The 60,948-nt window shown below is 38.5% G+C and overlaps 2 protein-coding genes and 1 long non-coding RNA gene across 3 annotated transcripts; 1 reads left to right on the top strand and 2 right to left on the bottom strand.

The window, feature by feature from the left end:
- The first annotated feature begins 2,884 nt into the window (after positions 1 to 2,884).
- On the top strand, positions 2,885 to 14,196 carry LOC149079573 (uncharacterized). Its single transcript, XR_016193642.1, has 2 exons — positions 2,885 to 2,957; positions 13,823 to 14,196. It is a non-coding gene; the product is annotated as an uncharacterized LOC149079573 (long non-coding RNA).
- Positions 14,197 to 17,238: 3,042 nt separating this feature from the next.
- LOC149079572 (uncharacterized) lies at positions 17,239 to 19,164 on the bottom strand. The gene has a single exon (XM_089240428.1). The coding sequence runs from the start codon at positions 19,162 to 19,164 to the stop codon at positions 17,239 to 17,241; it is 1,926 nt and encodes a 641-aa protein (XP_089096554.1).
- A 556-nt stretch (positions 19,165 to 19,720) lies between these two features.
- LOC149079571 (uncharacterized) lies at positions 19,721 to 20,452 on the bottom strand. Its single transcript, XM_089240427.1, has one exon. It carries the CDS (start codon positions 20,450 to 20,452, stop codon positions 19,721 to 19,723), a length of 732 nt encoding a protein of 243 aa, XP_089096553.1.
- Between the last annotated feature and the right edge of the window lie 40,496 nt (positions 20,453 to 60,948).

Raw genomic sequence — 60,948 nt, 5'->3', positions numbered from 1 at the left:
TTCTTGAAATACCGTGCATTCCACTCTTTCTCTCTCTCTCTCCAGGACTTGACTCTTTCACCCGCTTGATACTCCACGTACGCTGCTCCTGTTCCACTATCCGTCTTGAACCCAAAATCACATTTCCATTTCATACCGTGCGCCGCCCAGGCTCTATCGACCATTGTCAATTTTAGCCATTGCCCCGGATGAGGGGACTGGGCGGTGTCGGGTGCTTTATTATGCATAAAATATAAAATACATGAACATTGAATATAAAAACACATTATTAAAAAAAAAATAGTATATACAGATTTAAATATTTCTATTATATAATATACAATTTATTCCGGTGAGCTCTTCTGATGTCTTTTTAGCTCTATTGAGCTTGAGCCCTTTGTTTTTCTCTGTGGCCAAGCGCCAGGTCCTGAACCACGTCCTCCCTCGTTGGCTTGTTGGTTCGGGCGAGCCCTCCGCCGTGGCCAGGCCAGATCCTGGACCACGCGTCTTCCCTCGTTGGCTTGTTGGCACGGGTGAGCCCTCCGCTGTGGCTAGGCCAGGTTCTGGACCACGTTTTCCCCATTGGGTTGTTGGCTCAGGTGAGCCTCCGCCATGGCCAGGCCAAGTCCTGGACCACGCGTCTTTCCTTGTTGGCTCGGGTGAGCCCTCCTCCGTGGCCAGGCCAAGTCCTGGATCACGCGTCTTCCCTCGTTGGCTTGTTGGCTCGACCCAAAATCACAGAAGGATGGACAAATAAAGGGCTGCTATAAATCGTAACAAATGAAAATGTATTTCAGGAGAAGAAAAATTAATCGTGTCCAGGTGGCCATATTTCGTGAAGGGGAATTGGGATCTTTAATGAGGCAAAATAGTGATAGGATATCGGCAATTCTCGCCAAAAATGTTGCCGTAGGTTGGCGAAATCACCGATTGTTGCTAATATTTACTGAAAAGTTACCAATAATTTACGGAAAATAAAGGGCTACTGGGGGGAAAACATTTAACACGAGAAATATGTGAGACGAATATATAATATATTTATCGCCATAGTTATCCAGGGCCGTCTTAAGAGCATCATGGGCCCCCGGACCAAGTGATGTTTTTGAGGTCCTACCTGGAAAATTCTCGAAAATTTCAACTAATTTTCGTTTTTGTGAGGCCCCTGGGCCGTGCCCGGGTGGGCCCATGCGTTAAGACGGCACTGTAGTTATCATAATCAGGTTAAATTATGGAAATTATCCTTATTCACGATTTCAGTCAAATTGCAAAGCCAATTACAGTCAAGATTACAAATTCAAATGAGCTTCGTTGAAATAACGGAAATTGTTTTAATTAAGTCGGAAAACGGCCAAAAAATGCAGGAATGTCACGTAAAATACGGGACATTTCCTTTACGATATGTAATTAGCTTCATTCCTGCATTTATGTGTTCCATATTTTACGGGACTCATGGTCACACCACTAATGCTGAATGTTAGTGGTCCGTCGAATTGCTCCAGGCATGTTACTGGTCCTCGAGTTCAGAGAGGTTGAGAAACTGATTTAAGTGACACAGTTCCAGATCATTCAAGTGGATCGCGGCATATTCATAGGTTACTTAAGTGACCTGCTACGGTATTATTTCAGATCACTTAGTAAAGTCTTAGGCCTCTTAAATGATCCGTAAGTGTGCCACGGATCACTTAATTATTATGGGAATGTGCCGCTGGCAGCTCAAGTGCTCTAGGACTGTCGCGAGTGACTTGAGTAATGTCGAACTGCGTCGCGGGTGACCCTAGTGATCTGTAAATGTGCCGCAGGCCAATCGCGTGATCTGGAAATGTGCCGCGGGAAAACCAAGTGCTCTGTAACTGTGCCGCGGGTCATTCAAGTGATATGTAAGTATGCTGCCGGTCACTTTAGTGATCTGTAAATGTGCTGCGGTCCACTTGAGTGATCTGTAAATGTGCTGCGGTCCACTTGAGTGATCTGATAATTGTCGTGATCCACTTAAATTATGTGGGGCTACACCGCTGGTCACTCCAGCCGCGAACAAAATCAACAAGATCATCTTCACGACCCAATTTGTAACAGAACTTCAAGTTGATTTGTGGGACTCATCTCGGAAGCCCCCACGGAATCAACTTTGGGTCGTGATCCATTCAAGAATCCCCGGCTGTAAGTGGATTCATACGACCTTTCTCGGAGCCCCCTGTGAACAGGGCCGTCTTAAGAGTATCATGGGCCCCCGGGCCAAGTGATCTTTCTGACGCCCTACCAGGCAAATTCTCAAAAATTTCAACCAGATTTCATTTTTGTGAGGCCCCTTTTCTCTTTAGGCTCCCGGGCCGTGCCCGGATGGTCCCATGCCTTAAGACGGCACTGCCTGTGAATCAAGTTCGGGTAGGGACCGATTGAAAGTAGTAGTGAATTGCGCGTTTCTGGTCCGTAGAAGCTCCTATGGGCTAATATTTACATGAATCCCTGCCCTACGCATAGGTGAAAAGATCAGCCCTTGAAGTGCTATGGTTGCCAGACGCCCCGTATATACAGGATTCAAAGACGTATTATTTTTATTCCTATAAACAGCAACAAAAAGAAGCCAACCCCTTCCACATATAATATCTAACTAAAAGTCAGGCGAAAGTGCACGACTTCAAGATTAATTTTGTTTCAGAAAAAAGAGGGTGGGAGGAAGAGCCAAAAAAAAAAAAAAATAATGAATATTTCCTAAATAGAGAGAAAGTTGAACCCGGATCTTTCTGTATTTCACTCAGATGGCCAAAAATTCATCTTGAAATACGTTCGATACACGTGGGACGCCATTTTTGTTCCATTGTCCAATGAGAAAAGTGCTTTCCCGTGACGTAAAAGAAAAATGGGTGTGGCATCGACGGAACGGATTTCCGTTATTAAACCCCCACAATCCAACTGCTGAGGGACAAAGTGTTCGTTTCTTGAGAGGGACACTTCAGTGGCTCTCTGAAAAAGACGCTCAAGTAAGTTCTCTATATTTTTTTTTCCCCTAACCATGGCCGTGTTAAAAACACCATGGGCCTCCCCGACAAAGTGATGGGGGGGCCTCTCGCTAACCATAGTCATTCCGGGTAAGAGGGCGTTTCGGGGTCCCCGTTCAACGAGTTGCCATAGAGTCAAATTGTAAAACTCTGAGCACCCGAGGCACGGGACAAATCTGTTCTCTCGCAGCTGCGGCCCTCAATGTCCATACTTACTCTCGAAATTCACTTCACAAAATCGCATTATATTGAGGACTCGCATGCCCTCGAGACCACTAGGCTGTGTCCGAGGGTTCACACGTAAAGATGTATTATTTTTACCTGTAGTATAGAAATGTGTGAGTTCAGAACATGGTTCAAGTGGCCATAGGAGCCGTATATTTCCTGGGACATTCCCGTAGTTACCCCTAAAACTTTGGCCATCTTGATTTTTTTTCTTTTTAAATCTCACATATTTTGTCATTTTTAACATTTTTTTCTGCGTAGAATTCCCTTTAATCCATGGTGATTTGGAGGGGGGAGTTTATTTCTGGAAAAAACTGGTGAGAGATTAACTAATGATGATTGGCAACTTGCACGCTTTTAACATAATTTTTCGTGAATAGCTCCCGTGGGAAAGTAGTCCTGTCCGAAATAGAAATTTTAAACGATAAGCAAAAAAACTGTTTCAAAGCTTTTTTGAATAATTTATTAAATGAAACAGGTTGACCATACGTCCAATATTTACCGGGATAGTCCGTTTTTTTTCTGGCTGTCCCGACGTTTTTGCAAAAATGTCCCTGTTTTTCACGCATTTTCAACGAAGCCAACTTTACTTTTATTCTTCAAATCAACGATTAAAGTTATCTTCCCAACCCAGAAATTACAGTACCATAATTTACTACAAATAAGAATATTTACCTATATACTGGGTGATTATAAAAAAACTATCCCGACATATGGGCCCCTAACTATCATACCATTCACAGAAACTGAATGAAATTTTGGCATAAGGTATTTTGATGTATGCGCTCAAGAATGATATGGAAAACAACAGTGTCACTCTAAAAGTTACGGTTACAGTGAGAAAATTTCGAAAATATCAAATGGCAACACCAAGTTTTTTGTATTGGAATGTGATCTCCATTGTGAAAAACCCTAAATAGCGTTCGAACGGCAACTGTAGTATGAAAATCACCGGCGGTAGATAGGCTAAAAGTGAGGACAACCAATAAGGACAGAGAAGCAGCATAAAATAAAGCATTTTATTGTGTTTTCCACATGACCTTGTGGAGGACTAATCAGGCTGGGATCTCAGCCGAAGAAACGGTGTGACGAATGAAACGAACATTAATGCTCTGGTGCACCGCAAAGTCCTTTTTACTTTTTCCTTGCGTAACTCCGGGGATTTTCGTGCTACAGGTGCCGTTCGAACGCTATTTAGTGTTTTTCAGTATGGAGATCGCATTCCAATACAAAAAACTTGGTGTTGCCATTTGATATTTTCGAAATTTTCTCACTGTAACCGTAACTGTTAGAGTGACACTGTTGTTTTCCATATCATTCTTGAGCGCATACATCAAAATACCTTATGCCAAAATTTCATTCAGTTTCTGTGAATGGTATGATAGTTAGGGGCCCATATGTCGGGATAGTTTTTTTATAATCACCCCGTATATATAAAATAACATGTTCCCTCACTGACTTAATGATTCATCATCGCCAAGCCGAAACCACTGAAGTTATGAATATGAAATTTGGTCAGTAGTTTTATTTGATGAAGTAATGACCCAATAAGACAGGGTTTTTCGGAATTCGACCCTTAAGAACGATAACTAAGGTCATAAGGGGGTTCAAAGGTTATACGAAGAAATCATGCCGAGCCGAAACCGCTGAAGCAATATCTATGAAATTTGGTCTGTAGTTTTATTTCATGACATAAAGGGAAAGGGTTTTTTTTTTTACAAAATTTGACCCATAAGGGGGTCATAAGGGAGGTTCAAAGGTACAAATGTTATGCAGAGAAATCACGCGGAGCCGAAAGCGCTAGAGCAATATTTCTGAACTTTGGTCCGTAGTTTCATGGGCGGAGATACGGGGGGGGGGCCAGCTTCAAAGTGGAGTGGGCAGATCTAATGTATATGTGTGTATATGAATTGACATCATCATCATCGTGCGCCCCCCCCCCCAGACTTCCAAGTATATCTCCGCCTATGCGTAGTTTTATTTCATGACGCAAAGACTCACTAAGAAGAGCTTTTTTTCAAAATTCGACCTCTAAAGTGGGTAACAAAGAGATTCAAAGGTTATACGGAGAAACCATGCCGAGCCAAAACCACTCTGGAACAATATTTATGAAATTCGGTCAGTTTTATTTCATGACATAAAGACTCACTAAGCAGGGTATTTTCTCAAATTCGAACACTAAGAGGGTCATAAGGGGGTTCGAAGGTTATACAGAAAAATCCTGCTGAGCCGAAACCGCTGGAGCAATTTGTATTTATGAACTTTGGTCAGTAGTTTTATTTCATGACGTAAAGGCTCACCAAGAGGGGGGGGGGGTTCTTCGAAGTTCGCCCCTGAAGTGGTCATAAGGGGCTCAAATGTTATATGGGACAATAATTTCTGAACCGAAATCACCGAAGCTTTAAATATGGAATTTGGTCAGTAGTTTTATTTTGTAATGTTAAAATTCGCTCCGATGGATTTTTCTAACTTCATACTGTAATGTAGTGGGGGGGGGGGCATAAGGAGGTGTTCGAAAGTTCCATCGCTGAGCCCAAACCGCTGTAAGCTATGAATATGAAATTCGGTCAGTATTATATTTTATAATATAGAGACTCGCCAAGACGGGATTTCTGGAAATGCAACACCCAATGGGGTCATGAGGGGATTCAAATGTTATTGGAAAGAATCATCGACAGGCAATTTTCAGTATTTCGTATTTTGCCGTATTTCGAAGCCCTATTTCTCGTATTTTTCTCGAGCAAATATGGTCAGCCTAGTGAATATTTAACATTGTAACATTTTGTCAAAATAAAGAATACGAAGCTCAAGTTTAAGGGCATGAAAAAAATGGAAAGTGAATTTTTAATAGCATTGTTGTCAGGCTGCATAGAAAAAAATTGATTTTTGGACTTCAGTAGGCCTACTTTCTCAATTTGACAATTTTTTAATGATTTCAGTCGTAATTGGCAGTTTTGATGTCTTTCATATCATTTTCCGGTCATTCCAGTTCCGGCCGAATCATTGGGCTGTTCGGGGTTACGGTGAAGAGTATGGTAATTCTGGTGTCCATGTGTCCCGTATTTTATTATATTTTTGGTTGTCCAAAAATGATCGATTCTTTGGTAAACAATGTCCAGTTTTTTTTCTGAGATGTTTAATCGGATTCTTAATTCTGTTGTGTTTGGTCCGAACATGATACTCCAAAATCACATTTTTGAGATATAAGCATTTTCATTGTCATTTAAAAATCAAAAATAAAGCACACACACATACACACAAATACAAATGAAAATATCATACATCAGAATGTTGTTTAGCCGTATGCACGTATTTGTGCATTTATCTCACTTCTAATTAATTATAATTAGCAAGACTTTAAATCAAAAAGTTATTTTTTGTAGATATCATGTTCTGAGCAAACACCACAGAATCAGGCTGACCATATTTCACCAGGAAAAATTCGGGAAATATAAAGATCTTTTTGATACGGAATGGCCCGGGTGCCCATGATGATCTTAAGACAGCCCTGCTTATACCTCTGCGTTACCCTGCTCTTCTCATGCTGTTCAATAACAAGAAAAAAACTGTGGTTGCGGTTATTCGCGGTCATCCCCGGAACGTAACCCCTGCGAATACGGGGGGAGGGGCGACTGTACATTCTTGATTCACAGCAGATATTTTGCTATAGCCCTTTAATTCCCACGAAAGGCAATTTTCAAACGATATATTTGGTGATTTCGCTCTCATGTGGCACTTTTTTTTAAGCAATGCTTGACGTATCCCATATTTGTGATCTCAATATAAAAATTATGTGTATTCCGTATCCTCCGTATTTATTTCGAAATTTCGTCAAAGTGCAAATAACCCGGGACATTTCCGCGTTTTCCCCATTTCTTTTTAGCCGCGTTCATTGTATGGAAATGCTTCGTATTTTTTCAAACGTGGAAATCTTTTTGGAAATCGTAGAGGAAGATCATTTTTATGATAAGGGGCCATTCAAGTATTACGTAAGCAGATTTTCAGCCATTTTTGACCCCCCCCCCTTGTCAACAAAACACTGACCCCCCGTCAGCAAACTTTCTTCAGCAGCTTGCTAAATTTCAAATCTTTAAAAAGGGGTGGTTGATTACGTAAGCAACCTTCAAACACCCCCCCCCCCTCCCGTCATCAAAAGTTAGCAAATCCAAAACCCCGACCCCTCGATGCTGACGTAATACTTGAATGACCCCTAATGGATATGCAATTTTTGTCGCTCGCTTTTTTTCGCCCAATTAAAAATGTTTCAGATATTTTTGTACACGAGAGAAATGCGCTGGAAATGTAGAACACCTGCTGGCACCTATCGAGTAAGAAGAAAACTATTTTCTATAAATGGTTCAAGTAAAATTGAATGTTGGTTTTAAACCGGTGTGTAGCATAAAAATGAACAGCATGTAGTACGATACAATGTGTTATTTATTTTCATTCCGTACACTGCTGTAAATTTTAAGCACCATAATACCGGTTACTGTAAGCATTAAAATTTATTTCTGCGGTAAACATAAAAACATAGCAACCGGTATTATGGCGCTTAAAATTCACACCGTTGTGCAGCATAAAAATAAATAACATATGTTATCATACCAAATGATGTTCATTTACATGCTTCGCACCCGTTTGAAACCATCAACAATTTTTTTTTAAAAGGATTATAACAAATAGTTTTGTTTTTATTCGATAGGTGGAAGCAGCGGTCCCAGTGCAACAGGTTTTTTTTTCTCGCTTTAATTCGTAATTATTAAGAAATTTCCTCTTTGTTGGAAATACTGGAAAAACGGGACATTTTTATTTAAAAGTCGGTCGAAATTACGGGAAAATACTGGAGTGTACCGAAAAATATGGGTTATATGGTCATTGCATTCATTATATATTTTGGAAAATTGCATGGAGTTAATTTGAATGAGACTCATATGTAATATGATATAATTATGACTATTAAATATGAATATTTATTCAACTTTTAGTGAAATGAATTCTGATTCGCTGCAGATTTTCTACTATAGTCCTTCCTCGTCCTAGGCAGTTTTATAAATTTTCATCGAACCCATTTATCATATTTAACATATGTTTTTCCGTTAAAATGCCTTTAGACTCACTGCAATTTGCCGCCGACCTTTTTTCGCGCCAACTGGCTTAAATAGAGAATTTCTCACCAATATAAGGCATAAATTAAATAGAAAATTTCCCGCCAATTGGCTTCAACAGAGAATTTTTCACCAATTGACAAACAGTTACCCGACTAATGGGCTTCAAAAACAATTTATCGTTATTTAGTTTCTAATGATTTCAGCAATAATTGCCAGTAACGCTAATTAATTGACGTCATTTTTTTTCTTTTTGGCGACAGTTAAATGGCGATCCGTATTTTTCTGCCTTAGTAATCAAAGTTTTACCTCCCATGGGGCCAATCATTTTCTAGTCAGGGGTCTGTCCAGCCGAAATTAGGGTTCATTTTCCAGACCCTTCACAAAATACAAATTAATGAAACCATAAATTTAGCATTTCTTTTGTGATTAATTAACAAGATTATTCTGCGTCCCACAAAATAACTTACTTTTCACAAAATTAATGACACTTTTCACAAAAATAAGGAAAATTTTCACAAAAACAGGACCCTACAAAAAATGTCTGGACAGAACCCCTTGCAAGTGAAGAAGAGTTGGCCTTTGCCTATCATTTACACTCCTGTCCATAAATTGAGGATAATGCCAGCTCCGGCAAATAAAGGTTCAGAAACAAAACAAACGTTACTTATTCATAAAGCCCATTTATTAAACAAAAGATAAAGAACAAAAACGATGGTGTATGTATGATACCATTCACAAAAACCAACGATTTTTGCTCCCTGGAGCAATTGTAAAAAATATCTCCTTTACAAAAACTTACTATTACATGGTTGGTATGATGGTTAATACATTGTATGTCTCCCATGCGATGAAATACAGTCCGTACAACGCCTAGGCATGCTGAGTATCAAATTATCGATCTGATCTTGGAGAAGATCACTCCACTCAGCAAGCAATGCTCTCCGAAGTTCCGGTACACATGTAGGAGGTGGTTGACGGGCTGCAACTCGTCGGCCAAGCATGTCCCACACATGCTCTATCGGATTCAAGTCAGGTGAGAATGCTGGCCATTCCATACGGGTTATATCCTCAGATTCAAGGGATTCGTTTACGATGTTTGCTCGGTGAGGACGGGCGTTGTCATCCATAAACACAAATTCTGCACCCATGGCACCCCTAAACAAACGTTCCTTATATACCCCCTTACCATTCCTTATATACCCCCCCCCCTCTTACACTCTCGTCATTGTGACGTACTATCGGCATCATCTGGTGGCTTCCTGAAATTTGCATATCATTCTTGCAGATGTGAGTGATAATTCTACAGGTGAAATTTTTACTTTAGATTTCGATTTCCGTGTGATTCTGAATTATCCTTAATTTATGGACATGAGTGTAGATGAAATCAAAACATTATTACCCTTATTGGGACTAGCTAGAATGATGATAGCATCATTATGTCATCATTATTATGTATATATAATTAAAATTTTGGTTTGAAAAATCTAGAAATCAACAAGAAAAGTCATAAAAGTTGTAAAAATTATAGGTTTTCAGCAAATTAATGTTTTCAGGACTATCTTTTAGTGAGAAATGCGCAAAAATCTTCACCTTTTTAGATCAAGCAGCCCCACGTTACGGTATTTAATGTGTCCATACGTCCCGTATTTTAGATTTTTTTTGGTTGCCCCGGCTCTTTAGCAAAAAAAGGGACAGGTTTTCTCCGAGAAGTGAGTTTGGATTCATCATTATGCGGATCATATTTCACAAAGACAAATTCGAGAAATAAAGATGCTTTTTTTTTATACAGAATAATACGCGACATCGACAGTTCTCACCTCAAAAAGTTGCCAAACACGGACAAAAAAATGTCAAATAAGATTACCCGAAAAGACTTGCGCATGTCCGTAGGATAAATTATGTAGCCTTGAATATTGATAAATGAATTTACCATTTCGATATTTTTGTATAGAATAGAAATGCGCATTAAAATATAGCTTGAATGCAGAATGCCTGCTGACATCTGTCGGATGAAAACAAAATGATTTGCTATAATTCCTCAAGTAAAATTGATTGCTGGTTTCAAACCGGTATGCACAGCATGACATTAACAGTATGTGGTATAATATAAAAAAAAAAAATATGAGGTCCGCATATCGTTAGTTTTCATGCTTCGCACCGGTTTAAAACCAACTCAAATTATAACGGATGGGTTTTGTTTTTATCCGGTAGGTGGCAGCAGTTGTCCCAGCGCAACGGTTTTTATTTTTTTTGCGGACCAAGTGATTTTTCTGAGGCCCACCAGGCAAATTTACATGCTTATTCTCGAAAATTGTAACTACATCTAATTTTTGTGAGGTCCCTCTTTTTTTCTCTCGAGGCCCCCGGGGGCCCTCTGCCCGGGTTAGCCCATGCGTTGAGACGGCACTGTCCTTAGCAGGTAACTTGCCTTGACAGATAGGTTGAAAGAAATAGAAAAGAAAATTCCCATATACAAGAGTGAAACCTCGCTACAATGATTTACTCGATATAACGATAAATCCTTCTGCAAAGATTTTTTTTTTCTTCGTGTATTGAGTATCGTTATATTGAGGTTGCAAACTTTAAGACATATTTGTGTGCACGGAAAGACAATATAGTGAGAACATCATAGATTATTTTCGTCCCTAGAAATACAGTGGAATCCCGTTATAACGAACCTACAAGAGTCCGGAGAAATCACTTCTTAAAAACAAAATTTCGTTATAAAGAAGAATTCCAGATTTTTACATTCTTCCTATGTAAACTTATCTGAGGAATTAGAAAGTTTTCGTTAAAACGAGATTTTTTGCTATAACGATATTCGTTAAAACGGGAATCGACTGTAATGAATGTAAATAATCTGTTATAATCGGTGTTATAATCAGGAAAGTCTGCGGTTGGAACTAATAGCTCAAGTAATGGTCAAAAACTCAACTTAATACGCATTATTTTTACCTTGTCGGGAGCCGCATGCGGCCTACTGGTCATCTGCTAGCCATCCACGCCCTAGTTTAGTGATGCGTGAGCTACGGCCCGCTTAGAGATTCTATCCGGCCCACCGCAGAATTTGCAGAGCTTTACTTCTAAGCATAAAAATTACAATTATGAATCATACAATTATGCCCGAATATGTTCTGCCCTCCGAAATTATTTCTTTTTCAATTTGCTGCCCGCTCCTAAAAAAAGTTTGCCCATCACTGCCCTAGATCAAGGGTGCTTAACCTTTTTGAGAGTGCGTGCCACTTCATTCGTTTGAAAATGTGTCGCGGGCTAATTAAGTGGTCTGGAACATCGCGGGTCACGCAAGTGATATGGAAATGTCCGCGGGGCACTTGAGTGATCTGCAACTATGTCGTGGGTCGCTAAGTGATTTGTAAATGGGCGTCACTCAAGTTAACTGTAAAAATTTTGCAGGTCTTCTAAGTGATGTTGAACTTGACCGCGGGTCACTAAAGTGATTTGGAACTGCATCACGGGATCACTAAATGGATCTGGACCTGTGCAAGATAGGTCAAAGCCCACGTAGGCCACTTGAGTTATCTGGGAACCTTGAGTTATTGCGAGCCATCAAAGTGATGTGGAATTGCGCCACGGGTTACTATAGTGATTTGGAAATATTTTTGGGTTACTAAAGTGATATAGAAATCTGCCGTGGGGGTTACTTAAGTGATCGGGAAATTCCCCACGGACCGCTTGCTTGGAACTGGAACGTCGGTCCCTCAAATGATCTGGAAACGTGACGCGGGCCACTTAGGTTAAGTGGAACTGCACCGCGGGTTACTTAAGTTATTTCGTAATGTGCCGCTTAGTTCATATTTGCAAAATTAGGTTTGAGGTCACGGACCACATGAGATGACTCCGTGAGGATGGGGGGGGTGGTTACATTTGGCCCGTGGGCCATGGGTTCAGCATGTATGGGGGGGAATGGTATGAAAAGAAATGTTGGCCACCCATGCCCTGGAGGGGATGGTTAAGGGGGGTTCTTAACCAAATGAGTCGCGGTAGCAGGGGCTTTCGAGATGGGTCGTACAAAGACAAGCCAGCAAGGTATTTTGACCTACTAATATAAGTACTAATAAACCACACATGTACCTCATCCACATTCCCCTATGGAACCTATGGGATTCTTGAGCTGTAGGTCACGACCTGAACTTGATTCGCAGGGGGTCCTCCGAGATTGAGTCGTACAAATATATTTACACAGCCAGGGATTTTCTCCAGCTTTCCTTTCTTCCCTTCAAACCAAGCACAACTCCGGTCTTATCGCGATGGGCAATTCACTACCGTGTGAGCTGTGCGCCAAGCGTGAGCGGGTGCACCTAACAGTCTGAGGGCGCATATAGTGTTTCATCTGATTTCTCTCAGTGGTGCCATCTTTATTTCAAAATTCAAGTGCAGTGGTTGAATATTTGTACCGTTGCTCGGTGCTCTCTGTGGCCAGACTTTTCAACGGGGAGATTGGGATTACTGAGCTACGGCTCACCACCAAAAATTTTTTTTCGCACGGCCTCCTGTGGTGGGTCCTGCAAATTCACGTAGGGGCCGTTCAAGTATTACGCAAGCAAATTTTGACCCCCTCTTCCTTCCCACACTTGTCAGCAAAATTTCGTCATCAGCTCTGCGCCTCTGAATCCTAACTCATGTTGGTGGGATCAAAGACGTACCCAAGGGGGGGGGGGCATAGGGGTACTCGTGCCCCCCCCCCCCCGGCGATCAAAAATTTATTTTTTTAATTGAAATTTAGGAATAAAATACCTTAATGTGTTATTATAATCAATTTCTGTTAATTTCAATGTTATTTGAAGGCTATAAAAATTTATCTTTAATAAATTCCTTGCGACCCACCCTCTAAGCCATATAATGATAAATCGCATAAACGACCTTGGCCCGCGGACCAAATATGGCCCTGGGGGTTATCTGATGCTGCCTGCCCTCCTCAAACCTAATTTTGTAAAAATTAATTAAGCGGCGCATTTACAGATCGCTTAAGTGTCCCGTGGTACAATTCCAGAGCACTTAAGCGGCCAGTGGAACATTTTAAGATTACTTAAATGACCCAGGACTCAGTTCCAGAACACTTAAGCGATCCGTGACACATTTGGAGATCCCTTGAGTGACATGTGACGTGGTTTTAGAGCACTTAAGTGGCTTCCAGTGCGGTTCTACATCACTCAAGTTACCCGCGGTACATTCTCAGATTATCTAAGTGATCCGTAGCATATATTTACGGATCACTTTAGTGATGCGCGGCACAGTTCCAGAGCTCTTAAGCGGTCCGGACATATTTCCAGATCACTTGGATCCCCGAAACATTTAGAGATCACTAAAGTGGTTCTGTAGGGCACTAATTTCGAAAAACAAGCAGTCCAATGGGTCGGGAAGCTGATCTTTTTGTTATTTTTGGGGTCGCGGAGGGAAAAAAACCCCTGCCCCTAGATGATCAAGCGGGTCCCTGGGTAAGTGATAATAATAATAATAAATAGTAAATTGTTATTTTAATATTTCTCCCAACAGCTTCTCTCTCAAGATGCTACACCGGACGGCGGCGCTGATAACCCTGATATTCCTGGTGATGAGAGTCGAAGGACGTGTTTTCCCACCGGGGGCCCCCAGGAACGACCTGGAATTCTTCCACAGACAGAATACGGCCCAGCGGCTCGATTCCAGTTCCAGCTCACAAGAAGAAGACGAAGAAGGAATGATGCTTTATAGGGATCCCGGCATCGAGGATTTCGAAATCCCACGAATCGACAAGAGGCAAGATGACGAATATGGCCACATGAGATTTGGCAGGGCTTTTGGCGCCTGATTATGTATGGCCTCCCCGAGCCCTAAAATAGATTTTACGCACTCATTTGTAACTATCTCTATTCAACGTCGCATGTAAAATCGTGAATATGTGAATTAAAAACTACTATTTTTCTGTCTTCGAAACACTTTTTTTTCAATATATATTCTCAGGCACGTAACCGGGCCATTTCCGCAGGGTCGAATGGGGGGGTTCCCCCCACAAATATTTACACTTATTTCGCATGATAATAATCCTTTCAAAAGGGGCCCCCAAAGAGGTTTTCCCCGAGATCCCCCGAAAAGGCACACTACAGACTTGTGCATGCTCACGTTGAGTTCTTGATGACGATTCTTATTATTTTCGTGTCTTTCACATTATAAATTCGTTATAGAAAGGTCCGTGAAAAATCTGACCGGAGGCGTTTAAAAATACCAACCCAGGGGGCCCAACTGCAAGATATGGGGAAAGCATGTTTGGAATACATGCCATTTTCTTCAATATTTTGGATATTGTCATGGTCCCTTCCACAAGGGTAGGGCTGACAGGGCTCGGAACGATTCTGATGATTTTTTGTTTTTTCACGCTATAAATTCACTATAAAAGGGTTAATGAAAGTCTGATCCGGAGGTCCGTCAAAAGTCCCAGCCTAGGGGCCTTCTCCACGATGTGGGGGTCATGGATGTTGTAGTCACCAACAAAAAAAAATTTAACTTATTTTCATAAGTTAAAACCACAATGCAAAAAACGGTGCATTTCTATCGCTCTCCTGTGTTACAGGAAAAATAATACGAGTATTTTTTCAATTCAACCATGAATCATATATCGAAGTATGAAATATCAAAATTAAATATTAAATTTTTTAGAACTAAATTGCTGTATAACTTGAGAAACTGTAATTGCATAAATTTGCTGTTGTGTCTCATCGCAAGTGTTCGTATGTCATTCCTTTCAATTTAACAGGAAAAACGTAATTTTAAACGTATTTAAGACGGTCTTAACGTCATTTGGTTTGTTGATTGGTTTCTATATTCAATCCAAGCAGATAATGCATTGGGACTTGTTCTAAGATTGACACCACATCTTTAAAGTTTTTTTAATCTGTACTGTAATGCTTCCTATTAACTGCCCTACTACGTATGCCTGCTGCTGGCCTGCAACATCCCAAATAATTTAAATGCAATTTTCCTATCCTGCAACAAGTGCCCGAGTGGCATGGTGGTAAGATGCTCGTCTACCATCGTGAAGGTTGACAAAAATATTGCCCTTTGTCGTTTGCCCCTCATGCAAAGCGTTTTTGCTGCTATGTCTTCAGGGTGGGTGGACAGACTAACGCCTTTCTCACTCAATCGTTCGGGGTGAATATACGCATTTCAAAAGAATTCGCACTCCTGCTTGAGCAGCTTGTTGGGAGGAAGTAATATTGGTTTCATCGAAGGCGTCGAGCCGAAGAAGTCTGAAGATTATCACGTAGACGTGAAGGTAACGTTTTGAAAATCTGGTTCGAAAGAGTAATGCTCATTTTTGATTCAGTTAGCCTCATTATGACAGACACTATAGATCCGGTGAGAAAGTCTGGCCTGGGGGCCCATTAAAGATCCCAGTCCAGGGGCTCCTGCTGCTGGATGTTGGGGTCATGGCTCGCAACCTAAGCACGGATAAAAAAAACCGAGATTGTCTTGACAAAAAATAGGATATCAACAACAGGTTGAAGTAAAGAAACGGAATAATGTGGATGACTCTCTCGTCAAATTGGAACTGCTACAGCCCGTGGATAATTATGAAACATTTAATTATACAGACCCGCAAGAAAAATAAAAAGCGGCAACACAACGGTAAGTTTCTCATAATTTGTTTCACGTTATAATTGGTAGCATATCCGGCCCACGAAAATCATACGGCGTAAATTAGCTTAGAAATGAAATTTTAAAATTCTGAAGAAAAAAAAGTAATAAGAAAAAATGAGGGATTTTTTTTTCTCACTATCTGCCGTAAAATAATAAACAACTCGCGCAAACTTTTGTAACGACCATGGCCCCTCATCCTACCACAAGACCCTCCCCCCCCCCCAGGCTGTGATCTTTGGCGGGCCCTCACACCAACCTTTCAACAGCCTTTCCATATAGTAAACTTTTAGCGTGAAAAAATAAAAAAATGACAAGAATTCTCGCAGGCACCCGGACTGGAGCCCTGTCATTCCAACGCTTGAGGTATGGTGCCATGATAACGACAGAATACCTTATCGAATATTTTTTGGGAGATATATACCTCTTTCTATTTTAATTAGTGTTATCAACAGTTTTTATTTCAACAAAATTTGGAGAACAGTGAAAAAAATTTTCCAAGAAAATTCTTCATAACGAATTTACAATCTCACGTTTGAGGAAAACACGCACGTGTTCGGAACACGTAATGAAGGGGATGGTAAAATTACAACCAATAGAGATAAAGGATGCGGAGTGATATCCAAAATTGGCACAGCGGTTTATTTACATCAGGACCCAAGTTAGAGCGAACAGAGATTACCTAGTTTGCACCGCTGTTCGGTGAACCGATACGAAAAGAAGATATCGTCGAGTTAAGCGAATTATCGCAGAGGTTGAAGCAACGTGATTGGGTGTGTGTGAGAAAAAATTACTCAAACACCAAACATGGCCCCCGCTCTGTCCCTTGTGGAATATAAGCAGGTACCTTACGGCTGGGCTATGTTGGAAAAAGGAAAGCCGCGCCAGCCACCAAGACCACCCGAGGACCCGAAACCGACCATGGCCCCCGCTCTGTCCCCATAGGGGATATAAGCTGGTCACCCAGAGGGTTTGGGCCATGGTGGAAGAGCGATGCAATATCCGGAGCACTAAGCACCCAAAGACCACCAGCGGATAAGAAGACAAAAAGTTGAGGTTACATGGGCAGGTGCATACGCACGTCGCCAGCAGGCCACGAAGGGGGCCCACAAATAACTATAGACACACATATATAAGATACATAAACATATATATACAAGCATATAAACACTCATATATATATAATATATACAAGACAGGCGACATTGTCCATTGACAGCAACGGGAATCAGGGAACTTCATTGTCTATCAGAAGTCGCGCACAAAGACACCGTGAGACAATCCCAAAATATCGCATTTCATGCCAGAGGATCATAGTCTGAGTCTGATGAAGGGTTGTTATCAGCTTGTGAGGGAGCTGAAACATTCGTACTTTGGCACTGTTTCGTGACTGTTAATTTGTCTTCGTTTGAAATGACGTATCTAATAAGGCGCTTAATTCTTTCGATTCTGGAGTGTTTTCTCAGTAACTGTTTCTTCCAAGTGGTGTAATTCTGTGGCGTAGTAGAGCCAAAATGAAAGTCCTTGGTATACTCGCATGCCGTAGCATAGTGAAAGACGGTTCCCTCCCCTCCACATTTACACATGCGTGAAAACCTACTCTTATGAAAACGATGAAGATAGGAGGGGAAGGGGCCATGCTCTGAAAAAAATAAAATAGCCTCTCTAGACCAGCCATAACTAGAGCATTTAACTTGTGGGAGAACTTCATATATCTTACGACCTGTTTTCGTGTCATTTGACCATCGCGATTGCCATTTCTGTAACAGATCATTTTGCAACTTCTTCATCGCCCACGACTTTGGAAGAAGGATGGAGAAATCTGTTTCTGGTCTTTCGGTTGCTCTTTTGGCTAACCGATCAGCTGCTTCATTCCCAGTATTTTCACTATGCGCTTTGATCCACGAGATATAGATGTGTCTATTTGGCAGTAACAGGTCTCTAATTTTCCGAGCCATCATGTGGCGTGATAGGGGGTCTAGAACCGCATATAATGAAGAAAGTGAATCAGAAAGAATGTGTGTTTCTTTCTTGCTAGCGCTTGCCTGTTGCGTAGCTGTGAGCAGCGCAAACAGCTCCGCCTGAAATACCGTATTTAGATCATTGAGTTTATTGCTCCAGTTACTTATCTTCAAGTCATCCTGAAAGGTAACCGTGGCCGAAGCCACTCCATGCTCAGTCTTGGAGCCATCAGTGTATATCTTATATTCAGCCTGTGGGTGTATTTCTCCTTTTAGGTCAATGCGGCATTCCTCCACAGATTGTGAAGGATGCTGGGACCATCCTGTGATTTTCCTTTCCATCTGGACGTAGGAAAGTGTCTCGCCATTCCCCAGCGTAACAGGAGTTTTCAGACGGGTCAAGAGGCTAAATTTGGCTTCACATTCTACCAGGAGACTGAGTGGGGGCAATCCCAGTATGACTTGTAGTGCATTTGTGGGCGTAGTTGAGTAGGCCTTAGAGATATATAGCAGATATCCCCTCTGAATTGAGTCAAGGCGCTTCTGTAGGGATACGGTAGCATTGGCTCCCCATATGGCGGCTCCATACACCAGAATACGTTGTGCGACCGTGATGTAAAGAGTCCTGCGCATCCTAGTGTTGATTCCCCAATTCCTGCCTGCTATGCAGTGAAGCCTCGTGAGTAGTTGATTGGATCTTGTGTTCAGCTCTGTGATATGGTCTTTCCAGTCCAATTTGTCGTTAAAATGGATACCTAGAATTTTAATTTTGCGGAGTCTCTTGATGAAGTTGTTTGACAAACGAATTTGTGGCGGACGTTTCCCTTTGGGGGAGACCCATAGGAAGTTTGTTTTGTTGGTGGCTAATTTAAGGCCGTTCTCAGTTAGCCAGTTGCTGATATCAGCCAGGACGCTGGAGGCGTTTTTACCAACTCCCTCCACCGTGGGGCCCGAGACCAATACGATAATGTCATCCGCATAGGCCTGGACCAGCACGTTATTTGGCCACTTGAGCTGGAAGATGTTGTTAAGTACCAGATTCCAATATAGTGGGCCAGAGCAGGACCCCTGTGGGCAACCTTGAGTTAATTGTTTCGACACTGCTCCACTGCCAGTAACTATTGAAACTGTACGGTTAGAAAGGATGTCTTCGGCTATTTTCTTTAGCTGGGAGGAAATTGGAGCCTCATTTAATCTGCTGCGGATAACTGGATATTTAACAGAGTCGAAAGCCCCTTGAACGTCAAGAGTTATGATTGCCATGTCGTGCTTTTTCTTTTTCTGTGTATTAATTTCTTGCTGAATGGCAACCAGAGCGTGTTCAGTGGAGACACCATGTCTGAAACCAAATTGGTGGTCATTGATCCAATTAACTTTGTCTAACTCGAATACAATTCGTTGTGCAATTATCTTTTCAAATATTTTTCCTACAGTCGACAGGAGATGTATAGGCCTATATGACTCAGGTAGAATAGGATTTTTATCTTTTTTCAAAAACAGTAATACTTTACTGTTTTTAAAGTGTGTAGGAAACAGCAGAAGTCGGAAGCATCGGTTGTACATTACGTACAAAAATTCAGGGAACGTCCTGTTGATTCTTTTGATCAGGATATTGTTGATCATGTCTATTCCAGGCGCTTTTTTGTCATTTAGATGACTAATGACTCTTTTGATTTCGCTAGAAGTAATTTCTGGTTCAACAAAACAAATGCGCTCGCAGTCAGCTGTCTGGGAAGACTGACCTATTTCATTTCCTTCATCAGGAAAAATGTCGGAAAGTAATTGTTGTGCTTGCACGCGTTGGCTGTCATTGTCTGGGTTATATGAGAATATTTGAGGCGTAATTTTTTTTTTGCCTTATAGCTGCCTTGAAGACCTTGCCGAATGGATTAGTAGAAGCCTCACAAAATTGTTTCCACGCTTGGTGTTTGGTCTTTTTGATAAGCTTATTATGCAAGGCCCTTCTTCGATGGAAAATCTCTTTCAATACACCTCTATTCTGATCGGTGGCCGCGTAGAATTTTCGCTTGCTAGACCGTAGAGCTTTTCTCGACATCTCCAGTTCTTTGTTCCACCAGGGTGCAGCTTCTTTGGTGGTTGTGGTTATTTTGAGCCACCTATTGCCTATTGATGATATTAAATTAAATGAATTTGAAATAGAGTTGTCTAGCTCTTCTCTATTTCTCGCATGATGTAAGTCACTAATGATATCAGGCATTTGTCTACCGAGAGTTTGAAGAAAATTTCTAACTCTTCTTTCAGAATTTGAATACTTGGCGATGGTTTGTAAATTAGCTTTTTCGGTCAGAGCTAGATGTATATAGAAGTGGGGACTCAAGCTGTCTTCATCAGAAATGCTCCAGTGGGTTCTCCGAAAGATGTCTACATCGTTCGTTAGCGTGACGTCAGGGCTGCCCGAAGCATCCTCCCAACTATAGGTGCAGCTGCCATCATTGAGAAGTGAAAGATGTTGGGCCCTGAGTAGATCTAAAAGTTTACGTCCCCTGCTGTCGATGTCCTTGTAACCCCAATGTATATGGTGAGCATTCATATCGGCACCAATGATTGAAGAAGTTTTGCCAGTTGTCTGGGAAATAATATTAAGTTCAGTGATAGTGTCTTCTATTTTTTGGGATGGGGAGGCGTAAGCTGATGTCAGAACTAGCTCTTTATTTGTCAAACAAATTTTTACGGATACACTGTTTCTGAATGTCAAGAAACTTGATGCAATTATTCTGTTATTCGGAATTATTATTATAGCTGCTTTACAATTTTGTGAATTAAATTTCATCCACATACCAGGAAGGCCCTTAAGCATTCCTTTATACTGCCACGGTTCCTGGATTAAGGCTATATCTATTTTTTTCTCAGAAATATGGTGCACCATAGTATAAGTGGCAGTTTCACTCCTGTTCAAGTTAATCTGAAGTATTTTAAGGTTTGTGGACATTAGTACTGTTATAGACTAGAATACGTAAGTTGCGGCACCCTTTGCCGATAGATGATATTTTAATTTGAAGTTATTTCCAACAGCGACACTGATGACCTTAGCCGCTAATGAGTGGGCGCATTTCACTACTATGTCGTTTTTCCTGGGTATAATATCATATATATAGTCAGATAGTTGCTCATATTCCATTTGTTCATAGAAGTCATTTAAGATGATTTTTCGATTGATGTAATCATCTTCAAAGAATTTCAAATGCAGAGGGAAATTGTTTATATTTTCCAATGCATCAGCATATGAGACCGTCCTCTTCGGATAGGGGAGTGTGGTGCCATTTGTCAGCTGACGTTTAGGTATCATCCCACCTGCAGTTTTTGACGATGAATAGGATGTTATCGTGCCACGGCCAGAAACTGACGTCCAAATTCTTGGTTGTTTCCTGCTGGCTTGACATCCTTGTTTTTCAAAGGATCCTTGATTTTGTTGTGTCGCTCTTCGACCCTGTTTCACTGAATTAGGTCGTGGCAGATGATCATCTGGAATTATGACAAAATAAAGTTGCCTCAGGATTTTGTCATTTAAAATCCACCGCTTAAGTTCCAGGCGATCGTTCTGGTTTAAACAGTCTATTGCAGTTCCACCTTTAATATTCCTGATGTTACTGATTTTGCTGTTGAAAATATGAAGGGAAGTTATATTACTAGTGGCTTGTAGATTTTTCATAATTTTATTCCTATACAACAGCAGGGGGAAGGTTTTACCACTTGTGGTTACATTTGCTGTGGTCCGTTGCTTTCGCTTTTGTCTTTTGTTCAGTACTTCGGTGAATGTACCACTCTCGAGATCATCTTCGGTATCTTTGCCATGGTTTTCCAAATTTCTCCCGGTTTTTCATGTTTGTTGCAGGGACATGTTATACAGCCTTTTCTGTATATTAGTTCTATGTGGATGAGTCTTCTCATCCATAGTTTCTCTTGTATAATCCACTTCTTCGACGGTAAGATACTGGCTAGTATCACTGTCATCTTCTGTATCCCTTCTTTGGTCCGATGCTTGTATTGACGTTGGCGTGTGGTTATTGGGAGTTGTCTTATGCGTGATATGCATTGGCACCTTAGCCTCAGTGGTGTGTAGATAGTTGTTTTGTTTATTCGTTGAGCCGTCCTTACATTTCCACTGTTTTGTCTTGTTATTCATTTGCCTCAGTGGTTGGGACTTTTCCTTACTGCCTGTGAGTTCATTGTTTTTGTTAATGCCAAAGACTTCCTCGATCTCCCTCTGCGATTTCTTGTAACATTCTTCAGTTTGTGTGATTATGTCAACTCCAGTGGGATGATTCCAGTCATGCCTTTCGTCAGTTTGCTGTGTTTGGGTGGCTCTTGTTGTAAGAGTCTTCTCTTGGTCACCCAACCACAGTAATAGGATATCAAGCCTCTTCTTCGCTTTTTTCCGGTGCGTCGCTGGTATCCCATATTTGAAATTCTTACCCACTCCCGTAGTGTAATTTATGATTTGAAACAAGTCCTTGATGATGTCATCTACCTTGAAAGTTTTTCGTGCGTTAATAGGAAGCACTTGAGGATTCATTTTGGCGTTGCAGGATTTGTCAGTCCGTTCATGAATAGTTCTCCCAGCTGAGCTAGGTGATATCTCATTTGCTTCTGAGGATTCCTTTTCATCTGTGTTCCGATTTTTGGAAATATCCATCGGATCTCTCTTGGAGTCGGGAGGTTTATTCCACTTTGGTCTGTCTCCATGTGACGATTTATCCTTAAGAAAAGGACTGAGGCTGCTATATATGGCCTCCCTTTTCTTTTGAGAAATGTTCTTTGAATTTTTAGTTTCTCTACTGGGAGAAACGATATCATCCATATCTTCTTCCTCTAATGGAGCCCTGAAGAATTTGGAGCTCAAGGATTGGTCTTTGTAATCAGAAATTGTATGGCTTCCCCTATCGCCATTTGTCTCATAATTATTTAGGGAACTATCAGCTCCTTTTCTATCGAGTATGTTCATTTGTTCTTCGGGGATCAGATCTATTAATTCATCCAACAGCTGACGAATGGAAGTGTCAAGTTCCGAAACTGTATTAATTCGGATCATGCTGTTGATCATGTCGTGAATCGAATACAGTTGTTGATCCTTTGAACTCTTGCTTGATGTTGTCAATGGACTATGTGTTGCCGTTGATTCATTTTCCTCTCCTATAATTTCTTGTGAGACACCGTCTTTGTCATCATACTGAGTCTGCCAGTCCTCTGTAGATACAATTTGTTCATCATCGTTTAGTGGGGGTGTTAACTGTGTCGAGTTCAGAAAGCTCTCCGTATCCATATACGAGTCGATCTCTAAGCTATGAAAAGTTTCAGACCCGTTTGAAATCTCTACGGTGCTGTCGGCTTGTTCCTCGTCCGACGATGAAATCATTATTTGGAGGAATCTATCGACATTTTTGTTCTTATTTTTTACCCGGGGAGTTTTCCGTTTCTTATGATGTTGTAACTCAATGGAGTCGTTGATCTTTTTATTTCTGAAATAATAGCGTCCGTCCGCAGACCTCTTTGGGGTTGACAGCACTTTTTCCGTTGGTGGGGGTGTCTTTTCCATTCTCACACTCTCGGATATTTCAGTTTCAATGAATTTTGAGAAACCAAAACGGAACGTATGACCTGGAGTAATATCATGTGTCAACACAGTCTGCAGCATCAATTACACTATTCGAGGAGAAAACGGTACGAATACGGGACAATTGGTCAATGAAAGTCATTTTGATCGGGACACATGGTCTCAAATTACAAAACTCTAATCGATATAGTATATCTTTATCGTTTGGCCGCAATGTTTACATAATTGACCAGGGACTCCTGGCACAAACAACATATTTTGAAAAATCATATAAAAACTTCAATTAATCGTAGAAATTCGGTTCTTGCGGCGGAACAATGCAATCAAAACAGATTATCCAGGCAAAATATTGTGCTATTTTTAAGGACAATTCGTAAAAAATTCTGTCGCTATAAAGTTACACCATGTTAGACTCTCGTAGGAACCATTACGAGAAAAATTTCAAACGATTGTAAATATTTAACAACTAAAGATATTTCGATGCGGTTTGAAGAGGAGAGAAATATACAGGTCTCTTAATAGGAAATTTTCAAAATTATGGTCAAAATAAACATAGAAAGGATTCAAAAAAAAATTTTCTAATAGACCCCGTAGACTTAACATGTGCAAATCAAAAATTCATATCTCTAGAACAAAGTCACCGAATTCAATTCAAGTTATCTCAAATTGTTCCTCTGGTTATTACCCTTCTTATTCGCAGATTTAATTGAAGACAGCTCACCGGGAAATTTCAGGAGACCATCTTTAAAAGTCACACTTGATCAGTGACGTCATCAACGTTGTAGCTCCATTAGAAGCCACCCACCAAGACCACCGGTCGAACGCCGGCCGGCATCGCATCACCGGACTTCCTACCCACGCAAATGACCAGTAAGAACACCCTGGCAGCCCATGGTCCCACCGGACCTTCAGCAGGACGGCACCATCCGTCACTCCCCGTCCATCGGATCAACGGGGAAGAAACGTACGCCCGTTCCTCATCCAGCGGCACATATTAAACCATTATTATAATTGCACTCAATCCCTAGTTGCTGGTCAAGTAACCAGTCTAAGGTCCTCCTTACACGGGGAAACTAAAGTCCGGCAACTGATAAGAGAAACCGTTTCCAGAAAACCAGCACGCATATTTCAATAGACGCCCTCACACGAGGAAATTGGCGTCTTGGCGACGAAATATCGAACGCGACTGAATCACTTGGCGACTGGCATGCTAGTCGCCACCAACTTTTGTTGAAGAAACCAAGAAACCGCCTCTAGCATTCCTTCATATTTTCGTCATTCGAGTAAATTGAAAAGCAATCCAGAGTATATACTGTATATTATATGTAATAAATTATCAGTTGAAAGGATATGAAATTTTGACAAATTTCAGCTCACAGGTAAATACGATTTCTTAAATTGATACTCTTTTGAAATTATAATAAAATCAGGGGCGTTGGAATTGTTTAGAAACTCTGGGTGCTCGTCTTTAGTTTCATATTGGGAATTTTAATTTCTGAATCAATTCTGGGGGTGCTCGGATCCATGCCACAAATTATCGTGTGTGCTTGAGCACCTCCGGCTATGACGTCACTGAATGAAATAGTAAACCAGGCCTGTCATTTCAACTTTTTCCAGAGGTGGGGGGGGGGGCAAAGAACATATACTCACTGTATGTGTATATAATACTGTATTGAGAATGATATTCTTTTCGAATTGGCATTTTTACTATGTCTATTGCCAACAATGTATGTTTGCAATTCTCCATACATCTTTTTTGATATCTTGATATACATTATATAAGAAATGAATCATATACGTTTCTGTAAAGTATAATAGACCTAGCTATACATTCCGTGCAAGACAGACTTAAAGTTCAAAATCAGAGTCCGAGTCCGACGGAAAATTCTCTTCGACAGTAATTTATAAGTCCACCTCTCTAGGAATGATAATTTTATCTTGATGTTCTTGGATAAAATTTACCAATCTTTTAATGTTCTTGAGGACATTGACTTTGCAGGTCTGAGTATTTTCAGACATTTCACGAATATGAAAATCTTTCGTCAGTAGGCATGAATTGGCATAATGAAAGGGAGTGCCCTCTTCTCCGCATTTACATTTGGCAGTTCGTCGATGGAACCTTGCCATATATGTTGGAAATGGACCATGTTCGGAGAAGAAGATGACCATTTCTCTGGTCCATTTCCTAAACTTTCACTTAACCGTTGGAAGAAGGGCATAGATTTTTCGACCAGTTTTCTTCTCATTTGTCCATCGGTATTTATTCATTACTTCCTGACGAAAAATGTTGGCCGCCCATGATTGTGGGAAAAGTACTGAAAAGTCCGGTGTCTCTTTCCCAGTTGCTGCTTTTGCCAATTGATCAGCAAGGAAAAAATTACGAGAAAAATCGTGAAAGCGTGAAATGGCGGTGCACTTGCGAATTACGCGGCCCAGTAAGAGCCAAATCCATTTTTTCAATCGCTAACGTGTTATACATGTCAGCTGTATTGGATTGGTTCTACGTGACGAGAGAAAAAATGTGAGAAAACTATAAAAATAATTATAGGTTTATCGTTTTTGCTGCCAAATTTTGGAGAAAAAAAAACTATTACCGCATCGCGACTGTGGCTTGATGGGCTGCCATCACTAACGTGGACAATCGCGAAAAAATATACAAACTTGACGATGATCCCGAATCATATCTTTTGTTATCAGACTTTGGACAGGGATCACCAGCTAATTCGCGAACTCGCCGGGTCAATATTTAACGAAATTGGCCAATTCACGAATGGCCGGCCCTGTCACGAATTCGGGTTCCGGCAGTAATATATACATATATATACGGCGAAGTGATCACCTCAGTTGACCCAGCCAATTTCTGAAATTCGGGCTTTCACCGGTTTTATATGTCAATCCCTACATATACATGTATATACAGTGGGACTTCGGTTAACGAGCTTAATTCGTTCCGCGAACGTACTCGTTATTAGCTCCCACAGGGTCGGGTAGAAGAAGTTGACGGAGCTCTGTACCTGGGGCCCCATGTTTGGACATTTATTTCATATCGTAAATGCACTTCAAACAACCATGGCTATTCATTCTAGGTACAGTACGCGCAAATTCTAACCGAACGATGGCAATATCTTGGGTTCTATTTACTGTAAAAAAAAGAAAAGAAAGGTAGCATTCTTCTTCGTTTAAGATCTTCCATAAGTGTATTAAATTCATTTTTTCTTAAGGGGTCATCTAGATGTTAAAACTAGATCCAACTTTTGAAAGTTCACACTATAGTAACCCCGTCTTTTTCTTCCATATTTGGATTCGGTATCTCAAGAAATGCCGAAATATCAAATTTCATGAATTTTGAACGAACAGTTAGTGAAATATAAATTATTGAAAAACTAATGTCGTAATGTTAAACAGAAACATCTTGTTTGAGTTATGAGTTATTAAAACATATTTTTTAAAAATTTATGAATAGAAGCATACATAAATTTTTACTTCATTAGAATTAGCATAGTCGGAAGCCCAACAGAATAAATTTTCATTCCAATCTGACCTCTATTTTGCGAGATATGAGCGATTATATGAAAATGACCACTTTTAGGGACCATATACTAGATATAAATTTGAAACTCATTTGAAAAATTTCTCACGACAAATTATGCGAAAATGTTTAAATATGAAGCTCATAACTTTACTGAAATGGGCAATTATTGTTTTAAGTATACGGTGAGACGATAAATAAGTCATCCATCCGGTTTTCAAACATTCTTTTAAGTATTCGAGTAAACAAATAAACAACAAAGTTTTGCAATTTTTCGCTATTTCAGAAATTCGTTACATTCCTTAGAAAATATTCATGAGCTGAAATGGTAAATATAATAATGTGCAAAGAATTAAGAAATTAATAGTATACAATTTGATTGATGTTGATATTTATGGAGATAATAATCAATAAATAACGATAAATAACGATTAATTTTCTCAAGGGATACTTCATCAGAACATGCCAGAATTTCCTCGTTAATGATGGAAGAAACACGCCACCTATTTCGTCAGCTTGGACAAGCTTTATTAACCTCAGTCATGACAAAACTTTCAACACTTTGCAACAGATGGCTCTCCAATTCTCATCCAAAGACCACTCGGACGCAGCAAATACAAAGGCGAACTCTTCGGACAAACAGACGTAAACATCACTCCTCCATGACTCATTCGTGTGAATTCTGACCACGAGGTCCTGTTGGTGGAATCGTCTCTGCTAAAACCACGGCATTTCGTTTCATCCGTATTTTTTAAGCATTATTGGAAATTGGGGAATTGCAAAATGAAACAAAGTTATAATATAAAATAGTGCAATTGTTTGACGGAAAAATCTTATATTTTTTTCTAAATTGATTAAATTGTCGTCACAAACAACTGCTTTGTGACACAGCGTTCAAAACAATTATTGGTATAAATATTCGTTCAATCACGGATATAGTCACTAAAATGAAGAGTAATAAAAAAAAAGTGTTTTTCACCTCCATAAAATAGAAACTATTTATTTTTTAACAGCACTAAAAATCCAAACACTCGCTTAGCATATGGAGTATTTATCATTCGAAACTTCTTTGGTGTGTGTGTGTTTTCCCCCTGCAAAATCAACCTTCAAATTCAGTTTATCAATCTTTGGAGTGTCCCCAAACACATTTTCACTCATATCTATCTCTCTCATTTTTACACTTACAGCGATGAAATTTTATTTTTACGGTAAATGTGTGCAATGCGATAAATTAGATAAGATGGAAAAAAAATAAGGGTTTGCGCGTTGAAGATTTTGAAGTTTGAACAATAATAAATATGTAGATGACCCCTCATCAAGACGAATTGCACACAGTCGGGTAGAAAATCACAAACCATAATTTTTGGTAAAAACCGCTTCATTATACAGCTTTTAGAACCCAAGATATCGTCATTTTTCGGTTAAAAGTTGTGCGTACTGTACATATTCAGTATTCTATTAAACTGACCACAGCCGCCATCAGAAGTGTATACACGGGACCTGGCGCTTGAATGAGTTTACATTTGTAGAAACATAAATGGGGTAAAATGTTTTTTTATATCAATTTTTTAAAGCAATTAAATAAGATAGTTGTGTTTTAACTATAAAAATGATGATGAATATTCCAAATAATGCAACAAATAAACGAGAATTATTCGTAACTCGAAAATGCCTCACGATCATTTTCTCTTCGGGCTCCGCGTGGTAGTCCTTGACTTGACCTAATCATGAGGGACCAACAACACTAATTTCGACTTGAAATCACAATTTATAATAATTGCATGGTTATCCAAACTTTTACGCACCTAAGTGCGTGTATGGTGTTGTGTGTGTGAATTTTTTGAGCGGCGCTATCTATATTATGAAGTCTGAGTGAAGTGTGATGTATGAATATTCTTACTATTGCAGGCCTGTTGCTCTCTGTGGCGAGAATTTTTAAAGGGAAGAATCCCGGGTCCTCCCTCACAAAACGAATCAATCACAACACTCGACAACCACAGCGGCATCCAAATTAAACTTTCTTTCTTTCAAACCGAGCACAACTCCAGTCTATCGCCATGGGAAATTTACTACCGATTGAGTTGTGCAGGAAGTGTGAGTGTGTGTGTACCTAACTGTATGAGTACGTATAGGACATTTTGTGCTCGATTTAGTGCTGCCATCTATATTCCGATTTACCAAGATTGTGAGTGAAGTGCGATGATTGAACATTTGCAGCGTTCCAACTCAAACTACAGTTCGAAACAGACGGAGTAAGATCAACCAATTTTTTAGCCAGTTTTCGGACTCCTATTTCGAGCTTCATAGCTTCTAGTTATTTTTCCTTTCTTTAATTAATTATAAATTTTTCGAAAATTTTTTTAGTGCCCGTTTTAAGCAGTTTTAGTGCTAGGTCTCGTTAACACAAATCTAATGAACATTACTTTGATCTTAATACCTCTTCTGGTCTGGGCACTGGATTCGCGGCCCGCATTCGTAACAAAATTTTTAAAAGCAGTCATTTCGACTGCTTATTCTTTTTACTACGATATGTGCTTAAATATGCGCTACAATTTGTGCTTAATCACATAATATATATATAATCACATTTTTACAACAAATAGTAACAAACTTTATCTTACATGGTTAATTTGAAGAAATTTGTCTTTGCTTATTACGTATGCAGCCTGTCCATAGAATGACTCTCCAACTTTAAATATGAGAAGGTAGGAGACAACCTTTGACAAGATTTACCATAGAAAAGATGAACTCGCATTGAATTTTACATCACATCGTCCATTGCTTCATTTTGATGATGTGCGCAGGCCTTTTTATATGTGTATCACAGTCTTTTCTATTCAGACTATTTAGTTATTCGCGCACGCTATGGAAAATACATAATATTACTTTACCATGAATTTCCACACTGAGTAAAATCTAGCGCACCTCTAAAATTTCATTATACAAATTAATTTATGAAGAATAAACGAATGTATTAGAAATACATCTTTGTCTTTCATTTTCAACGGAGTTATCTGATTCATAACCATTCACTTTCGGAATCACTCATTGCTCTTTGTTGAATGAAGTAGAAAATCACGATCTTCATTGTCAGAGTATGCATCGTAAGTATTCTCAGCCTCTGATTCATAGTTCGAAATATTATTTAGTATTGTAAAATATCATTATTCTTCAATCACGTCCTCTTCTTAGAGCCATTTCCATACTCTGTTTATAGAAATGTTTCAAAGCATGGATTCATGAAAAGTTATCTGAATTCTGACAAAAAAGAAAAAAGGAAAGATCAGAAAAAAGTTTCCTCAATTTTCATAACACAGACCATAGGTAAATGATAAATGGTGTTCAGTTCAGAATATGTGAAATTCTGTTGCCCCCACGAAAAGCCTTTTCAGCTAGACGAATGTTGCTAAGATGTTGCAACAAATATCATTATTTTATTTTCTTACTTCTTCTATATGTTACTAGTGAATATTCGTTTTGTTGTGTGTGCTATCAGCGAATGATATGGAATATAATAAAAAAAAACGTACAACGCCTGCCCCAACAAGAAAACAAGAAAACGTACACGTTACATATAACAGTCAAAATGACTGCTCTTTTCCGTTCCAAGTATAAACGTCGATATCTTCCAAACAAACCCTTCAATATCTTCAAACTTTTGTACACCGAGAAAAGTATAAAAATATTGAAAAGTCGCCAAAAATTGAGTGTGCATATTACATAATGTCGAAACTATTACGTTTCAAAATCAAAAACATTCAAAATGACTCTCTCGACTCTGACCGTTCTAGTGCTAAGGACTCATTACCGAACATTCAATTGCTTCCCGTATACAACTACTATCATAATTAAAATCTGATATGTGCTACTTACATCATCGCACATCCCGAATAAAATTTAGTTATCGATCTAATTAAAAGAGTAAGACCGCTTTTTATAGAGGAAACAATGGGGTGGCCTGTTAGAATGTCCGTGATTCCAGATATATATTCCTCGAGTTATCACACCTCGTTATCACACGCTCCATTGATGATGGATTAGCCTCCATATCGTCCTCCAGAAAATCACCGGAGACTGCAGCGGGAAGAAACCGGGAACCACCCCCAACATCCACTCCCTCACGGTAGCCCGATTTCTACCTCGACCTTTAAGAAACAACTGCAACCAAAATTAGAATATTCCCACTTTTCCTCACCACTGTTTGAACACTCCAATTATTCTAAATTCCTCCATTAAAAGATCCGATCCTACTACAAAAATCCCACTCCTAATAATTAGTTCAATTCTACACATCCATCAACGAGACCTCTTTACGTGAGGACAGCAATAGATCTGAGAGAATTTCTGTGGTTCCAGATGATTCTCCCAATTTTGATACAATATCACTGACAAAAAAAAGTTGTCTCCAAGTCCTCCAATAACCATCGAAGACTGACACAGGGAAGAAGTACCCACCCGAAAGTTTCCGCGACCCTTTTTCTACTAAATTGTCAACCTGTGTTTTTTCTGAGAATCCGCTCCACTCACCACCACCTCATTCCTCTGCTCAACCAAAAGTTAGAATCTCATCAATGGCTGAAGATTGAACTTAATATCCCTCCCAAGATACTTTTTTTATTAATAATTTCCTTTGCTTGCTACTTATTAACTTTTATTTATGGGTTATTTGAAACGATTATAAATATTAGTGCTTATTTTTTCGGCGATTAATAATTTAAAAACTCAATTTTTATTCCCTCTCTGATCATCTAGAGCACTGTGCATACCAGTTGATGCAATTTGGTCTAGCAATTGTAATACGGAAGAAAAGACCTTGACGAATTAATTAATCATGCAAATGCATGTCTTTATATATAAATAAAGTATACAGTGGATATATATATTTTTGATCACAACAAACGTTCGAAATCATTGTTGTACGTCTTCAAACAACAAATTTCACAGAAAAATGCACTGTTGACTTGGCAACAATAGCATTGACATGATAACAATTGAAGACATCGCGACAAAATTCCATTTCACTTTTCAAGACATATTTAAGTCTATCTCAGAGAAACAGACGCTATTGAAATTCGGTATAGAGAGGAAAGTGATTGGTGATCTCCTAAAACAGCTAAAAAGATGTGTTTCACGGTCCATACGGAGGAATTTGACGAATCCTGAGAGCTATGTAACACTGTTCGCAACACGTGATAATGTTCATGTTGAGCATTCCAAGGTCAAAATATACACTCATGTCCATAAATTGAGGATAAAATAAAGGCAAATAAAGGTTCAAAAACAAAACAAACGTTACTTATTCATAAAGCCCATTTATTAAACAAAAAATAAAGAACAAAAACGATGGTGTATTGCTATGGCGTCAATAGCCATCGCTATCAGATGAAGCGGGAGAGGTCCAATTTCCAGCCCAATGTAATTTAATAATAAGAGAAAAGGGAAAAGGGGACTTGAGCCATTTAAATTGTAAAAAACATGCTCTTTCGCCTCCATCAACACTCCTTAATTTTATGGCCACTTACTTAAAGGGCCCCTTCAAAGTTTGCGTAATAGCCGCTTCGTATTCTTCTTTTCTCTCTCGCTCCCCTATATACTGAAGCCTATTGACCATTGTATTGCCACCTGCAGGCAATTGACTTTATTCCTGACTTTCTTGCTTCCTCTCTACTTTTCTTTTCCTTCTTTTTTTGTACAAACACCCCCTCCCCCCCTCCACAGAAAACGTCTTCCTCCCATATGCTTCGAAAGATCGTAGGGGGTGAACCTTGACCAATGATGTCAATTTTAATACTATTTGTACCTACGTAATCCTCATCACCCAATGGAAGGATCTTTCTTTGAAGCCGGACTACCAATTAGAAATAGGGGGTTGGTACCCCTCAAAACTTTACTTTTTGGAATCTTTGAAAAATTAAAGCAGATTGATTAGTGCAAACTAGAAATCAAGTTGGGAAAAAAATGTAGAAAGAGTAGAATTTTTTTTTAAACACATTTCAACTGTAGCATCAGGAGCGGCGATCATCCGTGATGAAAGGGATGGAGGAAAAGGTAGGAAAGAAATTCTTACCACAATTCTAGTAAATTATAGACGTTTAGTTAAAACCTAAATTAGGAGGAATTAACAGGGGGCAGAGATGGTGAAATTAGGTATAAAAAGTGATTAAAAGAGAGATATTCCAACATCAAGTTAAAATTATTATAATTGAACATACAGTATTTTGTTTATGTATTATGCAGATTTGATATCGTGGAAATGGATTTTTCTAATTGACTTTTATTTTGTGTAAATATAACTCGTTCTTTTCATATGATCATTTGGTTAAATATTAAAATGCTATTGAAATTTAACTGATTCCTTCTTTTCATGAGTCATCGTTTTATTCTAAATGTATATTGGACCACTAGGAGCCTGGGTTAATCTAGATAATTACATATATATATATTCTTCCAGTGGTTCGATATAACAATGGTACCGTGACCATTCCCTTACAGTATTATTCCAAATTTTATTTTTTTGTAATACTGTTCTTAATTCATAAATTTACCCTTTTATCACCTTCAGATAAAAATGCTAAAACATGAACAAATGATGACTCTTGAGAGAATGTTCAAATTGATATGGTCATAATGATAATTTAAAAGGGAAAAAAAGAAACATTAAGTTGGTGTTGAAATTTATTATTGTATGGAAACTTTTTGTGTTTTGGGAATTTCTACATTTACTTTCATTGAATTTTGAATTTATAATTTTGTGAAATCTTTTGAATACATTGCACTATGGCTGTAGATCCTAGCAATTTTAATAAGTTAGCGGGGTGCCAGGCATTAATTCCCCATTTTGACAACGTATCCGCTGTCACTCCCCGATATTTTGTTGATACGTTAGAGGCAATCGCAAAAACCGCAAATTGTACTGAATCAGAGAAATTATTGTTGCTAAAATCCAGAGTTAGGGGAGATGCGTTGACACAGATCATTAACAATGTTGATTTGGAAAATGAGCAGAATTATGAAAACTTTAAACAGAAATTTTTGGATTTTTTCTCCACCAAAACAAGCCTTGCTACACGGCAGCAACTTTTCTCGAATTGTCGCATGTCCTCCGACGAAGGGATCAAAATCTACGCTGCTCGTGTTTCCACAAATACACAACAATTTTTCGGCAATGCCGATATCAGTAAACCCGAAGTGAAATCACTCTACGAACAAACACGACTAGCCAAATTCTTGGAAGGCCTCCTACCAAAATACAAAAGTTCTATTTTAGTGAAAGACCCCCCAATCGTTTCAAGATGCTGTGAATTTCATTGAAACTTTACAAGTTAATGAATCATCAACACAACACGAGACAATTTGTAATGTAGAAAACAGCAAAGATAAAGAAATCAGGAGCTTACTAGAAACGCACACAAAACTGACCCACAACACACTTGCTGCTCTACAAAAGCAGGTGGAAAATCTTCAACTGCACTCCGTGCCAAGGCACGAAAACAGTGCGCAATCTCGTTTTGAAAATAACCCTTCCACAACTCCAGCATTCTCTGAACCCCCACAGCAACATACTCATACACAGGCGTGGACCGCAGGTTGCGGTGGAAACACTTGCTGCAACGAAACAATTTCACACAGATTTCCACTCAATGATTTTGAAGGTCATAGATACCCTCATTATGCTCAGAATTTTTGTGAAAACTGTGGTCGAAACAATCATACAACTTCAGAATGCTATGCTTATAATCCTGAGCACCGCTTCAACCAACGTTCACACGCACCACGCACTCAAAATTTTAGTCAGACATTTCATTCTAATCGAGGACGTTTACATCCTCGAAGAAGCAATAGAGGCAGATCAGTAAGATTTGAGAACAACACATCTCATTCCGGTAATTTAAACTAATTAGGGGAACGAACGAAAGTGCTTCCACTTCCGCGGCTAGAGTCCGTTCCCCCAACATGAATACCACTTCAACTTCTACAGAGCCGCAACAAGATACATGTATTACACAAGTTAAAACGATAAACACACAGATTCTGGATTCACAAGAAAATGACTTCTACCTTCCTGTTGCTGATGTCAAATTTGCTGGTTGCCAAACAACCAGTTTGATTGATTCTGGCGCCTCAGTCTCATTACTTCAGTATTCTGTTTTTCAGAAAATCAGAAATGACGCACGGATAAAAAAAGCTAACGCTGATGTCAAAGTTAAATCTATTTCAGGAGAGCCACTAGATATTTTGGGGTCATTCAAAATCCCTCTCACTTTGGGAAATAAATGCATTATTCATTCATTTTTTATAATCAGAAATTATTTGGCTACAGAATACCAAGCAATAATTGGCTATGACCTTTTGAAGGCCCACAAATTCACACTCAACCTCGATAACGATATATTAGAAGCTGGTAATACAAAAATTAAAATACGAGACGCCAATTCTCCAACTTGTAACACATTATCCACAGAGTACGCCCGACTAGCAACGAAAATCACACTTTTGCCACACGAATCCAGGGTAGTGTATTTGAAAACGGACATTTTGGCTAGTGAAGGGGATGATATAATGTTGACACCTACACTACAAAACGATGCTATAGAAGTACATAGAGCTGTGTGCTCCATCTCTAAAGGTAAAACGATCCCCATTATGCTTTCGAACTTGACCGCACGAAAAGTGGCTCTAAACAAAAACACTCGTGTAGGTACAATCACGAATGACGTAGTAATCAGAGACATGGAGGAAATCAAACAGTTACGCAGGCAGGAATTGTCGGAAAATGATTTTGAGCTGAGCCACTTAGACCTTCCAACTCGTTCGAAGCTATTGAAATTACTTTTTGAATTTGGTGATATATTTAGTAAACGCTTACACCATAGGTTGTACAGATAAAATCACTCCTATTTTACAAGTAGATTCATCAAAACTACCATCTACTCGCCCCTACAATGTTCCCTACGCTTTGAGAGACGAATTAAAATGTCAGTTAAATGAATTAGAACAAGCAAATTTGATTGAAAAATCAGACAGTCACATAAGCTTCCCTTTGATCATGATAAAGAAGAAAAATCCTTCAGGAGACCCGAAGCAACAGAAATGGCGATTGGTAGTAGACTATAGAAAATTGAACGCTCACTTAAAATATCCAAGATATCCTCTACCAATCATTCATCACTTACTGGAAATGCTACGGGGATCTAATCTTTTTTGCTCCCTTGATCCATCATCATCTTTTTGGCAGATTCCTTTGAAACCCGAGGATCGTGACATGACAACAGTTAGCTCTACATTTGGCTCGTTCCGTTACAAAACTATGCCTCAAGGCTTGAATGCTAGTCCGGAAACATTTTCCAATCTTTCAGATCAACTTTTAGCTCCTCTTTCGGATTTGAAAATTGCCAACTATATTGATGATTTTTGCTTGGGTGCCGACAATGTCTCACAAATGCTCTACAAATTGATAAAACTATTCGAGAGGTTCCGCTATTTTGGTTTGACACTTAATCCAGCTAAATGTTCATTTCTTGTTCCTCAGATCGAATTCCTAGGTCATACTTTGAACAGTTCAGGCATTCGCCCCATTGAGACAAACATTAGAAAGATACAAGACTTTCCAGTTCCCAACACCGTACGGAAAATTCGCCGTTTTATTGGGCTGGTTGGGTATTACAGGCGTTTCATACAAAATTTTTCAGATATTACGGCACCTATTACTAACCTCACTAGAAAGAGTAGAAAATTTCATTGGACTCAAGAGGCCCAGAATGCTTTTGACATTCTAAAACAAAAACTTTCGCAACCTCCAATTTTGATTCATCCGGATTTCAACAAGGAATTTATCCTTTCTACTGACAGCAGTGACGTTGCATTAGGTGCAATGATTGGGCAGAGAATAGACAATTCTAATGTCATACATCCAATTGCATATTTTTCCAAGAAGTTAAATCCCACACAAATTCGATACACTATTATGGAAAAAGAATTAATGGCCATTGTGGAATCTGTAAAAGCATTCAAGTACTATTTGTATGGTAGACATTTCACTATTAGGCGTGATAATGCTGCTTTGACCAAATTATCGAAATGGGATTCACCAGGAAGCAGAGTCACTCGATGGTTTGCATTTCTCTCAGAATTTAATTATGATTTTGAATTAATCAAATCTTCGGAAAACCAAGTCGCCGATATTTTTTCACGCGACTTTCATGTGAATACAGTACAGATCACTTTACCTACCATAGAGGAGATAAAGTTGGCTCAGCGCGAAGATCCTAAATTGTCAACCATAATCTCTACATTAGAAGACGATAACACTCAACACTCAAAGCTCAGGATTAAGTATGTCCTATCGAATGGTCTTCTTATGCACAAAGGGATTATCACTCGCTCAGGGGGTCAGAAGATCATACTACAAATAGTTATACCTAACAAGTTCAAGCCACACATTCTTGCAGCCAACCACTTGACACACTTTGGACACTTAAAAACATACCACGCCATTAAAGAGAAGTATTTCTGGGATAATTTATACACAGATACAAAACATTACGTAGAATCTTGCACACATTGCATATCTTTCCGATCTCCTCGTAGAGTACCACCTGTTCCATTGCAACGTCATTTTATTCCATCTCGACCAATGGAATATGTCTCTTGCGATTTTGTCGGAAGATTGCCTGACACCTCACGTGGAAACTGCTATATACTTACGTTCATTGATCATTTCACAAAATTTGTGAAACTGTACGCAGTTCCCGACCAAACATCAAAAACAACAGCAGAGAAATTCCTTGACTTTGCTTGCACTTTTGGATTTCCTGAGAAATTATTATCAGACAAAGGTTCAAATTTTGTGAGTGACCTTTTTAAAACACTTTGTAGTCGCCTAGGGGTAACGAAATTGCAAACAACGGCGATGTGCCCACAATCCAATGGTCAAAGTGAAAGGATAAATTCTAACTTGAAGAAGTCCCTCTCAATATTTGCACTAGGAACAACTGATTGGGATGAATACATTAATTACTATGAATTAATTTATAATTCAACTATTCATCAAGCAACACAGGAAAAGCCAGCATATTTACATCTTTCCTACGACCCTACACTTCCAACAGACATTCTTAATCAGACAACTCCACATACACGTGTCTCATATTCTGATTTTGTCACACAAAAAACAACACAACTGCAGTACACATTCAACAAAGTGCGTGAAAGTCTAATTACATCAGCAGAGAGGCAGGAAAATTACCAACGAAAATTCGCGAAAGATAGGAATTTTCACCCAGGTCAATTAGTATTCTTGCATCAACCCGACGCTGATAGACACGCTTCGCTTCCTAAGCGAAGAAATTTCGTCGGTCCCTACAGAATTCTCACAGTTCACAATCCTGTAAATTTTACAATAATTGATACAAGAAATCCAAAAGCAAAACCTATTAAAGTACATGCAAACAGGTTGATCCCATTCAAAGAAAGACGTCAAGAATTGGATTATATGCACAGTACTATTAGGGAAAACAGGAATAGTAGAAATCCGGCAGACTCCATTGTACAACAAAGGCCACACGCTAGTTTCGATGAATTGTCTGACCTTCAATGGCTTCAATGTATTTCTCCTAGTGCCGCACGTTCGGTGGGGAACCCACCCAGCAGTAGCCCTGGGCACTATTCCGAGGAGCCTTCTCGAAACACAGATAACCCTGCCGTTGTAATACCACAATCTTCTATTCAAGGATGTCAAGCACAAAGGCCTTCCACAAGTACAGCAAGTGATGCACCCCCTGCTCTGGATAATATGTCCCGTAATTTATTGCCTCAGCGTTCCGTTGGTCATCGATACAATTTGCGCTCTAACCGGCCGGCACAAATTAACACTTTCACTTTTGGAACATATTAATCAAGTGTTGTGTATGTGAATACATAAATAATATGGGACTTGAAAATATAAAATCTTTTTAAAATTTCTATAACGATTATTCGAAAATTAATTCATCGAAATTTATAATCGTATTCAGTGATAAGTTTTTTTTTTTATTACTGGAATTCCGTCGTGGATACAAATATGCTGTTGATTGTTCAGTGAGAAGGGCCCCTCATTGGACGGTGAACGCTTATTTGTTTCCAATTTTCTTTTTTTTTCATGCAAAATTTTTCTTCAAACTCACTATCTCTCCTTCACAAATTAAATTTGAGGTAGACATTGAAGTGCACTGCAAGTTTGATCAAGTCCCAACTTATTTAAAAAAAAAAAAAATTCATATATGTACATATCTCTATTTCTGAAGAAGCAGAAGATGAAGCATTCAGCAATAGTGACTGTCAAATTATGTTTATATTGAAAACTATATGTTTAATGGATGCATTTACATTGTTCATTTCCATGCGTAATCAATTTCGCACTATTATATTTGAGAAAAAAATTGTTAAAACCTTGAAAACAAAGTAGAGTTATAATGGAATTATGGAAAAAAAAATTATGAAAGTGTGAGAAAAAAAATGAGACTATGAGAGAAAAAAAAATGAAATTATAAAAGGAAAATTGAACGTATAGAAAAAAGATGAAAGTATAGAAAAAAAAAGGGAAGTGAAAGCATACAAAAAAGACAAAAACAAAATAAGGATGAAAAAATTAAATTAAGAAAAAAAAAATGAAATTATGAAAGAAGAAAAAAATGGAAGTGAAGAAAAAGAAAAAAAAAAATTTTGTCAAAATGTTAAAAATGTGCATGAGGAACAAAAGTATTAATGTTGTACACTTATGCATGCAAGTACTTTCATGTAAATATCCACATATAGCATATATGCAATTTTGTGTTAAGAATACAACGTACTCCGTATTAGTGTAGTATAATTTGATGTTGGAATCTATAATCCCTCAGAGTTATTAGGGTTTTAATATTTATATTGAGCATTTAAACAAGTTTAATTTGGGAATGATTATAAATGATCACTGTGATAAGATTTTTTCTTTCTCTGCCAAATGTTTTATATACTATGTTTCTATATCCCTTCAAAGTTCTTAATTCATAAGTGAAATGTGCCCGTACTCTCAGGACACCGCTCACAAATTTCAATTAACTCTGCTTAGAGGAGACAGTTATCAACTGTTTCAAATTCGCCCTTCGAACGATGCAAATTCCTTTTCAGCACACAACGACATCGATCACTCAGACTCGTTGATGCGATGGTTCACCGAGTAATGTGGCAGTGATATCTTCAAGCAAAGAAATTTGCTAACTTCACTAATGTGTTCAAAACTTCACATTGAACTGCCGTTTCCAGACACCATACACTGAAATTGTTTACGTGCAATTTCTCTTGGATACGCCTACGGAACGAGATGCATCGCCGGTGTCGCACTTTGGTTGTCCTCAGTAGTCTGTGTAACAAATAGTGTTCGGGACTGACTGCACGTCTGAACACGAACGAACGGTCGAATAATTCGTTTCGTAATAATTTCGTTTAATAATTTTCGCTTCGACAGTACTCCAGCGTCGTCCTCTATTCAGTGACTGACATATGAAAAGAACAAACACATTCGACGCTCTCTACGATACACATTCGCTGCAAAGTGCAACCCACGCTGAACATCATGAGGACTGATTCCTGACATTGGGTCTAGTGCGGATTGAGCCACAATAAGCCAATTTGTTTCCTGTACAGCTGGATTTTGAAAATTTACACTTTCGAACTAATAACTCTCGAGGCACTGAACAAGTACGTTGAAGTTCAGAGTAATGAATGTGCTGTAACTTATCTAGTATCAATGCGCAGCATTTTCAGGGAAACATGTTCTGCGACACTTAATGTTACATTTATTTCAGTGATAAATGCGACAGTGATTTTCTTGTTGCTATGTCTAAACGTATTATTGATATATTTTTGTGACGTTATACGAAGAAATTATACGTATCTTCACCATTCCGAGAAAAAAAAATACTTCCGATAAATCATCGAAAGGGATGATACGTAATCTACGTTATGAATTCATGAAATTTTTTAAAAGCTTCTGTGTATTTCATGCTCAGTGATTTTTGCAAAGCTCTTTGGTATATTATTTTATTTCTGCTTATATTATCTTTCTACAATTCACTTACGACAATATCGAACACATGTATATATCTACAACACATAATGTATATTTACTTCTAATTTTTATATTACATATATATATATTTTTTTCTTTTCGCATATTTATATCTAGGTACGAGTATTCTTTTCAATGCATTCCTACATTGCTTACCTTTGTGTCAAGTGATGTACATTTGTACATATCAGATTTTCATTCATGTTTTGAAGAGCAAACATAATTTTATTGCCAGTATTGTAATCTCCCGACTTATATTTTCTTTTTCTTTTTTTTCGTTTTTTTTTTTCTTTTTCCGCAAGATGGATGTGCATTGCTATGGCGTCAATAGCCATCGCTATCAGATGAAGCGGGAGAGGTCCAATTTCCAGCCAATGTAATTTAATAATAAGAGAAAAGGGGACTTGAGCCATTTAAATTGTAAAAAACATGCTCTTTCGCCTCCATCAACACTCCTTAATTTTATGGCCACTTACTTAAAGGGCCCCTTCAAAGTTTGCGTAATAGCCGCTTCGTATTCTTCTTTTCTCTCTCGCTCCCCTATATACTGAAGCCTATTGACCATTGTATTGCCACCTGCAGGCAATTGACTTTATTCCTGACTTTCTTGCTTCCTCTCTACTTTTCTTTTCCTTCTTTTTTTGTACAAACACCCCCTCCCCCCCTCCACAGAAAACGTCTTCCTCCCATATGCTTCGAAAGATCGTAGGGGGTGAACCTTGACCAATGATGTCAATTTTAATACTATTTGTACCTACGTAATCCTCATCACCCAATGGAAGGATCTTTCTTTGAAGCCGGACTACCAATTAGAAATAGGGGGTTGGTACCCCTCAAAACTTTACTTTTTGGAATCTTTGAAAAATTAAAGCAGATTGATTAGTGCAAACTAGAAATCAAGTTGGGAAAAAAATGTAGAAAGAGTAGAATTTTTTTTTAAACACATTTCAACTGTAGCATCAGGAGCGGCGATCATCCGTGATGAAAGGGATGGAGGAAAAGGTAGGAAAGAAATTCTTACCACAATTCTAGTAAATTATAGACGTTTAGTTAAAACCTAAATTAGGAGGAATTAACAGGGGGCAGAGATGGTGAAATTAGGTATAAAAAGTGATTAAAAGAGAGATATTCCAACATCAAGTTAAAATTATTATAATTGAACATACAGTATTTTGTTTATGTATTATGCAGATTTGATATCGTGGAAATGGATTTTTCTAATTGACTTTTATTTTGTGTAAATATAACTCGTTCTTTTCATATGATCATTTGGTTAAATATTAAAATGCTATTGAAATTTAACTGATTCCTTCTTTTCATGAGTCATCGTTTTATTCTAAATGTATATTGGACCACTAGGAGCCTGGGTTAATCTAGATAATTACATATATATATATTCTTCCAGTGGTTCGATATAACAGTATGTATGATACCATTCATAAAAACTACGATTTTTGCTCCCTGGAGCAATTGCAAAAAATATCTCCTTTACAAAAACTTACTATTACATGGTTGGTATGATGGTTAATACATTGTATGTCTCCCATGCGATGAAATACAGTCCGTACAACCAGGGTTGTCTTAAGAGCATCATGGGCCCCCGGGCCAAGTGGTTTTTCTGAGGCCCTGCCTTGTAAATTCTAAAACATTTCAATCGAATTTCATTTTTGTGAGGCCCTCTTCTCTTGAGGCCCCCGGGCCCATGCGTTAAGACGGCGCTGTGTACAACGCCTAGACATGCTGAGTATCAAATTATCGATCTGATCTTGGGGAAGATCACTCCACTCAGCAAGCAATGCTCTCCGAAGTTCCGGTACACATGTAGGAGGTGGTTGACGGGCTGCAACTCGTCCACACATGTCCCACACATGCTCTATCGGATTCAAGTCAGGTGAGAATGCTGGCCATTCCATACGGGTTACATCCTCAGATTCAAGGCATTCGTTTACGATGGTTGCTCGGTGAGGACGGGCGTTGTCATCCATAAACACAAATTCTGCGCCCATGGCACCCCTAAACAAACGTACATGTTGTTCCAGAATGATGTCCCGATAAATTTGGGCTTTCATGGTTCCGGTTTGAACATGCAGATCGGTTCTGGAACCCAGTATAATTCCACCCCAAACGAGCAATGCTGCACCACCGTCACGGTGTCGTTCAATGATGTTGTCTTGGTGGTAACGGGTACCTGGCGTTCTCCATATGAAAGTCCGACGTGAATCAGACTGCAAGCTAAACCTGGACTCGTCGGAAAACATATAACAGTCAAAATGACTGCTCTTTTCCGTTCCAAGTATAAACGTCGATATCTTCCAAACAAACCCTTCAATATCTTCAAACTTTTGTACACCGAGAAAAGTATAAAAATATTGAAAAGTCGCCAAAAATTGAGTGTGCATATTACATAATGTCGAAACTATTACGTTTCAAAATCAAAAACATTCAAAATGACTCTCTCGACTCTGACCGTTCTAGTGCTAAGGACTCATTACCGAACATTCAATTGCTTCCCGTATACAACTACTATCATAATTAAAATCTGATATGTGCTACTTACATCATCGCACATCCCGAATAAAATTTAGTTATCGATCTAATTAAAAGAGTAAGACCGCTTTTTATAGAGGAAACAATGGGGTGGCCTGTTAGAATGTCCGTGATTCCAGATATATATTCCTCGAGTTATCACACCTCGTTATCACACGCTCCATTGATGATGGATTAGCCTCCATATCGTCCTCCAGAAAATCACCGGAGACTGCAGCGGGAAGAAACCGGGAACCACCCCCAACATCCACTCCCTCACGGTAGCCCGATTTCTACCTCGACCTTTAAGAAACAACTGCAACCAAAATTAGAATATTCCCACTTTTCCTCACCACTGTTTGAACACTCCAATTATTCTAAATTCCTCCATTAAAAGATCCGATCCTACTACAAAAATCCCACTCCTAATAATTAGTTCAATTCTACACATCCATCAACGAGACCTCTTTACGTGAGGACAGCAATAGATCTGAGAGAATTTCTGTGGTTCCAGATGATTCTCCCAATTTTGATACAATATCACTGACAAAAAAAAGTTGTCTCCAAGTCCTCCAATAACCATCGAAGACTGACACAGGGAAGAAGTACCCACCCGAAAGTTTCCGCGACCCTTTTTCTACTAAATTGTCAACCTGTGTTTTTTCTGAGAATCCGCTCCACTCACCACCACCTCATTCCTCTGCTCAACCAAAAGTTAGAATCTCATCAATGGCTGAAGATTGAACTTAATATCCCTCCCAAGATACTTTTTTTATTAATAATTTCCTTTGCTTGCTACTTATTAACTTTTATTTATGGGTTATTTGAAACGATTATAAATATTAGTGCTTATTTTTTCGGCGATTAATAATTTAAAAACTCAATTTTTATTCCCTCTCTGATCATCTAGAGCACTGTGCATACCAGTTGATGCAATTTGGTCTAGCAATTGTAATACGGAAGAAAAGACCTTGACGAATTAATTAATCATGCAAATGCATGTCTTTATATATAAATAAAGTATACAGTGGATATATATATTTTTGATCACAACAAACGTTCGAAATCATTGTTGTACGTCTTCAAACAACAAATTTCACAGAAAAATGCACTGTTGACTTGGCAACAATAGCATTGACATGATAACAATTGAAGACATCGCGACAAAATTCCATTTCACTTTTCAAGACATATTTAAGTCTATCTCAGAGAAACAGACGCTATTGAAATTCGGTATAGAGAGGAAATTTGAAACACAATCGTTACCTTATGAATGATAGTCGTGTAGGGCTGTAGGCTGCCCAACCTTTATTTGGTATGCCAGACTTAATAGAATACAAGATGTGCGCCAGCCATAGTTAGTATGGTAGGCGCATTTAAAATAAAAATTATGCGATGACTTTCTATTCAATTCGTTTCCGTTCGATTTTTCATTTTTCGGCATAGTTGCTGGACGTTCCATGTGTACGAGAATCAGGATCGTCCGCATGGGGGATATGCACTGTATAATACATTTGTATTGTATATCCATGAATTCTTGGGGGGCTATGCCATTTTACAAAGTTTATTGGGGAGAGGGGAGCAAGCACCCTGAGTCCTCAGGTTCCGGTGTCTACGCTCAACATGGAGTAGGTAAGATGGACTTCTCTCTCACTCTACGAATACGGAATACGTACACAGACAGTCTGCATTGCGATAATAAAATTTATGAGAAGTAAACTAACAGAGAAGTAAATCAGAAAAACCTAGAGAAAAATTTCAAAAAAAAAGATACGGAATCAATGCAATCCAGTGGAAAAAATAGGATTAAAAGATAATAAAATCACTGAAACTCATTGGGACTTCTCACATATCATGGAAAAATTCATGACAATCATAATGGAATTGGATGGAGATCCATGGCAACTCCAAATCAAGATCTTAAAATTAATATATTAAAAGAAGCCTTCAACAAACTGATACAAGAACTTTCGCAATGAACACAGAGATAAGGCCTTTGGGAATTATCCATTGGAATGCAGATGGTGTAATCAATAAAATGGCGGAATTAAAGGAACTTTTAATAGACAGAAAAACAGATATATGTTATATTGGTGAAACGAATTTAAAACCTGGATGGCAGGCAAAGATTCAGAATTATAATTGCATCAGAAAAGATAGGTTTGATGGAAGAAAAGGAGGAGTGGCAATGCATATAAAAAATAAATTCAACTGTAAAATAGTTGATATATGCCAATCAAACACAATAGAAACCATAGTTGCAGACATAAAAATTAATTAGAGTTACATTAACTTACAAACCTCCAGAGACCGCAATTTATTTACAACACCTAAAAAAAAAAAACTCTTGACTGTAATCATACATGTCTAATTTTTTGAGACGGGAATTGCAAAGATTTATCATTTGGTTGCAGAAAACAGGCAAGGGAAAGTGCTAGAAAAAATCTGCGACGAACAAAGAATTCAAGTGCATACTTCAGAAGAACTAACTTTTCATCACAGAATCACCAGACATGATCCAGATATTCTTGACATTATGCTGTCGGAAAGACTCAATATATACGTTGATCCTAAGGTAATAAACGCCTTTGATGCAGATCATATGTCGGTGGAGATTGTTATGAACTTTGATATTCTACATAAAATGGTAAAAATAAAAAATAAAACAAACTGGAATAGATATCAAGAGAAATTACAAGATTATCCTATTGTGGTTCCTAACACTTTCACAAAAGAAAATGCTGGTGAGATGTCAAATGAATTAACAACTTCCTTAAAAGAAGCAATAAACGATGCAATAACGGAAAAAATTGCAAATCCTAAATCTACTGGGGTTACCTAAATGGTTGAAAGAAGAGATACAAATTAAAAGTTAACTTCAAAAGGTATGGCAAAGAACAAGAGACCATACTACAGAACACAATATAATAGGAAAACAAGAGAGGTAAAAAAGAAATAAGTATGTAATTTATCAAATGGGCGTTTTTCTCAATGGCTAGAAGAGGCTGCTCCAGAAGATGGGAGCTTATATAAAATATATCATAAATTAAAGTATAAAAAAGATAAAATGCCTCTCATCAGAGATTCTACAGGCAATCTTTTGTTTAATGATGCAGACAAAGTAAATGAATTGTAAACATATACACGAAAGACAATTTTCACCAAACATGACTGTAACACAAATTTTTGTTGATAGTACTCATGTACATGTTTAAAATTTTCTATCTCAAAATATACCATTGGATAAATATTGGATTTATAGTGCCGGACTCGTGATGCGAGGATCCGGGTTCGAACCCCACAGTGGTGGTCGGCTGAAGTTGGTTTTCTGTGGTTCCCAACTTCAAGGTGCAAATGCGAGCCGATCTCCCCGTTAAAAAGTCTCGCCACAGAGAGCAACAGTCCTACAACGGTAAATCATTCAACCATAACACTTCACTCATAGTTAGTAGAATTGGGGGCAGATGGCAGCACTACACATAACAAGCATTACACAGAAACAAACTATACGTCAGGTTGCACTACACGTCCACGCACATTCCCGCATTTACCGATTTGTTGGGGGGGGGTTCCGCGGGGGGGGGGTGCTTGTGGGGTGTAGCAGTAGTAGGTAGGGGCTCGGGGGATCCATGATGTTCTTAAGTCAGCCACCTCGTTGGGCAATGTGCCTGTTGTGGCGTTGTATTTGTATTTGTATTTGTATTTGTATAAAGTCAAAACATGGCACTTGCCATCAACTTTTAAGAGTTATTAATCACATACAAAAAGCTAAAATTAATAATGAATATACAGTGGCAGTAACGTTGGATTACAGCAAAGCGTTCGACTATATTTGGAGGGAAAGACTCCTACACAAGATGATAACAAAGGTACCAGTGATAATTAAATTCTTTGAATCCTATTTTGAGAATAGAGCGTTCCAAGTGAAGATAGGGGATCATATATCAAGAAACGGAATAATAACAGCAGAGGAATAAATCAAGGATCAAACCTTGGTCCATATGTACATAATATTTTCATGGACTATTTCACGGTATTGACAAATGGGCTACTAGGTATGTACGCGGATGATGTTATCTTGCTAATATCTAATGAAGACCCAGTCATTGCTCTTAGAGACATTCAGGATGAATTACATATGATAGAAAGCTGGAATTATTTTAATAGGGCCAAGTTAAATCCGGTTAAACGCGAACTTATCTGGCTCACAACAAGGAGAAAGCCTACTAATACTTCATTAAGTATAATGAGATATAACATCATACCAACCCAAGGAATAAAATATCTTTGAATCACCATTGATAATAGACTCAATTTTCGAAATCACACAGCAAATAGAATCAAATCAGCAACCATAATAATGAATCAGATTATGAAATTCTGTTATCCAAAATCAAAGCTAAGCTTAAAGAATAAGCTAATGATGTATACACAGGTGATAAGGTCATCACTTCTTTATGCTGCTCCAGCATGGATATATGCATCTAAAGAAAACATGCAAATTCTTCAAAATAAAACATTTAGAAGAATCACAGGTGCACCAAAATTTTTAAATCATCTGATCTTCACAAAAAGCTTAGAATCGAATCAACCTTCAAATTTGTTAAGAGGACTTCAGAGAATTTTTATGATAGACTGGAAAACTTGAATTTGAGACATCTCAGAGAGATAGTAATGAATGATGAAAATGAGGGACTGAATCACCTCAGACCTAAGAATGTATTCATGACTCAATACAGGAAAGAATTCTGAAAAGTGTTGAAAAAGAAGTAAGTATTCAAAAGGTAAATTTGTACATAGTATAAATAGTAGTAGAATGATTATATGTCCTATTAAATAATATAGGAAATTTGTTTACAGCTTTGTAAATGTATGATATTTTAATAAAATAACCCGAATATGAGGGAAGTAGTGTAAGATATTTAATCGCATTACAAGCGAAGAATAAGAATTAAGATTTACTGGTATCACTACATAAAAATAAATCGTTTATTGGGGAATCTTAAACATACGGCTAGCAACTCCCGTGCAAATACCTCCGAAAGCAATCAGAGGCGTATTAAAGGTTTTGCTATAGGTCACTCTTATGTTCACGTACTCTCTTGGCCACTCGTTTGGTCACTCACATGATTGCACTATTATCTCTGCCCCCCTGCCGCCTTTGGCGGCTAAACCCCCCCCCCCACTTCTCTTCACAACATATCCTGTTTATTTCGTCCCACTTCATCAGCGTGCTATGGAAAGGGACACGTGAAAGCAACAACTTACTGAAGAAGCGAATTTTACAATAATAAAGCAACCAAAAACAAATGAGATTCATCAAGTACCCCCGGAAAACTTCCTCATGGGGGTCCCCAGATTCAATTCGCTGAATTTTAGTGGGGCCCCAGACTGGATATATCTCGGGCTACCGATGTGTAGCAAATTTTATAATGTTAAACAACAAAAATCAATGAGATCCATCCAGGGGCTCCCGAATTAGAACCTGTCAACATTTCCATGGGGCCCTGACCTGGAAGCTTGTCGGACACCCCCTGTGAGGGGCCACGAAATTTTTTCATTTCTATCAATTTTACAACGAATAAAATCCAGGGCCACACATCCAGTAGCGGGGACACCAATTCGCATACTTTTAGTGAGCCCCCAGACTGGCTTTATCTCGGGCTTCCGCTGTTGCAAATTCTACAACAGGAAGGAATGAGATTTATCCAGGGCCCCCGAAATGAAACCTGTAAACATGGGGCCTCCGACTTGGAAGCTTGTCGGTCATCCTCCGGTGCGACTGCCCCGACAAATTTTAATTTGTATTCGTTTTACCAACGAATAAAATCCAGGGCCCCCAAACTTGGGGTCAATCCTTGGTACATATGGTCAGATCATGTAGGGGACCGCCAATAAATTTTTTAGTTAAAAGGGGGTCACGATTCAAAAAATTTGCGCACCACTGCTCTAGGTCACTGTGTTGGTCATTTACACTCTTGCAAACTGTTCTGCTAACCCACATGCTTGCACGCGCTCTAGAGTGGACCGAAGAGTATCTAGACCACTCTTTTCGTCGCTCAACTACCTGGTTTATTGCACTTTAGGTCGCTATTTTGGTCAATCATTACATTACTATTTTTCTTCGGTCAATCTCATATTTGAAAACTCGCTAGGTCACTCAATGACCTAATCTTTCGCTCTCTAGGCAGAGGTGGGTTTGGTTTTACCGCCTTTGAGGCTACACAAATTTTGCCGCCCTTCTCCTGTTCTGCCAATTTATTTTGTTGACCACTCATCTCTTAAATTTGCCGCTCTGTGCTATAGAGCTCACTACAACTGCAGCCAACTAAACACTGTAAATAATGTTATATACCGACGTATATTGACGTATATTTTAATATCCAATAGCGAAATTCTTATCACTTGTATGCCGGCGCGTGTGCGATAATTTTAACTCACCATCAGATAAGAAACTAATTTGAATGTATTATATGAGAAAATTGCATTTAAATATAATTAATGTATTTGTAAATGTATATAGTTACGAATGTGTGTACATATTTATAATTATTATTTATACTGATTGATGCTAAATGTATTTTCTGAATACTGAAAGTGCTACTTCTTTAACACAGTTAGCACTGTTCTTTTATTTACAGTTTGATCATAGAAAATTGTCTAAGGTCGACTATACAGGACCCGGCCTCTTGTCGACTAATAATATGTTATATGTTGTAATTTTATGACATATATCTTAAACTGAAATAAAAAAATATAAATAAATAAATACCTTTCTGTAAGCCCCCCCCCCAAAAAAAAAAAACGCCAATTAGTGAAGTCTACGACTTTTATACTACTACAAAAGTAATATTTGGATAAAAATCCGCCAAGAGATAACAGATATCGAAGTTTATAATTTAATTCTGTTTTTTTAAAGTATAAATAACTAAAGGTATTTGAAATAAACATTGTTGAACAAGTTTAAAAAAAAGTAAGAAAAATAATTTTGAAATCGTGATATTTCGGTGAATTTTCATCCAAATGGTACTGGGTAAATATTTTGCAAATTGACATTTTTTAGATTGCGGGTTGTATATACAAATTTCAATTTCGATATTTACTTTCTGTAATTATATGACGCATTATTAAATTCGAAATATACGCAGCACTTCAAATAATGTTTTTTTTGTATAAGCCTTTATTTCAAAAAAACAATGATTGCACTATTTCTAACAAATCATTTTTATAGACCTACATTAGTTCTAGAATTTCACACCAGTTAACAATACGATACATACCTATCATTACACGAATCATCAGAAACAAAAATTTTCAGTCAAACCCAGCTATAACAAAGGACATTGTTGCCGAATCAAGATAAGAATAAAGCTTGCTGCATCTGATACGTTTTGAGTTTTGCTATTGCAGTGTAAAATTTCACCAAGCATATAGGAAATCTGGCAGGAGCAAAATATTGGGATGCTATTTAGCATAGAAAGAGGCCTGCTAACTCTGTTATAGGTTTCCTAGGCCACAATAGAAGGGGGGGGGGGAAAATCCTTTACGGGCAGAAAAAGAACAATTTTGTGAGCCACTCCTTGAATAACAGTAGCTGATGGCAGGCAGCATGGGAGCACGCCAGAGTCGAATTGACCATTAAATATAGTCAAGTAAAACGAACTAATATTGCTCTCGTACCCTTTGGTAGCAAAAAACTGAAACCCTCAAAAATATTAATAGATCATCCAATATATCCATTTTTACGGATGAGGGCGAGGCCACTATAGTTCAAACGAAAGGGTACCCTCAAGGTTCCCGTAGTGGGCCGATGCTGTGGAACCTGGTCATAAATGACTTACTCACAAAAAACTGGCCTGCAAATACAAAAATTCAAGTGTATGCGGATGATATCGCTATGGTAATTGGTGATTCTATAGTCCGCAAGGTCACTGAGCACGCAAAAGCAGCAATGGTATTATTGGACACTTGGCTCACGAAAAATAATTTAGAGATCGAATTCTCCAAATCAAATTACTTGTGGATTTCTCACAAAAAGGGAAGACCAACCATTACACTGCGAAACAATCCAATAAGACACAATATGAACATCAGATATTTAGGAATAATGTTTGATAGAAACCTGACATGGTTTCAACATTTGAATTATCTGATCACGAAAGCACAGAAATGCTTACAAAATTTTAAGAGAATGACTGGTCCTGCATGGGGCATTAATACAAGAATTAGAAATACGCTTTATAAAGTTGTCGCCATCCGCATTACAGCATATGGTGCTATCGCATGGTTCGGTGATCCCAAACAACAATTTAGAACAAAAGTAAACTCTCTTCAAAGAAAATTCCTGCTATTAATCACTGAAGCCTTTTCCACAACACCAAACAGTGCTTTACAAGTATTAACTAACAATCCCCCACTACATGTACTTTTGGACAACGAAGTACAGAAAGCAAATTTAAGGCTAAAGCGTGAGATTAAAATAAACAATGTAACATATCTTCCTACAGATGTAGAGCATAAACATCCACCATGGACGTATCACCCGGTGAAAGATATTTTGCCAACACAGGTCTTGACCCACAGATGCAGAAGAATCAACAAATCGAAATATTTTCACAGATGGTTCAAAGACCGTGGACGGTGTAGGGGCCGCCTACGTCAGTATATACATGGGTGAAGTAGCGGACAAATGGAACTGCCGATTGCTCAATAACAACACTGTATTCCAAGCCGAGTTATACGCAATCTGGATGGCGGTCAATTATGCAAAAAAATTTTGCAGAGAAATCAACTATAAACACAGACAGCATGTCATGTATACAAGCAATACGAGACGTAGAATCCCCTCATAGCCTAGTGCATGACATTAGAAAAATACTGATGGACAACAGGAAGATTACAATACTACACTACTACAAATCTTTGCTAACTTTTCCGACACAACTCTGCCTCTTTTGAGGTAACGGAAGTAAGGTGCTTTGCATCAGTCCGGGGCTGTGAGCGGTTCTATCTATCTATCAATAGATCATCCATTTTTGTAATTTCGAGACCTCGTGTTGGCCACGTATAGCCAACTACTACTGCTTGCTACTTAACCGTACATGCAACTCGTGAACATTCCTCTGAGCAGATTCTAACAAGTTTGTACACGCTGGTAAGTGTGTTCCAAGTGTATGTGTAACCCTAATTGTATCTATGTTGTCAAAGTTATTCGTGTGGTTTTCTAAAGGTGCTGCCATCTGCCTAGCATATTTCGAAGTGAAGATGTCAAATGCCCGAATTTTCATATTACAGTCGAATCCCGTTATAACAAACTCCAAGAGACCGGAGAAATCACTTCGTTATAACGAAATCTCGTTATAAAGGAATTTCAGGTTGTTTGCATTGTTCCTATGCAAACTTATTTGAGGGATTGGAAAAGTGTTCGTTACAACGAGATTTTCGCTATAACGGGATTCGACTGTATGTGAGTAGCATGTTGAAGATCTGTCTGCAGGAAGATGAGAAATTTGAAATGGGAGATCGCCTTCAAGTTTTAAAACAGCATACAGAGCCTACAGCTTGGACATCCCTGCTATAGCGAGATATGACTATATCAAGACATTGCAACACAGAAATAAACACACACATATATATATTCCGTAAGCAACAAATTACAGTAAAAACACGTTTCCCTTGATAGCATTGACAAAGAGTTCAAACTAGTATCAATCGAAGCAAAGTCCAAGTTCACACGATTTTTACATATAATCGATGATCAAGTCATCGTAAATACGATGTATTTAGTTAAATAAGATTATATCTGATTATATTATCAAGCAAATACTTGACCATACTATTTCCTCAGCAATCAAAATGTTCTATGTGATATCCTTCAAACCTTCAAACACAAGCTTGATCTTTGATTTTAAATAATAAGTATTCTATAATATGTGGTCAACACATAATGGCCACACATAAATGTGTGGTCAAGAGTTAACCAGAGCCATCTTAAGAGCATTGTGGACCCTTTTTTCTGGGCCCTCCATACCTGACTAGAAATTCCTATCTTGAATTTACCGAGGCGATCAGTGATTATGCATAATCACAACTTTAGCAACTCCCCGTAACATTTATGGGTAAAAAATAGTTAGGAGTGAAATATTCCAAAAAAATTCGACATTCGAGTGATAAAAAAAAATAGTTGAAGTAAATTACACCAATGTAATGTGGATACAGCCCCTATACAACTCCTATCCACTTCAGGAAAGCAATAAAAGAAAGTAGGGGGTTAGAAAGGAAAAAAGGAAGATACTTGGGAAGGATTGTGCGGAAATGTGTATAAAATCTCCCCTATGCGGAAATGCACCGTGCGGATCTGATCTGCCGCCAGACCCTTCTAATTTATATGCTTACTATGAAAAATTTCAATCAGACCTAGTTTTCATGAGGTCTCCCCTCTGCTTTGGCGGCCCCATGCAATGCTGGTAGGCCTATGTTTTTAAGACGGCGCTGGTATTAAGACTAAATTAAGACTGTCGGTGTCTGGGGTCCCCGTAGGACCTACACTCATTGCGAGGCATCATATTAATGATATATATATGTTACAGATAGCCCTCTGGTTATTTGCAGCAGTTTGAGCCTCAGGAATTGTCGGTTCCAGGGTCGATGTAGGAACTGCTGATGATGCGTTTAATACTGGAGCTGCCTGCACTTTATCGTTTTGGACATGAGAATTACTGGCTAAAAAACGAAAGAAAATAGCACACGTTATATAAGTATTTCCTTTCAAATAAATTCAAGATAATTTACAGCGATACCTTGGCTAACGAAAACAATTTCTTCCAGAATCACATCCGTTAGCCGAAACGTGATTTTGCATATGTTTCTATAGAAAAGCGTTTAATTCGTTAAAGAAATCGCCCTAAATTTCAAAATAACTTTCATCAAACACCAAAAGAAACACTAAAAAAACACAAGAAACCAAGATAATAATAACCAAATAATAATAATAATAACCAAATAATAATAATAATAACCAAATAATGATAATAATAACCAAACCATAAACAACTTCCCAACTGGATGAAGGAAAATTCAAAAGAAGATGGAGAATCGAACAAATCATTTGGTTTTACATTATGTATGTTTTGCAATTCGTGAAACACAGCGGAGAAGAAGTGGTGTGCTATATAATATACTATACTGGGCGATCCCATAATTCCCCTCGTCACATTTTACTGGCGAACCGTTAATTCTGGTAGCATACTTTCAATCAGGAAAAAAGTATTCAAATAACGCGTAGACATCAAATCAGTGGTAGTACCCTCTCCAGAATTTTAAGGGGTAATTTTGTGAAATGAGGAGGTGTTTTTTTTTATTTTTAAAAACAGAGTAATAATATACTGCAGTAAAATCTGTCTATAACGGTACTGTTTTGATCTAGAAAATATATTGTTAGACAGGTTATCGTTGTAGACAGTTTGAGCATTTGAGCATTCAATGTCTATGTACGTATAATGTGTGCATGAGATACAACATATATGTAGTACTAACTAATTTTATTGCGCTTATTTTGATTCATCTCACAAATACTCGCTTATTTAAAACTGTATTTTAAAATTTTTTGAGATCTTACTTTCAATGATTTGAACTTTTTTTTAATAACTTCAAAGTGAAAATTGTAGTTTAAATTTTTTACTAACGATATACTGTACATAAAATAAAATTACGGGAATTTTTCTTTTTTTAATTTTGTTTGTTTACGTGTTGGTGCAAATGACACTTGCACACATACACATGTTTGAACCCATCTAACGAGTTCAGATGCACATCGGAAACGTTTGTTGATGTTGATTCGAACTCCTGAAGAGTGTTTATTAGGGATATGACATCCTTAAAAGGGGGCACAGGACTGTTGAACCAACAAAAGATTGCAAGGACTGTTGTATCAACAAAAGATTGCAGCACACGAGCTCTGCAATCTCATATTCTGGACCATGGGGTGTCATTTTCCAACACAAAAAAAAATCGAGACATAATGTTCTACTAGCTTTCTAAAGAGGTAAAATTATCGTTATTGGTGGGTCTTAAAAGGGGATTATCACTGTAGGCAGGTTCAAAATACACTGAGTATTCCACCGGGACCAAAGAAAATATCGTTATAGGCGGATTTATCGTTATAGACAGTATCGTTATACACAGGTTTCACTGTACATTAAAAAAATACACACACTTCAAATTTGAAAGAGTATTTTTTCACTGCTATGTAAAATTTGAAAGAGTAAAATTAAACTTTGATGCGTGAATCACACACGCCAAGATGAGTATTGGCGAACACTGCATCAGATACGTCATTTATATCGCAAGGAATTGCATAGTTATTGACAGAGACAGGAAGTTATGTAAGACCAAATGCCATAAATACTTTTTCTTGTCTATTTTCAAACTTGTTTTTGTAAAAAAAACTCTCTTTTTTCCACTTTTTCAGTCTGTAAATGCCTATTTTCATATATTGTTTTATATTTATTCGTAAATTTTAGAGGCCTTATTCTGTAGAACTTAGATATTTTTAACACATTGAGAGCTTCAACATAACGTTTATGTTCAAAATCTTCAACCCTTTGTACGAATTAATTAAAGGGTGCTCGGTCGATTGCCATCAAAATGGAAAGCTTCGAATTTTCGCGTTTCCCTGTCTCATTTTCGTCACACTAGATCAGGGGTTCTTAACCTTTTTTAGCCATGACCCAAACTGAACAACAAGATCAGCATCGCGACCCATGGAACTGTGGTTTTTTTTTTTTTTTTTTTGCGAAATTAGAGAAACCAGTGACGCAATAAACGTATTTATAACAGGACTGTAAGTGGATTTGAACAATCCTTCTAGGAGGTCCCTGTGAATCAAGGTTGGGTTGTGACCCACAGTTCTATAAACCCTATCTATAAGTGTATTTGTACGACCCATATCGGAAGCTCGGCGAATCAAGCTCGGTTGTGACCCATAGTTCAAGAATCCCTAGTTGTAAGAAGATTTGTACGACCCATCTCGGACGCCCCTTGCTTGGGATCCGCAACTCAAGAGCTCCAAGCTGTTAATGGATTTCTTGAATGACCCATATCGGAAGCCATGCTACCTAAATTTGGGTTGCGACACCATAGGTTAAGAAACCTTGCTGTAGATGATGGAGGGGGGGGGGGAATTTTAAACTTCTCAAACGTTATTTAAGTAATCATACGTAAAAATTATGCGCAATTTGGTTTTGAAATTGGAAAGAGCGATGAATGTGTTGGTGATACAAAATATTAGCGCTCTCTGTTGTTGATTAGATACACTAATTTCTGAATTCATGCATGTTATAAAAATGTATTTATTTTTTTTTTGTTGGGAAAAATTATGTTGTAAATTATTATTTTGTAAAATTTGGGGTAATTGAACTCAATGATAGCAAAATTTGATGCAGCAAAATATCGATGAATTTATTTTTATCTTATGTTATTGTGGTGGACAAATATTATTCCGTTTCCAAGCAGTTTGAGTTTCGATTTTGTGCGTATCAAAGTAAATTAGTTTCGTTTTTCAGCGACATCTATCTTTACAAATATCATTTTACAAATAGATGTTTTTTTGCCATATATATTTTTTTAAAAACTTCTATCGTTTCTTTTATTCGCGAAATCAACTTCTCAATAATATACAGAATAATTTATCATTTTGTTCAATTGTGCCTAATTATCAAAGCATCGGATACAGTGAAACATTGGTTAATACGACGTTTCTTCTGCTTTCGTGAGATACACCCACTGGGAAAACGTTAAAAAAACTTGATGTCCATTGTAAAATTTATTTCTAGTGTTCAATTATGTTTTGAATGTAAGAAACAGGGCTGGACGAATTGCCTGACATGCTAAGGGCATGTAAAAATTTTGACCGGACGTGTACCTTTTCTTTTATATGCCTATACGTTCGCTTTGTTCGTTACATAAATTTTCCATGTACAACAGTACTGCATAATTCTCAATCTTTAACGCTGATATTTTCGTAAGTGGATTTACGGAGGTCTTACAACACGAAATGATAAGAAGCACTGATTTTTCTACTTGGATGCTTTTTCAAAAAGACTTCTCACCGCTTTTCTTTCGGCGTCACTGTATACACTGGATCCTGTTCCCAATGTGCGTTTTCCCGTTTATTTATGACTTAGTTTCGTGGTTCCAACTTCCACTAAAGAAGAAGCTCAACCATTTTTTTTTGTTTTTGTTTGTCTCGAGATTATTTTCTGGCTCGTGATTATGAACCGATTCTGAATTGTGAATTTCTTGTGCCATTTTCATTGGCGTGGACTGTTTCCATCGTTTACTATTTTCTATATATTTTCTATACTTAATTTATATTTCCACGCCAGTTATTATAATTTATCATTTGATTATTTATTATTAATTTATTATTATTCAGTGAGAGCGGCCAATTTTTATCTAGATTTCGGACCCTTAATATCGTAGCATTTAGTAACGTTTCCTTTTTTTCTATTAATTATAATTGTATTTTTAATGCCTATTTAAGGTATTTTTAGTGCATTTATGTCTGGCAATTTTGTCAATTTTCGGTGCATCAACTTCTAGGAATTAGTTATTAAAATCTAAACTCTCTAATTGGGATTTTGTTCACATGGGGACAGTATAAAAAGTCAATATTTTTATTTTAATAGCTATACAATCCCTCACAACATCAATGAATTATCTGAGTTGCAGATACTTTTTCTAATTAAAAGTATTTCTCTAAGACTAACCAACGGTTTTCCAATGAAAGGCTCCATGGAGAATTATGAAACCACCCTGTATAGTCAGCTAAACAAGTAAAATGGAATAGATAAGTTCCTATAATGTCCAGACTGTTCAGTACGGCGTTAAGGTCATTACTGTTTAGTGATGCGACTGCATCGATTACGAACGAGAACATAACTGACACTTTAATAATAAACATCCGGCCTAGACCTATGTTACCATAACAACCGAAACGACATTCGAATGCCATACTGTTGCCATTCCGCGACTCGTTATAATAATAATGATGGTACATTAATAACATCTTCAACATCTTCCTCCCTTTAGGAGAAAACCATAAGTTTCTTACAATTTATGAGAATAAGTCAGCCTGGATGGAGGCTTTACCAGGCGACCCGATCTTGTGACCGTGTAAGATCCATTATCCCGGGTTGTCTGTGATGACGGGCCTGCTACCTGTTTCTGTGGTGTTGGAACCTGGCATTGGGGGTGATACCTCATCCTTGGTTGCTGGAGATTTAGGACCACTTCTGTCTTGCTTGTACTCAGGCTCTTGCATCTCAGGTAGGGATGTCATACTGTCTTGGTGGTGACAGGCTGGCTGTGAAGCTGTTTGCTTAATTTCCATATCTTGTTGGACACGTGGTTTAATGAATTTTCTGCTTCTTCTCAACATGGAGCCCTCATTTGTACGGATCTCATACGTGCGCGGACTGATCTGTTTTGTTACGCAGGCTTCTTCCCAAATCGGTCTCTGGTGTAGAGGGTTCCGGTGCCACACTGAAGCTCTAGGATGCAATGGCACAAGGTCTTGTGATGCTCTATTATGTCGCTGAGCCATCTCATTTTGCCTTTCTAGCAACTTTGCATGGACTTCAGGAACCTGCGGTAGAGTGAATCGTAGACGCTGGCTACTGGTCGGCAGGCTCGTCCGTGTAGGTCTTCCAAAGATCCTTTGCGCTGGACTGCACCTCAGTTGATCATCTGGCGTGTTACGTTGAGCTAATAAGCCCAGGTATGGGTCCTCTCCTGAGCGAGCACACTTTTTGAAGATAGATTTCACAATTTTAACAGCAGATTCCGCCTGTCCATTGGAGCGGCTGTTCCCTGGGCTCGACATGAGATGACGGAAGCCCCAGCCATTGGCAAAATCTAGGAACTGTTTGTTCTTGAATTGCGGACCACCGTCTGTGATGAGCGTGCAAGGAATTCCGTGCCGAGCAAAATGATGCTTCAATTTGTGGATTACTGTCCTAGCTAGAGTATTTTGCAAGAAGTCTACTTCTATGAACTTGCTGAAGTAATCTACCAGGACCAAATAATTTCGCTCTTTCAGCTGAAAAATATCAGCACCCAGTTTAAGCCACGGGCCCGGAGGAATATCATGAGCTATCATCGTTGGAGTTGACTGGGCTGGAGCGAAGGCAGCGCATGTGCCACGTGACTCGACATACTGCCGAATATCTCCTCACATGTTCGGCCAGAAGATAACTTCTCTCGGTCGTCTGAGACATGCATTTATGCCTTGATGCCCGACATGTATTTTTTTCTTCATTTCAGCTCGAAGTGTTGTTGGCACTACAATGCGGTCTCCTCTGACAATAATGCCATTGGAGATAGCCAATTATCTCGATATGGAAAATATGCCGCCGCCATGGCACTGATATTCGTGTTAGTCTCTGGCCAACCTTCCAATATAAGACGTTTAACTTCCTGCAAAGTAGAATCACTCCGCGTATGCTGTTGCATGATAGGTAGGTAATGGTCAGACACTGGTAAGAAGCTGATGTTCATAATCGAATCCACCACATCTGCCGTATGATGGAGTTGAGGGAATGAGTCCCTTGAAGGAGCTCGTGAAAGAGCATCTGCCACAGGAATTTGCTTTCCGGGAAAGAACCTCAAGTTGAAGTCATAGTATCTTGCTCTTAGCAACAGAGATTGTAAACGCCTTGGTGCTTTGAACAAAGGCTTAGACACAATAGCCACCAGGGGTTTGTGGTCGGTGTTAACGGTGATATTCCGTCCATAAATGTAATGGTGGAATTTCTCAAGAGTCACAACAACTGCTAGCAGTTCTTTTTCAATCTGTGCGTACCGGCGCTCGGTCTCCGACAGAGATCTGCTTGCGAATGCAATTGGTTTATCCATCTGGAACATTGCAGCTCCTATTCCATAATCACTTGCATCACATTCCAGCGTGACATGTAAGTTTTCATCGAAGGTTGCCAGCATTGTATGATCAACTACTCTTGCCTTAATCGCATTAAAGGCTGTTTTTTGTGATGGACCCCAGTTGAACGTAGTCTCAGACTTCAGAAGGTTGTGCAGTGGTTCAGTAATATGAGCGAGGTTAGGTATGTACCTTCCTGAAAAATTCACCATACCCAGAAATCTCCTTAGTTTGGTGATTGAGGTTGGGTCTGGAAAGTTTTCTATAGCTTCTATCTTGCTTGGATCAGGAGAGATGCCATCTTTCGACAACCGATGTCCTAAAAATGTTAGTTGGGGTGCTTTGTACTCTAACTTGTTCTTGTTAAGTTTAATTCCTTTTTCTATGCATCTGTGTAGAAA

The sequence above is a fragment of the Pholcus phalangioides genome, unplaced genomic scaffold (genome assembly GCF_987345545.1).
Source record: "Pholcus phalangioides strain wild (caught in Gottingen) unplaced genomic scaffold, Ppha-v1.0 ptg000012l_1, whole genome shotgun sequence".
In the NCBI taxonomy this organism is placed as follows: domain Eukaryota; kingdom Metazoa; phylum Arthropoda; class Arachnida; order Araneae; family Pholcidae; genus Pholcus; species Pholcus phalangioides.
Note: the sequence above shows the minus strand (reverse complement) of the source record. Positions and strands in the feature narration are given on the sequence as shown.

Excerpts from the sequence above, each read along its gene's own strand:
- LOC149079572 (XM_089240428.1), bottom strand. The coding sequence starts at position 19,164 with ATGGCAATCATAACTCTTGACGTTCAAGGGGCTTTCGACTCTGTTAAA.
- LOC149079571 (XM_089240427.1), bottom strand. The coding sequence starts at position 20,452 with ATGAATGCTCACCATATACATTGGGGTTACAAGGACATCGACAGCAGG.